General features: G+C 52.7%; 1 protein-coding gene across 1 annotated transcript; it reads left to right on the forward strand.

Annotated features, from left to right (window-relative positions):
* Positions 1–24,630: 24,630 nt before the first annotated feature.
* Apcdd1 (APC down-regulated 1) lies at positions 24,631–58,063 on the forward strand. The gene is made up of 5 exons (XM_046421450.2): positions 24,631–24,781; positions 37,249–37,432; positions 41,989–42,520; positions 55,193–55,514; positions 57,016–58,063. The coding sequence occupies exons 1-5, from the start codon at positions 24,724–24,726 to the stop codon at positions 57,462–57,464; spliced, it is 1,545 nt and encodes a 514-aa protein (XP_046277406.1). The 5' UTR covers positions 24,631–24,723; the 3' UTR covers positions 57,465–58,063.
* Positions 58,064–60,948: the final 2,885 nt, after the last annotated feature.

The following is a 60,948-nucleotide window of genomic DNA, read 5'->3' on the forward strand; positions in this document are numbered from 1 at the left end:
GGGAAAATGATTAAGGTCGGAAGTCAATTGCTAACATAAAAGCCTGGCTTAAAAGAATCAAAGTAAGTGCAGAGGGAAAAGACAAGAGGATATAATAAAACCAATGTCCCTAAAGAAAAAGGCCACCAAATGAAAACCTAGAAGTGCTGAAGACACATCAGGAAAGACATGATCCTGAAATGCCAGAAGAAGGGAGCTTCCAGTTAGGGAGGGAACTTTTCCAGAAAATCGATACAAAAAATGACAAATATTGAGATTTATTCGGGGTGTCATTAACCTTCAAGGCAAAAAATCACAAATTCCTCATCACCCACAGAGAGGACCTTGGGCCTCGCTGGCTGGCCTCCGAGGCACCCTCACAGCGCTCTGGCCATCGCGCTGGTGGGAGCCACAGTATGCGGCCAAAGCAGGACGCAAGAAGGCCATGCCCGATCAAGCAGTCACTCAGCCACAAGGACAATGGGTCAGATGACGCAAGCACCAGTGAGCTCAGGATTGCTGAGTGTGGCTCCTCGAAGGCTGATGGAGGGAGTCAGCTTGCCCAGGGCAAGTGGAGGAACCAGGACTGACCTCCTCATCCAAAGACTGCCGGGCAGCATGACCCAGGAATCTGACACCCAGCAGGAGTTTTCCTTCCAAGCGTTTAAGAATGAAATCCAGCCAAACAAGTGACCATCAAAATAAAGAAAGGAGAAGTAGAAGAGCCACAGTCAAAAGACCTCCTAGGAATGAGGAGTCACTTCTAACCAGCAGCAGCCTCAATGACCTGGGTTACCAAATGAGAGACGAAGTGTTGCAAAAAACCCAGTGGAAATAATAACACAGAGGGGAAGCCAGCAGGTGAGCAAAAGTATTGAAATGACCCAGTTTCCCAGCGGCAGTGAAAATCCAGCCCAGAGGCCTGTCAGTAGAGGAATAGATAAAGAAAAGGAGGAATCCATACACAATGGAGTTCTATCAGCCACAGAGAAGAGGGAAATCACGGCATCTGCTGGCAAATGGGCAGAGCTGGAGAATCTCAGGCTAAGTGAAGTAAGCCAGACTCAGAAAGTCAAGGGTCAAATGTTTCCTCTTGTAGGCAGAAACTAGAGCAAAATAAGCGGGAAAATGGGGAAGGGAGGGTCCCTATGAAAACAGAAGGGAGATCAGAGGGCAGAGGAAGTTGATGGGGGTGCCAGGAAAAGAGAGGAACAGTGCAATGAAACTGATCAAACCACTCTATGCACAGGTCTGAATACACCCCGTGAATTCACCTTCATGAAAACCTGTGAAGCGCTAAATTAAAATATATGTACATAGACAGAGGAACAGGGTCAGGGGGAGGAGGCGAGGGAGGGGGAGGGGGAAGGGAATTCTGGGGACTGAGTTTGAGCAAATTTTACTCCATGCTCCTATGATTATGTCCAAATGAACCCGAATATTATGCATAGTTACAATGCAGTAATGAAAATCAGAAAAACACAGGTACTTTGAAACTACTGAGGATCTCTACTACTTATTGTTTTCCTGATGTTTTCATTCATCATAGAAGGCTCACTTAAGGAAAGAATCTTTTGTGGTAGAAGAAAAATCCATCCAAAGTCCTTTTTTCCACGGTCTCTTTATTGTTACATAAGTTTCTATTTAGTTTAAGGAAAATTGCATTTTGTTATTTTTGCTTAGAGACAGCATGCCAAGCGTGTTTTTCTACTCCAAGTCTGTCGATGATTTCACAGGTCATCACAGGAGATGGCTCACGTAGGTTAGAAATACTGTGGTGTCACAAGGAATCAGACACGTGCTTGGAAGTAGCCGGGCAAGGCAAAATTGACCTCTGCAGATGGGTGTGCTACCTAAGGAAGTAAACTTGGCCGGTATCTGTCTTCATCCCTATCACAGCGCTGCTTCTTGCTCTCATGGGAGGACCTGAGGGTTACACTGCAGGGATTGGCTGATTTTAAAATTGGGGTGGTAAAAAGGAAGGTCTGTGGTTCAAATGGCCACCAGTGCACACAGGTTGGGAGCCCAGGACGGCGACCTTTGGATGCATTTGGGACGTCCTCTGGAGCCTAGATCCAGGAGTTTAGACAGTCTACAGGATGCCTTTTTTACATCCCAATTTACATTTAAGGCTAAATACTATATTCTGAAAAATAGGTCACCAGATTTTGTGTTTCTCACAAAAAATATTAAGGACACATAATTCTTCATAGGTTTTGAGGTGATTTTTTCTTTCTTTATATTTTTTCTGCATCACTGGAGTTTTAAAAAACAATTATGGTGGGGCTGGGATTGTGGCTCAGCGGTAGAGCGCTCGCCTGGCACGGGCAGGACCCGGGTTCGATTCTCAGCACCACATAAAAATAAGGCATTGTGTTGTGTCCATCTACCAAAAAAAAAAAAAAAAGATTCTTTCTCTCTCCTTTAAAAAAAAAACAATTATGGCTTGTTTTTGCAAAAAGAATAAAGTAGGTATTTTTAAAGGCATAAAACTTGGCCTTGGAGAACAAAATATTTCTGTGTGGGGAGGGGAGGGTCATACATAGCCATGGTTAGTTGGAAAGGGTCTCACAGACACAGCCCATCTGAGGTGGCCAGGAAGCCCCTTCCCAACTATGTGTGGTTAGGGCACAAGAAGATACCAGTCCACCTAAGACGGTCACTCCTCTCAACCACCATTACATTGATCAAGATGGGTTCATTTATTGGCTCCTCTTCCAACCTGCTGGTGGCTGAGAGGTGAAGGCAGGTGGTGGCTGGCGGCCTGACTGAGCTGGAAAAGAATCACTCAGGGCAGCAGAGGGTCAGACACCTGGAGCACAGGAAGCCAGGGGCAGAAGGGAGCAAAGATGAAGGCAGAAGCAACATGGCCCAAGGAACAGCAAACTCTAGAGACTGAACGCAGCACAGAGGGACATCACCTGGAGAAGCAATGTCAATGAAGAGCCAAGGGACAGACGAGCTGGCAGAGCCAAGGTTTCATGGACTCACTTAACCAAGATTTCCCGGGGGTGAGAGAGGCTTGGAGGATGCTTCTTTGGGAGGCTCCTTGTTCAAATGGCTGATTTTGAAGTCTAAAATAGTAGATGTGTTCTGAGATGGGCTATCATGAATGGGGTCCAACAGGTAGCCCCAGACCCCCAGGAGGGGCAAGATGTGGGCTGCAAAGGGCTGTGCAGAGAGGGGTGATGGGGACACCACCTTCGCATCTTCCCCTTCCCCCTCAGCCAGCTCGTCCTGCCCTAGATGAACTCTAGGCCACTCCCCTTGTGACATGGCAGAGGTGCCAGAGAGCTAAGGAAACAGCACATTCCAGCCACAGGGTGCTCAGGGTGGGCGATGCATCCATGCCAGCCGTTGGGCAGTCAGCCCTTCCCAAGCCCCTCACCTGTTCCCAGGTGCCACGCAGGCTGACCCTTGCAAGGCAGGGGCCTGCTGGGCCTGTGTGCAAGGCAGAGATTGCACGGAGCTCCTCCTAAGCAGGCGGAAGCGCACTGAAACGGGTGTCCCTCCAGTCGGTGACAATGTTTAGTGGAAGGTGCTCCTCTTATGGCCTTGACACGCTCCCCTGTGTCAACAGGGCTCAGGGAGACTGTGTTTGGAGCACCCTCACACAGTAGGTCAAGACAGAGATGGGATTAAGTTTGAGCAATGGAAACTGATTTCAAAAGCAACGTGATCACTTTCGTGTACGCCCAGACCCACAGAGGCCAAGAACACGTCCATCTGCACTGATGTGGTCTTGGACAAAGGCCAGGAAGACCGGGCGAGCAGAAGCCCAACTGGAACACAGAGCCACACGTGGGAATCCTGTGGCCGAGCCAAGCGGTGCCTTCCCGTAAAGGAAGTCCAGGACCAGGGTGTCCTGAGCACAGAGCATGGCCACTGGTCAGTGCCGCGCCTGCCTGACTCTGAGCATGGAGGACACTAAAGGACATTGTCGGTGAAGGAAGGGGCTGAGCTTGTGGCACATCTGTCTCTGTTTCTCACCTGTGAGATGGCACCCTGATGGTCAGAACCGTGGCCTTGACTGTGAGTCTCAGGCACCCCACACCCTCCAAGGCTAAGACTCCTCAGGGGGTCACCTGCCCAGGGAACCTCTCCCCATGCCCCAACAAGGACACCGTCTCAGTCCGCCAGCCCCACCGTGGTCTCCCACGGAGCTTCATTCCTGCCTGAGTCCCAGGCCACTGCTCATCTGTCCTCCTGGGCTGTCGGAGTGGTTTTCCTGAGGTCTTTTTATGGCTCTTGCGGCTTTCCAACTGGTCAAAGCCTTGACTTGGCCCCCGGGGGCAATCAGGGTGTGACTTGTACCCACCTGTCTGGGTTCCTCCCCTGCTGTTCCCAGGAGACCCAGTGCTCCAGGTGACCCAGGGCAGTCCTGGCTGAGCTCTTTGTGCTGGACTAACCCTCTCCGTCCCTGGCAGACCAGAGCCGTGGATCTGCCTCCCTGGGCCCCTCTGTGTACTCCAGGGGCTCTTTATAGTCCCCAAAGGCTCCCTGGCTGGCCCGCCCCCTTGGCCTTTTGTGGCCTAGATAGCCATCCCTTACTGTTCCTGCTACCAAACCCAGCCAAGGTTCTCCTTCTTCAGGTCAGTGGGCCTCCAGGGGACAACTCATCAGCTTCACCGGGGAATGTTCTAGAAGTACCCATCTGTGGGCCTCACTCACACTGACAGAATCAGGCTGGGAGGTGCTCAACCATCTGTTTTAAGAGCCTTCTGGCAGGTTCCAAAGCAGTGAACCTGCTAGAAGCTACAAGTGTGAAAGCTGCTGCTACAAGGATACCCGCCCCCCCAGCATGGGCCCCTCCCCCAGCAGGCTGGCTGTTCCCGGCCATCCCCACCCTGAGGCCTGGCTCCTGTTCTGGCTCCTGTCCTCACGCTGTGATTACATATCTATGTGTACCACCCAACTGCGAATTCTTTGAAGGCAGCATTGCCACTCTCTACTGCTTTCCAGGTCAGATCAGTCCCTGTTTATAGGTCTGTGGCAGTTTTATTAGCTCTTTTATTAAGGGAACAGACTTATTAAGTTATATTTAGTTTCCTAAGTCAAATCATGTTGGAGAGAAATGTGTGATCCCAGGAGAAAGAATGTCAGAGAATGAAAAGGAGCAGGTGCCCGGAGGCTGCCTTGAAGCATCTCTCAGGGTGAATTTCCCTCTGATTCTCATTAAAAGACACAGGTTGTGGCGGCCTTCATTTAACAGCAGAATGATAGACACCCTTTTCCTGCTCTAAGAATAGTCCCACTTTCCAAACCAGCTTATCCCTTGCACACCAAGACCAGACACTGAGTTTTTAGTCCTTGAAGAAGAAAAAGAAGGAGGAATAACCTCCGAGGGATTGAAAATTAGTTCTGAGCATGGACTTCCTCTTAGTTTGTACCATTCTTAGACCAGGAAGGCCCCACACTTTTGGTCTCAATTAAAAACACTGCCACATGTCTGCTATTAATAATGACAGCAATTTACTTCTGTTGAAATTGAAAGCCCTCGATTCACTTTGAAAAACCTAAATGCATTTCACATGGCTTACAGACGTGTTTCAAAGCTTTCTTCTCCTTTATAGTTTTTTTTTCTTTTTGTTTTTTAAAATCGTCTTAATCTTCAAAGCTTTACAATTGCCATTTGGTGTCTGAAGATATAGATCTGGACACATGCACATGTATAAATGTACACATGTGTGTGCATTTCTATTGATATTTATGTGTTGTGGTCAAACAAATAGTTCTGCTTTCTGAGGCAACTTGTTATTGTTCAAGTGAATATAATTTAACTGTTTTTTTTTTCCCCTAGCATTTTTACTTGACATTTTAAAAGTCAGTGAAACTAAAGGAAAAAAAAAAAGAAACAAAAAGCCCTTGCGGTGGAGGAGCGTGATTGTTTGCAGCAAACCACACGTGAGGCTCCAGGCGCATGCTTCAGATGGCACTGCTTCGAGGAGCATGCAGAGGAAAGAGTCTTTAAAGTCAGTCGTTAGGAGAAACCTGAAAACAACAAATTAGCATTCATCAAATGTGTAAGAAGAAGAGAAGTAACGCCGACCACATCAAATGTCCGACTTTGAACAGTCCGATTTCATGCACTGAATATTTAAAAAACAGACTGTGATTCAGTGGGATTATGCCCTCCCCCAAACAAAGGCATCTGTTCTGGAAGAGCTGGAAAAGGCCCGGAAAAGACACCTGGAAACAATTAGGGGCAGATGTCCCTCATATTCAATGGGAAGCAAATCCTGTGCCAGGGCCTTGGATTTCTGAAGGACTCAGAAAATTTAAGGTCAAAATTAAGCAAGTGGCTTTTAATGCATTAACTTGGAAAATACACTTAAAAAATTATCTGACTGTCATTAATGGCAAAGTTTGTCTTTTTGTTTGGGATTTATTCATCAATCCCATTTGTTGAAGTTGCTCAGTGGTCCCATTTTGCTGAGTAAGCACAAAATAAACTCGAATGCAATTACATAATTAACCACAATATGGTGATTCCAGAAAACGGTCTATATTTATGATGGATCTACGGAGCGTTTTTCACTTATTCATTTATTTACTTATTAGTTTCTAAAACAATGGTGGGTCCATCATTGATGCTCAATAGATTGAAGGTTTCAGTTGTGTTCAGTGACTGGTGAACTCCTAGCAGATCTTGTATTATGTTGCCTTTTTTGCTCAAATTTGTACCTGAGAGTTGAACAGATCAAATATTTCAGGGTTATCTAGTTTAGCTATTTCACAGAAATATAAAGCAAAAGGAGCATTATTAACATTAGGGTGGTGCTGATGAGAGACCAGTGGAAGCAACAATATCTCCGTGGATCAAAAAGAAGGTAGTACATGGGTCAAAAGCCCAAGTGCATCTGTATCACTGTCTGCATGGAATTCTAAAATTAAAAAATTTTTAAAAATCAATCATAAAAAGTTAAATTAAAATAACTAGATTTCACTGAACATCTATAATATGATGTTATAGATGTGATAAAGTTAATGTGGCATAAGACATTCCCCAAGTTTCTACCAAAGGGTGTATAATTTATAAGAACGCTTTTAAAAAGTAAAAAAAAAAAATTCTGATATTATTTCATAAACCAATTGTTTAAAATGTGCCAAATTAGAGAATGAAGGTAAGTCTTTTGAAGACCAGCAGATTAAATCATATGGGCCAGAGTTCTTTTTACTACATTCAATTGGTCAGTAATGTCTGTTTAATACTCTTTCTTCTATTGCTACCAGCTGTTTCTGACCTCTGCTTATTAAGACTCTGTCCAGGCTGGGTGTGGCCCAGTGGTGGAGTCCTTGCCTAGCATGCACAAGGCCTGTAAAAACAGAAAACAAACAAGACATTGCCTAAAAATCTAATTGTCAATATATTTATAAGTGATTCAACATGTAAAATTACACACTATTTCTCAAGTTAATTTTCTTTTTCCTTGAATTGCAAAGTGAGAAAAATCTCAGGAATCCCCTTGGGGTTTTTAATTTAGCCAAATATGGCTCCCCAAGTGCACCACTAACCAAATGGAAAGATCACCTTCCATTTGCCTCTCCTGCAGGAAGGGATTCAATTTCTCCAAATTCTACAGAAGTTCTCTTTCTTTCTTTCTTCTTCTTCCTTTTTTTCGGTACTGGGGATTGAACCCAGGGGTGCTTAACCACTGAGCCACATCCCCAGCCCTTTTAATTTAGAGACAGGGTCTTGCTCAGTGCTGAGTCTTATCCTCCTGCCTCAGCCTTCTGAGCTGCTAGGACTACAGGTATGCCTGTCGTGATCCACAGAACCCAGCAAATTTTACAAAAGTTCTAGAACAGAAGTTTCTTAATGTTTCTGTTCACTTAACTATATTGGTTAAGCAAAAACCAAAATGAAGAGCATCACTCTATGCCTTTAATAAAATAAATAAAGGCATGATTTTTTTAAAAGTTGATATACACTAAATATAATAAACATTTTTAATGCTATAAAAACATTTTCTGCTTTATAATTTCCTACACGTCTTTCAAAAAGCTTTGCACTTTGTGACAGAGAGATTTAACCATCTGGTTCAGAGTTCAACTTATCTTGATCCTTGGTAGCTGAAGAAGGCACCACAATGAAATTCTGTCAGGAACTCTATTGGCTGGGCATGATAAATCGAGACTCTTATTTTTAGTCCATCCACCAATTTTATCAAATTTTCCATAGAAATTTGCTTAGATGTTTTTCCATTTTTTCATTTCCTTACGTCAATCAGCAGTTTGCACTGTGCTGTTTCTGTGCTAATCAGAAGGTTTCACGCTTTAATGTTTGGATGCTAAATTGAATACTTTAGAAAATCTTTCCCCAGGTATTTTAAGAATAGAGATATAAAGGTTTTCATATTATTTTAGTAACAAAATCACATAATGATTGAAATAATTCCAAATGTCTATTTTCAGTTTTTTTCCAGAGTAAGAGTTTCTTCATAAGTTTCCTCTCTGCATATTATTTTTCTTTTAAAATTACCTTTGTGTTAGAAGTAATATAATAAAATAACTGCTGTTACTTATTTTTGCAAAACTCCTACCCAAAAGAAAACACTGCTAAGTAACTTTCCACAGACCCAAAATCATTGTCACAGACAAGACTTCAATTTCTGAAACGTCTCCTTTATCGTAAGAATAGCTTTTTATTAAATATATTTTAACTGATACATAAAAACATTAAGATTAGACTTATCTATGGAGTATTGTATTTTCTAAAATGTATACGTTGAATAATGCTCAAATCATGACAAATGTACCCACCTTCTCAAACGTTTATCCTTTATGTGAAACCCTTCAAACTCCTTTCAAGTCACTCCTCAGGACTGTCTCTGTAGCTGCCCTACTGTGCAGTAGCACCTCAGAGCTCCTTGCTCTCCTTGGATCGGGCTGGACAGGGCAGGCATAGGGAGGAGATTGATGGAATTGTAACGGGGCCCTGGGCCTGTGGCATGGGCAATCCCGCAGCCATGTCTAATTATAATGCACCAATTCAGAAGAGCTAGGGACTTTTCTCCTAGCTGTGATTTAGTGCTCGCTCACCAACCTTCCCCGTCCCACTCCTGCTCATGACATGTCTTGCCTCATGAAGGAGGTTTTATTTGCGTATGTGTTTGTGTGTTAGGCCACTGCAAAGGACTTTGCCCTGGACAGCATGAGCCCGGTGTGGTCCAGCCCATCTTCCATAGGTACCCAAGTCCCTGCCTCGGAAGCTCTCAGTTGTGACAGAGCAATGGACCCTGCTGGGCCAGAAGCCCGAAGCTGGGGGGCAGAGGCCTTCCTCAACACCTCCTGACCCACAGGCCAGAGCCTAGGCCACACGGCGCTGGCCTTGCCCCCAGCACCCTCTCCAGGGCTCCTCTCTGAGCTCCCAACACCCACAATAGCTCTGGGCCTGTCCATAGCCACAGACTTGCTCTTCCTGGGCTCTCTCCCTCAGGCCCCTCCGGGCGCCCACAGGGCCTCCTCCTGCACTTCAGGGAAGATGGGGCAGTTTCAGGTGGACCCAAGGAAACCCAGGGTGTGTGGAGCCGAGCCAGCCAGGCCTCCCGCGTTACAGCTTCTGGATGCACAGCTTGCGGGCCAGCTGACCTGAGGGCTGAGGGGGGTCGAGGCAGCCCTGCAGGCCCCCAGGCAGCAGCAGGGAATGTGAAGGGCTTCCCATATGTACCAGCAGGCAGAGTAGAAGGGACCTTTGGCCTGGGTGTCCTATCAGGTGGTTGGGAAGACTGGCAGGTGGTGTCTGAGCCCACGAACTTACATGTTTCCTCTGTCCCAGACTCTCCCTGGCTCAGGTCTTCTCATGACCAAAGAATATCTGGACTCTGGTTTGAGACAGAAACCGTGACTCAGGCTACCGACCCCCATAAAGGATTGATCCCCCAGGGGTGCTCAAGTATAGGACAAGGCCATGGGGAAAGGCCCTGGAGGGCCACAGCCACACAGGCCTGGCTATCACCAGGGCCTCTGGGGGAGATGGAAGGGCCCAGACCACCAGAGGCGCCACCGAGTGCCCACTACAGGAGGACTGTGGTGGACACGGCATGCTTTCCCCCTTGCAGTTCCACTAGGTACTGACCCTGAATAGGACACTCATTTTTCAGTCAAGAAACTGGCGTCAGGGACACTGGGGACATGCCACCACTAATCCTGAGGCTGTACCAGGTCGCTGGCTCTGGCGTCCTCTCTCCACTGCCCAGGGTGGTGTCTGAACTGTCAGTCTAGAAGACCACTGACAATGAGAGCCCAGCACCCGGTTTTGAGGCCGTGAGAAAATAATTCCTACTGGACATGAAACCAGTTAACATAATCCAGGGTATGAGAGAAAATCCCCTGTCTTTTTTATACTCCCAAAGTGTATTTGCAATCTGTCACTGGCTGCTGTAGGAAATCAGCTCATTATTGTAGATCAAGTATCCCTTGTCAAAGTCAAGTATCCCTTGACTTTGGATTCTGAATAAAAAATATATATTTGCACATATATAATGATATATCTTGGGAATATCCAAAATCAAAACTGATTTATATTGCACATACACCATATATACAGCCTGAAGTTCTTCCCTAAATTTTTAAAATAATTCTGAGCATGAAACGAAGTTTCACAGGGTGGCATCTTCTACTTGTGGTGTCATGCCAGCACTCAAAAAACTTCAGATTTAGAGTTTGGGATTAGGGTTGACAAGCTGTGTGACTTGAGTGCAGGAGCCCAACGATGTGGGCTAGGCCCTTATGGACATTGTTGTCTTGTTCTAAGCCTGTGAGCCCCACCCCTATGTCTAGGGGCAGAACTGGTCCCCCCATGTGGGGGCTGAAAATCCTGCCCTCTGGCAGGTAAAGGATTAGGCTGTGACCTGGATATATATGACCAGACCACTCACCTAGCTGAGTGTTGGCTGGGTGTGAGGTGACAGATTGGGGACAGCAGGGCAGCCAGTCTCTGTCTCTGGGCAGCTGTTGCAGTGGCTCATCCCAGGGTCTGGGGTCGACGTGTTCACTCAACCCTAAAAGGTCTGGTCCGGGGCCACCTCAGCTGCACGTTTCCCAAGAGCAGCTCTGCGCTTTGTGTTTAAATGTGTGGGTCTCGGCAGCCTCGCCACCAAGAACCCTCCCAGCCGTGTGGTGGTGGGGGGGGGGGTCCAGGTCAGCGTGGAGAGCTGCGGTCTGCTCTCTGGACTGGCTGCAGCCCAGCATGGCCAGAGTCCTCAGGAGCCCATCCGGCCGGCTTTGTGGAGGCTGCTCAGCCAATACCAGGCAGCAGTCCTTGGCCGGAGTACCACATGCCACAGCTTCTGTGGCCCTTGTCTGATCTCAAAGACACTCAGGTCCGCAGCACGTTTCCCCCATTTCACCAACGAGAAAACAAGATTTTCAAGAGATTGAGTGATGCAGTGAAGTCACCAGGATCTAGCACGGTTTTGAAACAAGGCCAATTGGTCACCAAAGTCCGTGTGTGCTCTCACCCACTGACACAGGGTCCCACCATCTGTTCCCCAGCACTGGGCCTGGCAGGCAGTTAATACCAGGCTCATCAGTGGCTCATCTCTGCTTCTGACTGCGTCTCCCCGCTGGGTCCAGCATAGCCCGTGTGTAAGTGGGGAACATTTGTCAGCCTAGACCTTCAGCTCCTTGCTGCCAACAGTACAGGGCTGAGAAACGACTATCAAAATGACAAATGACAGTCAGTCAGATGTGGCTGTGACCGTTAGTATAACTGAAAAAAAATTTTTATAAAAGACCTAAAACAGGTGGAGACCCTGGCCTCTGGAGAGAGCAGCAAAGCCATTCTGCCATGCGGTGGCCTGGGGCACTCTCCTCCCGCAGCCCCTTGCAGCACAGTGCCTAAAGCCAATGGCCCATCACACCTGAAGCAGGCCAGCGGCCATGTCACCTGACACTCACCACAAAAATGCCCAGAACCTTCTCCAAGCATCTGGATCACGGCCTCTGTGGTGCTGCCGGTGGGCTTTACCACGTCAGTCTGCGGGATCCAACTCCGACATCTGTGTGGGGACTGGGCCAAGTCATCATGGTGCTGGGACAAAGGAAAAGGAGGGCACCGAGGGCCCAGTCCATGCAGACAGGAGCCCAACAACGGCTGCACGCTCGGCCTTCAGAGCAGATGGTTAGCCTTAGTTTTGCAAAGCCACATTGTCTGATCTAGCAACACCGTCTCCATACATAAAGGGACTTGGCTCGGGACTCTAAGGTTTTAACATTTCGTCTCATATGAATGCTGGTGTTCAAGCGCCCAAGGAGGGTGGTCAAGTGCTGGGGAATCAGCTCCAACAGCTCTGCTGTGCTGTTCCAGTTTGTTCCGTAGCCACGTGGACTTGATAAACATACGAAGCAGACATCATACCTGCAGAGACAGCTGGACTGAGGCAAGAGGCCATTCTGGGGCACTCACACTCATGAGTGTGAGCTCAGGCTGTGTCAGCCATTCTGCATAGTTTGTGAGCTGAGTTAGAGGTCACTCTAAACAGTGAGGAGCCAAAGCCAAAGCCAGACCAGCCCACTTCTGCCTCTACTCGAAATGAGATTAACTTATTCAGCGGAAGATGCCCCATCTTCATATTTCTAGAAGAAATTGTTCTAGTTGGGAAGAGGAAAATAAACAAAAAAGTGTTTTAAAATAAACATGGAGTTGGTAGGACCACAAGAAACCTTTATTCGAATTTCCTCTCTCTGAGTTGCCTTTTTGTTGTCTGTCTTTTTGTTTCTATTTATTTTAACTTCAAAGAGTTGTATCCAAATGGAATACAAAGTAGGGAGAATGGCTGGAAAGCCCGGTAAGATCACAACTCTGTTTTCATCTGCAGTGGGACCTCTCTGGAGTAGAAGGGACACCCCTCAGGTGTGCATTGGAGTTGTTCCTTTATTTAGATATTATTTAATTAAGCCAGGCACACTCGTTTCCATAAGCAGCTCTAAGTAAGTGTGTTCATGCTGACATTTATGGGACGACTGCTTATCTTTTTCCTGGTTAATGCTGAGACACTGGTCATTCTCTTGGGTCGGTCATACCTCACCTTACCCAGTCCACACCACCTTGCTACATGTGGGAAGTTTGAGCCATCTCGAGATTCATCCAGAGCCTGCAGTGTCCATCATGACCCCGGGGCCACTTCTTCCAGGATGGTGATCTTGTGGAACATGCAGGACCGCTGGAGTGTTCCGTGATGGAGCACTGCCAGATCTTGGATGTATCACTGCCCTTTTAGAGAAGACCCCAGGGCTGAGGCCACAAGGGCCGGAAGGACTAGGAATCTCAGATCCTCAGCTTGCCACCAGAAATCACCACCAGGGAATGAAAGAGGAGAGATTGCATCATAGGCAGGGAAATGTGCAGAATGAAAGAAGGTAGTCCCTGATACCTTCTCCAGCAAGGTCCCACAGAAGACGGAATTACCAGCCCTAGGAGAGTGAACGGGAGTCCACAGGCGAGAAGCCAACAGCCCTGAAGCCCACCTAAAGAGGTATGCTGACTATCCTCAGACCAGCTCCCCCCTTCCTTGCTTTCACATGAGAAAGGGAAGGGTTTTGCAACCTGGTTAAAGGCTCAGATCCCTGAGATATGGGACCCATATTGCACAAGGTGGAAACAGAATAGAACCAGATAACGTTCACAAGTCAGAACAGAACCAAGACAACACCTGGTGCCATTGCCACATTCTCCAGCCCCCGCTAAAACAATAAACAAAGGACCAGAGCTCTAATGTAAAGGAAGGGAAAATCTGGCTTCCCCGAGCTCAGAATACACCAGCAGAGCCAGGTCTCCACCACTCTCTCCCCACTCGCTGCCCACGGGACAGGGCTTGGCTCTGAGGTTCGGGCAGCATCTCCCAGAGCAGATGCCTGGGGTGCAGGCAGTGGGCGCTACGGGATTCCACTGTCCAGCTCACTCCAGCTCACGGCCCCCTCAACTTCAGAGGAAGAACTCAGATACAGGCCAACCTTTCAGGACGTCCAGATTATTTACATTTTATCATGAATGAGTTTCTGAACTCAAATCCTGTTTGTTAAAGAAGAAAGGCAAAGACCATGAGAACTCTGGTATCTTTTGAGAGGATCAGGCAAAGAAAGGAAGCATCAGAGAGACGAGTTTTCAGCATGGGAGAGGAACCAACCCAGGTCAGCAGGGTCCAGAGAGAAGGAAGGGCAGTGTCGCAGAGGCTCTGCCCGGAGCCCTGATGCCCTCTGGGTTTTCCTGGTGAGAGTAATGGTGCGCCTGCATAGACCACTCCTGAAACACGGTGGACACTCAGTGTTTACTGATGACCCACAGAAGGTTCTCGTTATGTTCTAAGCAATGGTCATGACATGGGGATAGAACCTGGGGAATCAGAAAACGAAAGGAGGACTCGGGCCCGGGCCACCTGCAGGCTGGTGCCTAGTCCTCACCCATCTTGGGCCCCTCACTGTGTCAGTGCTGGACAAAATCCAAGTCCCTAATCTACCGCCAATGCCAAGGAGTGGCTCTCCTCTCACGGGGACCTTGGGTTGCACACGGGCTCTCCCAGGGTACATGGAAGGGTCTGGAATATTAGTCCCATTCAGACCCCCAGATTGCACTCCCAATCCCAGGCAGGCGACGTCCCTGCTGGAAAGTGAAAGCACGTTCTCATGTGCACCATTATGACTCTTTCTACTCTATCACCATTATTTAGAAAGGTTGTAGATACAAGTGACTAGATTCTCCCAGAAAATTCTAGAAAGCCAACAGCCTTCAAATGAGGATGGCATCTGTCCGCAGTGACTCCCACACATACTTGACTAGCTTGTCACCACCTTAGAGTCTAATTTTCAAGAATGTATGAGAGCAGAAGTAAGACTTGGTCTTCCATAAATGATGGTGATTGAAGCAGGAGGTCGGAACCACGTCCCCTTCTTTGCTGCTGGGCTCTCTATCTGCCGGCGTTGGTCTGAGAGCACTCCACGACGGTTCTTCTCCACATCCTTTTCTGTCCTTTGACTGCCCTGTTCTCTTCTGGTTGGACAGAGCTAATGTCTGTGTTTGATTGTTTGGCTGTGCTGTGATTTTAATTACTGCTTCTGCAGATTCTTGGGTGGCCAGCCGGCTGCAGCACTAACCCATCTCCCCGAGTTACGCCAGCCTCTGGGGAACAGAGCGGAGCCTGTGCCTGCCATCATTTCACGTCCAAGGGTAGGACTTTGAAAGCGTCGGGATGGGACAAATATGTGTGTGGACGTGTGGATGTGCACTCTGCTTGCCATGTAACTAGCTCCAGCCTGGATAGTGCTGTCCGGCTCTTCCGCTCCAGTATTTTCTACACCTCCCACCCACCTGCACCAATGCTGTTGTCCACGCTGGGGCTCTTCCCCGTGGCAGAGTGGTGCATGAGTGTCCGGGACTTGAGGGGAAGGGTCTTCTATGCAAAGTTTTTGCAGGTGGTTGGATCAAGAGCTTCACTGTGAGCTGCTGGGTTCGGCATAACACACTGGGCCAGCCCTCTCCAAACATGTCAGAGGTCATGCGCCGCAGCGGCTCCTGTGGAATTGGTGACAGTGTGTACCCGGTGACGTTCAGCCTGGGCTGGAAATGCTCAGCCTCACTTCCACCATACACAAAGCAACGGCTGACCCCTCCCACCTACCTGTCCTGCCCATTGCCCATCCATGTCCTTGGAGAGCCACCAAATCTTGGACACTCAGCACATCTGACTCTGCAGTGGCAAGGGAATCCCTCTGTACTGCCTTCTGCAAGGAGGGTCTGAGGCCGCCGGGGCATGGGAGGATGTGCGTGGCGGGGCTGTCTTTCCCCAGTCATCGGGTACTGCTCTGCAGCCTGAATGGATCTTGCAGAGCTGCTTTCTCCAGGGCTTGTCCTCACAGAAGCACAATGACCTCCCACATCCAGGAAACAACTATAGTGGGACCCCAAATCACCAGTGCCATAGATAAGGTTGGATCCCTAGTTACACTCCTAAAACTTTACACCAAGATCACAAACCAGGAGCTCAAGGGGAAGCAGAAAATACTGGACAGCAGGACAGGAGCCTCACACAGGCCCAGAAGCACCAAAGGCAGAATGGATGCAGTCAGGGAAAGAAGCAGGGACACGAGGTCCCATTGCCCCTCAGTAACCAGGGACCCCATGGACAGCACAGTCCTCACGTGCTCCTATCCCACACATAAAACGGCATAGTACCTGCACAGAACCTTGCAATCCTCCTGCGGCCCCAGTCACCTCTAGCCGGCTGATAATACCAAACGCAGTGAGAACACTGTGCAGACAGGTGCTGTAGCGTAACATCATGGGATGATGACAAGAAAAACGTCTGCCCGTGGTCAGCACAAAGGCAGTTTCCCCAGTATGTTCAACTGGTCGTTGGTTGAGGCTGAGGACCCGGAGCCCATGGCCACAGAAGGCCAACCAGGCATATTTAAGAGGAAACCAAGAAAGTGATTAATTTAATCAACAGGGCTTTGTAGCGGGCCTGACCTCCAAGTTTTTAATCAGCACAAAAGAGAGAGCATGGAAGCTCAGGTGGAGAGGAAGGTGCCCTGGGATGAGACGGGAGACCTGGAGTCCTGGCCACCCCACTGGGTGGTGACAGAGCTCTGATGGACGGGCCTCTAGACCCTCTGGCTGGAACCGGGCTCTTGCCATCCACCACGAGGAGACACCACCTTCCTGAGTTCCGAGTGTCTCTTTAATGTCCCCTGCGCCCACCTCTGTAGACCGTTTCGAGTTGCTCACCCCCTTCTGGAATTCCAAGAGGGAAGCGCTGGGCAGTGCTGCTGTGTAGTCTGAGCCCAGCTATGTCTCAGGCACCTGTCCCATCCTCAGGCAGCCATCCCCACCGGAGGGACACTGTCCTCACAGCCGAGGGCCATTGCCACTAAAGTGAGATCAGCCAGCTGGCCCCCACTAGCCCCGTGGGCCCAGAGCATGCCATCCGTGCATGGCTGGAGCTCCTGACCCTGTTCCTCTCTCCCTACTCTCCAACAGTTTGCTCATTTGAGTCAATGGGTCTGTCACAGTAAAACATTTGGTCCCCTCTCCTCCACTGAGAGTCTCTCACCAGCTATGGATGTAGGCGCCCGTTACTCCACCTGAGAAAAACACTGGGGCAAATCGTGAAGAAATAACCTGCTGGTGCAGGTAGGCTTGCCTGGGCCTGTAGGGCCAGCTCACGTCCATCCTCAGTGGCCAGAACCCTGGCGCCTTTCACTATGTATCTGTTTACAGAGTTCCCCTCTTGCTGTCTCTGCAAGCACAGGGCAAAGTCACCAAGTCCTGTGGAGAAACAGCAGAGTCTGACTCGGAGCCTGATCCGCACCTCAGAGGGCAGCGCACCTTCTCGCGCCTTGGAGGCCTTCCTCGCCTCTCTTGGGGTTTTCCACTCTACCTTGGAACAGCCCCACTGTCTTCTGGCCTTCTCAAAACTGCAGGAAGCCAAGACAGACGTCACATATTTGGAAGTCTCTAGGGAATTATAAATGTTACATTAATGTGGAGATGAACTGTCACTGTGGCGTGGAATTGGGTGCCCATGTGTGCATCAGAGACCTAGGCTTCAGAGAGATGAAATGTGACTACACACAGCCATTCCTGAGTGGTCACCCCTCTCCATGCACACCCCTGGAAACACAGTCACGGGATATGCGGCCTAGCCGAGCCCTAACACGGAAACATTCAGACGCCAAGCTGCGGCAGCATTTTCGTGGCTGGTTCACCTGCCTTTACAGATTGCAGTTATCTGCTCTAAAACTACAATGTTTGCATATTTTACCCATAAAACCTTATCTGTAAAATATCTAAGCTTTAAGATCCCAGCTACAGTCAATGTCCAAATAGCCTACATAAATCCTCCCATTGGCTCAGATATCTCAATATAAGATGGAGAAGTCCAAGACTGTCGCAGAAGTGAAGCAGGACATCACTGAATGTCTGAAAACCACTGCTATGAAATAGAAGTCCCACTTCTATGCAGTTGTGAATTTGGGGCAATCCACTCCATCTCTGTGGTCTTAGTTTCCCACTTAAAAAGAGAGACCAGCAAGAGAGACCAGCAAAAGTGAACTATCTAAATCCAAGAGAAACAACACAGACAGGACGGGGCATGCAATGGATGGGAAATATGGAGAGGATTGCTTCGGACACTGAGGATGCCTCCCTTCAGGATCCTGGCCTTGCAACTTTGATCAGAGCCCTCTGGCCTGAACTTTGGCCTTTGAATGGTTAAAACAATGGAAGTCTGCTTATTATCTCCTTTGGAAGATCTGGTATTGTGTGGCCACCTGGAGAATCAGTCCATGCCAGGAATAGGTCACGACATTGCCCTTATACAGACCACATGAAAATCACCATCCAAATACACGTAAGCCTTTGAATTTATTTTGAAATCAATATTTCCTCATGTGTTTGGTATGTTGAAAGTGATATGAAACTCCAGTTGCATGTGGCAAGTCTGTGGTGCCATGCTGAGGAAGCATACAGTGCTCTTAACTGTACATGATGTGAACAGCTTGGAGAGCACTAGCTTGCTCAGATCCACACCAACATGAAGTCAAGATCCAGAAAGACAAGGTTGTATGCTTTGTCTGACGGGGGAAGCCAGTCCAAAATATGTGGGGTGGGGGAGGAATAAAAGAAAGAAAAGAATAAGGGGCGGGAAATTCCATCAAAATGGAAGAGTCATTGGTGGAGTAGGGGAAGGGGCTAGGATGGAGGGAGGAGGACGGGACAGGGGAAGACAGTGAACTGACCCTGATCCAACTCCCCTGTGCACACGTGCAAATGGACCACAGTGAGTCCCAGCATCACGCCCGCCCACCAGACACTAGTTTTTAAAATTATATAAGCAAATAGCAGAAATATCAGAAATATCAATAGAGGGAGGGAAACTGGGGAGAAGGTTGGGGAGGGAAATACGGGGGACTGAATTAGAAGAAATTATATTCCATGTTCTATGACTATGTCAAAGTGAGTCCTAATGTTCTACAAAACTAAAAAGAGGGGCTGGGGTTATGGCTCAGAGGTAGAGTATATGCCTGGCATGCATGAAGCACTGGGTTTGACCCTCAGTACCACATAAAAAAAAATGAGATATGGTGTCTACCTATAACTAAAAAATAAATATTTAAAAAGAACCAATAAATAAAAAATAAAAAAACAAACACAAGAGAATACCTTACCTTCATCACCACGGGAGTACAGTGCATCCTTCTCAGGGTAAGCACCTGTTGATAAAATCTAAATAAGGTGAAGGCAACTCATGGATATTAGGTTATGTCATAATTCATACTGAATTGTTTAGTGAACCCATGATAGCCAATAAAATAATCTTCAAAGACGATGAAAATCAAGCAAATAACAAGATCAATATTGAGGGTGACCTTACGATGTCGTATTCAGACGGCAGGTTGTCACTTAGATGGTCAGCTGAAGTGAGATCTTTAGTTCCATGTTGTCCCACTATTCGGAGAGTTAAAGGGATGAAGTCAATGTGCATGTCTGACATGTGACCAGTTATAACAGGACTAACCTATCACTCACTCATCTTACACAGGGCTCCTCAAAACTTTTTCATTATTGCCCCCAAAGAGACTTTTAAAACACTTTTTTTCTCATTATCTTCCTCCCACTAGACTGTAGGTACCGTGGATTCATTTTTCATCAGCACTGTGTTCCTTTGGAGGGCCACAAATCATGGTCACACCTAAGCTTTTTCACACACACTCAGCCATAGAAAAAGTTCTTGTCCCCTGGGGAGCAGCTTCTCCATTGTTGAGGATACATGGTCTGATCTAACTCGTTCTTGTCAGTGAGTTACTTTTTTAGGGTGAACTTGTGTAGTGCTGAACTGTACGTATGCATCTGACTGGGCCCAGCCAGGGTGAGTGCCCTGCCCAAGGTCACACAGCCAAGTTGCTCCTGCCTAGCACTCTGGCTCCTCAGCAGCCGGGCTTGGCTGACTCTATGTCAGACACGTTGTTGTTTCTCGTGGTGCTATGGCTGGGGTCACATCCAGGGCCTCGCTGGGCAAGCTCTCCACCATGAAGCACATCCCAGCCCCAGCCGGGTCTGAGCATTGCAGCACCTCTGCTCTCCAACACCAGAGTTCTGTCTTCCTGCGGGAGCCTGTGAATAGTGGCTTAGGGTGGAGCTGGCTTGGAAGGACTCCCTCCTGATGATCTGGTCTTAGAAGCACCCTTTTGGACGGACTTGAGAAGGGTCTGGGGAGGGGACAGAACTTCCAGCTTCCTTTCTGTTCTCAAAGAGTTACAAACTCCAGTTGAACCTTCAAGCCACTAGACAGGGCCACCAGCCTCCCAGAAAGCACCCCCGGCGGGGGAGTGGGTCTCAGATCAAATGCTGGGGCCACATCTCCTCTCCTGTGCTGGGTCCTTAGCCTGAGTCTGCTTCCCAAGAAGAGGTGTCTGATGGCAGCTGTCACCCTCCTGCACACCATCTGTGCCCTGCATGGTCACAGGGTGTGTCTGGTGTCAAGCAGCCACTCTATCCCTGCGGACGGACGGTCAGTGGTGGAGGAAGAACGGCAGGCCCATGAGCACCTCGTTGCTGCTCTCGCGCAGGGAGACTGGAAGGAACTGAAGAGGAGCGTGATGTGTGGTGTTTCGTTTCTTAGGCCCTGAAGATTGTGCTGTTCAGATGCATCTGTTTAATTTTCGGTATGGAGTCTGTTGCACTTAGTGTGTTTAAAAAGTAGGATTCTTAGTGTGACCCATTCCAAGGCTTCCGCAGAGGGATGTCCTTATCTCTGCCTCTGAGGAAGATGTGTAGGATTTTTTAAAATGTGTATGTCTTCACCGTGGACCAAAGTCCTGCTGCAGGCAAAGCTGAAGGCCCATCTGGCTCCGGTATGCGGTGGGGTGGAGCAAGGAGTGGGGCAAAGAGGCAACAGGTCCCACCTCCAGGTGTCCCAGCCTGTGGGGATTTAACCTATGTCACAGGCTGGCACCGACGTCCAGCATGTCCTGAGCACAGTCCTGTGCCTGCTGACATTCCCAGCCTGAGGCCACAGCGCCACTCCCACAGGTTCATCATGCGCACGTCTTGGTATTCACATTTATTACTCTGGCCCTTCTGAAACATACCATTTTCTTCAAGAAAAGAAAAGCCTCGCACCTCTGAAATTCCAAACGGTTTGCATGATGTTAACTTTTGCAAAGCCTGTGTTAGAAAAGCAAGTGGTGGCACAGGTTTTATGGGCCTTGGTCCCCAAACCTCCCAGGGTAACAATGATAGTGAGCTTGCTACGGCTCCACTGATCCATGCCCCCTAAAGATTGTGACATCCTGCTGTGAAAATCAAGCCCAACTGATGGATCCAACCATTCCCTGCAAAGCACATCCTAAAACATTGGCTCCTGGTCACAGTTCCTACAGGAAAAGCGGTCAGTTCTGACAGAGAAGAGGTCATGGCTCAGGAGCCAATCAGCAATGCCCCGAGGAAAAGACCATTAGGTGATCATGATGCTGCCGGAGCAAATCATGAGAGTTCCCTCCTTCACGCTTTTTTCTTCTCCTGACACGACCATTGCATACAGTCCTCTGGGTATCTCACTTGCTTGGGGATGCTGCCAAAGGGTCCTTCCCAGTGGCCCATCAGGGCTTCTCTCATTATCACCAGGACAGGGCACCCAGGCTCCTGCTCTAGGCTGGTGCCCTCTCCGCTAGTCTGGGGACTTTCTATGCTCAGAGCTCTACATTCTGAGCTGATTTAACAATAGCTTTATCACTTCCCAGCAAGGTCCTCTTCCTGATCCTATGACTCTGAGCATAGATTCACAAATAACCACTCTCAAACAAATCTGTAATATATATATATATATATATATATATATATATATATATATATATATATATATATTTTTTTTTTTTTTTCATTCTTCTTCAGAAGTGGGTACATTCTAGCAAAAGCAAAAAGTAATACAGAAGCCTGGCACAGTGGTGCAGCCTGGCACAGTGGTGCAGTCCAGCTCCTGGGAGGCTAAGGCAGGAGGGTCACCTGAGCCCAGGAGTTCAAGGTCAGCATGGGCAATGTAGGTCCCATCTGAAAAGAAAACAAACAGAAGCCACACAGAAGATGAGCCTATGGGGAAGACCTCCTCAGCAGGCAGCAGTTGTCCACAGGACACCTCTGGACGGGCCATGTGCAGGGTCCAGTATCTAAACCTAAGACATCGGGAGGAGAGAGTTCACCGCAAATGGATTCCAAACTGCTGGTCTCATTCCGGCTGTTTACACCACACTGGTGGAACCAGTTGGGAAAACAGAACATTGAAACAACTTGAATGTCAAGAAGGGGCCAAATTACAGCTGGCCCTTGGTTTTATTCTTTCTTATTTATATAACAAAATCAAATAACTACTGAAGTGAATGTATTAACTACTTGTTGTACTAATGTGTAATGAATGACCTTGACATTTTTCAGTCACTATCAACAAAGCTGCTTATAGGAAAACACCTGCTCCTCATAGCCTCTTCCGTTGTTTGCTTGATCCAAATATTCCCTGGGACTGAAAGGCATTAAGTGGGAGAGAGAACTGCAAAACCTCAACGTGACCGAGGATCCTAGTGTGTGTTCCTTTTTTGGTACGGGCTGGTGTGTGTTCTTGGTGCCAAGGCCCATGTTTTGCCTAAGCAGGCAATGAGTGCTATATCATTTCCAACTGCCCAACATTTGTGAAGAAGTCAAGTTCTTCATTTAAAATGAAAATCTGACCATCTCTTGAGAGACATTCAAATCCTACATATCACTGTGGCCGCCCACGCCAGGCAACCAGGATGAGCATACCCTAACCCTAACCCTAACCCTAACCAGAAAGAGGGAGCCAGGCAAGATTCACTGGAAACACATCCATGGCTCCAGGGCATCATTCCCAGGGTCTTCTTGAGCCCACACAGAGATGCTGATGTTCATGGTCAGCAAACAGTGGTGACATTGACTCTCAGGACACTCTGTAAGGGAGCAGCCGGTATGTGTGGTATGTGTTATAATTCCCCATGTTAATGATGGAAAGAGGAATGATGGTAATATTTACCATCACACCAAAACACTGGTGACGAGGTAGGGTGGGGGCGCTGGGAAAGTGGAAACTGTCAAGTGCATCCTCTTGTATTTTACTATCATAATGAAGTCAAGATCCAACTAGTTTTGAAAGTCTAATGCCTAAGGAATTGAATTATTGCTTTGTTCAAAGGGGCAGAAAACTCTCTTGGAAAGTCAGGCATTCATGTAACGTGTTTTATTTAGGGAAAACCCTAGCAGGGCTGAGTCAAACAATGCTCTCTACACCCATCTCATGCCTGCTCTTTGTCCCAGGAGAAGAGGTGGACTGACATTAGCTTAGGAGCCCATTAAGCTGGCTGGGAGAAGTGAAGGGCTCCTCTGCAGAGGGATCTCCCAGGTGAAGTAGGGGCTTTGTACCAGCTCTCCAGGGAATTCAGGACTAGGGAGGAAGCTGTTTCTGCCTTGAAGTCTCAAAGGCCAAAGGAAAATCACCCTAAAGGAAAAACACCCCTTCCTCAGACCACAGGACACAAATAAGATCATCCTGTTTGTGGTTATTAGATTTGTGGTGGGGGAGGATCAGAGAAGGAGAATAAGGGAGAGGTTCTCTCAGATTTCTCCTGTGTTTCAACAAGTCTTCTGCTTCCTGCGAGGGGGTGGAAAAGATAAAGGGCTCCTGCTGCCTACATCTTGTTCCTCACAGGTCAGGGCCTGCGACAGGGCTTCTATGCTCCCCAGAGTAGCCCAAGTGCTCACTAGCGATGGGGGCTTGCAGTGAAGGCTGCACAGGCTGCAGAGCAGTTCTGCTGATCCCAACTCCTCTCTAATCTCTCTCTCTCTCTGGCACGTGTATGTGCAAGAGCACACTCACGGCCCAATCTTAGCAGGCCCACTTTGCCCAGCTCCCACTGCAAACCCGCAGCCTGGTGGGCCCTGGACAAAAGTATGGAGACGCTTTCCAAGTGTGAATCCATACCCATGCGGTGGGCCAGAGGGTGAAGGGCCTATTTCCTCACTCGCAGAAGGGATATAGTCCCAAACCTGTAAGCCCCTCAAGGGAGTGGTAGGGAGGAAGCGCAAATGGAGCGGGCAGCTGGGCAGGAGGGAAAGGACTGGGGCAGGAGGGGAGGTGGAGGGAGAGGGCAGGTAAAGACGGGGCGGGGGAGGAAGGGGCTCTGGAGGGAAAGGATGGGGCAGAAGGAGGAAAGGGAGGAGGAGAAAAAGGAGAAGGAAAGCTAGGGGCGCGTTCAGCCAAGAGGTCCCAAGGGGCCCTGGGAGGAGGGGAGGAGGAGGGGAAGAAATGGGGAGAGAGTGGGAGGAAGAAGGGCGGCGGGAGGAGCCGGTCCGGGGGGCGTGGCCAGCGCCCGCCCTCGCCCCGCCCCGGCCCCGCCCCTAGTCCCCGCCCCGCCGCAGCCGCCCTGCCGGTGGCGCTGGGGAAATATGAAGAGGCGCGGCGGCGGCGGCCACTGCAGCTCGGGGCGGCGCGCGCGGCGGCCGGGGCGGGACGCGGGCCCGGGCGCGCGGAGGCCGGGGCGGGACGCGGGGAGGCGGCGGCGCTGACGCGGGCCGGGCGCCCACCGGGGCCCGCGGGGCATGGGGCGCCGAGCCCTCGCCTGAGGCCGAGGCCGGCCTGGCCGCCGAGCTAGCCCTGCACGCCCCGCGCCAGCCGGCCCAGCGGAGGGGAGCGCAGAGCGCCCGGGCGCGGACGCGCCGCGGGCTGAGGCCACGGAGCGCTGGAGATGTCCTGTCCGCGCCGCCTGCTGCTCAGCTACCTGTTCCCGGCCCTCCTGCTGCACGGTGAGTACAGCGTGGAACCAGCTGCGCCGCGCGGTCTGCACTGCCCCTCGCGGGCCGGGGACAGCCCTGCTCCGCTGCGGCCCCACGGTCCCTGCCCCGTGCTGGGGCTCCGGAGCTGTGTTGCTGCCGAAGTGTTCTTTCTGCAAAGGCGCAAACGTCGCCCACACCGACGCTTTTATCTCCAGAATCTGTTGCTTCGCGTCCGAAGGAATACTTTTATCCACTCTGTTGGCTTTTCGGACTGGAGACTGTCACGAAATCGCAGGCTTCGCGATCCTGTTTCCAAAGTGTCAGCGCGCAGGGGCTCTTAGTGCGGTCCGAGCCCTTACTGAAAAGAGAAACCTTGATCGCTTAAGGGCAGTACACCTCGCGGTGTCCCTGTGCGGTCCAGGACCTGTGTTTGTGGTCTGCTTGCACTCTGGGCTCTCTCTGGGAAGGTGGGGTGCGGTGGCCTCCGCTGGCCCTCTGGGTGCAGTTCAAGGGCTTCTGGTAGCTAGGATTTAACCTGAAACCCAGTTTACTAAGGTTCCCGGGACCTGATGCCCTGCTTCTCTCACTGGATGTGTTCTGTTTGTGCTTCCCATGCCACATTTTCTCGGGAGTGTCAGCCTTTGAATAGAGTTACAGAAATCGCACTGAGCAATATAACAAATGCATTGGTGTGAAGAAGGTAGGTTTTGTGCAGGTCATTGTTGATATTCATAGTGGCCATTGCAGAACACAGTGTGCCAGAAAATATCCTAAGCAACTGTCCCTAACAGCCAGACACCTGACATCTCAAGAATGACTTCAGGACTGTCCTTACCCTGAACCCACCACAGTCACCCCAGAACTTGCAGCTGCCTCTGGCTTTACAATGCCTTGGAGTCAGCACTGAAAAACTGGGCTGTCGACCCCGGAGGATCAAGGAAAGGGAAGAGAGTTTAACCCACAAGCTGCTGTGTCTTTCTTTCTTTGTAGTCTTGCCACCAGTGGGAGGCTCCTGTAGCTCCCAGGCCCAGCGAACATGTCTGGTTGGGCCAGACCTGCTGATTGCCAAGGTGTGCTCTGAGCCCCAGCCATCCCCACGCTCTCAGAGTTAGGGTGGAAGCTGGCAGTTCAGAGCAGAAGAGAGAAGGTGTAATTACAGGGTTGGGCTCCTAGGCCCATCTGCTTAGAATTACAGAGCAGTTTTAATCTTTGGCTGAAACATGAAACAAATCAGAGCCAATGAGCAGATCAAACAGCAGCTGCCACACACACAAGAAAAAAGAGAGACGAAACAGGCAAAATTGGCCCCTTTGAAAGACTTGTAGTATCTGTGGAGAAGAAGGTCATGCAAATGAAAATTCAATTCAAATAAGAGAAATTACTTAAAAACTTGGCATGTGCAGAATTCTTTGCAGACAAGCACTGCCTTTTGAACTGCAGAAGAGATCTCAGAGGTGTAGCTCGGTTTCCTCTAAAGAGTTCCTCCCTCCTTGGAAAGGTGGGGGTTGTCTATACACTCCTCCCCCCAGGCCAACCTGGGATGCAGTAGCTGGCAGACATCAAGAGCCCAAGCATGTCCATATGTCCTCTGGTCTAGGATAGCCCCAATTCTCTTGACTTTGAGATGTGGTGGTTCCTTGGAGTCTGGGTCAGCCTGCCTTGGTGGGAGGGGTCTTAGTGGAGCCGGGCAACTGGAAGACGCAGTCTGTGGAGTCTGTGTGTATGCGGAGGGGAAGAATTTAAGATAAAAAAGGAGGTTTGCAAGTTTAATTGGATGATATGGCTTAACCTACCAAAAGCATCTACAATTCCAAAATAAATTTGCAGTGACAAAATTCTCCAGAAGCTTTTGGAGATCAATGCAAGAAGTAAACAGAGGGGATAGTAGTTCAATTTATAAATCCTCAGAAAGGTTTATCTTAATTGGTTAGGATGATGTCAAGCACCAGGAAAAAAAAATGGATATAGCCTCCTCCCAATTTTTGCTTGATGGAAGTAGTTTTAACAGAAAAAGGGTATTGATCCACTTGACCCCAGGAATGTTTTCATGGAGCATGTCCTAATGCTCAACAGAGGGTTTCACAGGCATTTGAGACTTCTGTAGAAGCAAGATCAATCATTTGTGTCAGTAGACATGTGTCTGTGTGAGGGAAGTCCTGAAATCTTCTTAGAGTGACTTAATGACTTTTTCCTGATAAGTAGGCATTTGATTTCTGGAACTATGTGATACCATTTTTCTCTTTATGATAATAACTTTGTAGATGGAAGCAAGTGTTCAATGTTTCTAAATGTACTTATGACAAACTTTAATACATTTATCTTCACACACACATACTCAGAGGGTTGCACTGACAAGTCAGGTCAATGAGATGGAAAAGCACACAGAGCCAGGTGAGGACACAGGTGATACCGTCATGTGTGGCATCCAGCCTTTGTTCAGGTTCTTGGCCACATCATTTCAATTCATTGCAAGTCATAAATCACCCCTAAGTTCTGTTGGTGAGTAAATTAGTCTCTGGCAGGACTTGAGCCTAGTGTTTATTTTTGTTCTTTTTTAAAACTGTAAATGTCGGGCAAGACCCAGGTTCAAAATGTGTTGGCATCAAAGTACACATGTCACCTTTGCTCTCCTCTTCTTCGGACTCTGAAAACAATTGCATTTCTTAATCCAAATAAAACCCGTTGAGTGTCATGAAAGCATGCGGCTGGGAAATATCCATTATCACTGTTTTCTTTGCTTAGAGGAAAGCTGCGGATGTTCAGATGTCCAGTTCTAAAAGTCAGTCAGCCCCAGAAAGGCAGATTAGCAGGAGGCATCCAGATCGAGTGAGTAAGTGGTGTTTGAACGCCCAGTGAGGCGCTTCCTCTTGGTTTGTGGGGACCTGACACTGGGCCAGATGTGGAGCATGTCCGGCAGTGTATGACTTTGAAAGGGGACACTGACTTTTGGGGAGGTGGAGACTTCTCCAACAATTCCCCTTCACTCAGGCTTATGCTGTCCAGACTTAAAGACTGAGTGGGTGACCATCAGAATGAGAGGAAACTTTTAAATGGCACAAAATAGAAATCTTGGAAACTCCAGTTTATTGAAGATAGTTTTTGTACCAAGAAAGCCTTCCCCATACCCTTTGCCATCTTTTTCATTAAAAGAAAAGGAAATCTCGGAAAGGAACCTGACTCATTTGTGCACAAAGGGCCGAAGGCCTCGGGCCCTTGCTGGATATTTCCCTTGTTAAAACAATGGACTTGCTTCAGACATGGCTCAGGTGGCTGGGGAGCTTACAGTCACCTGCCCTCTTGTCCCCCTCAGAAGAGAAGAGGTCTAGAGAGGTGGGAGCAGTGGCCATAGTTACCTGCTGTTGAGGGGTGTCTCATGACAACTTGATGCAGTGGGTCAAAGTGAAGCATAGAGCAGTCTGCTGGCGATGGCCTGGGTGCAGGGTGTCCAGTACTCGCCACAGGGCGGGACTGCAGCAGGCTCCATGCCTGCAGCTGAGGCCCTTACCAGGGACCCTGGGGAGGCCATGTCGCCAAGGCTCCTGTGCGTCCCTCCCAGTCCAAACGTCTGTGGACTGCTCATGGGACACTTCATTCACTTCGAGTAGATCCTTCTGGAAAGGGAGTGAGAGACAGGTTCTAGGTCAAGGGGCATGTGGTGTCCCACTAGTGTCATGAAGGGCGCTTTGATCATTCCACTGGCCCCTCATTCCACACTCACTTGTGAAGACCTGCTAGGTGACACGTGCCAGTGTCACCACTGTCAGGGTGGAAACTGGGAGGGGTGTCCTCTCCCCAAGGACTCCTGCAAACACCCAGGGTTAGGAAGAAATGCCCACTGCAGAGCCCCAGAGCCAGAGGACAGCCCCCCTGGGCCACTCTACAGGCTAAGGATCCCACACATGCCTCACCACACACACACACATCTCATACACACACCATACACCACACACACATCCTAAGCCACATACACACACATACCCTATACACACACCCATACACCACACATACACACCCCCTACGCCACACACACACACATACACACACACCCTATGCCACACACACACCCTACGCCCCCTCCTCACACCCTATGCCACACACATACACACCCAATACACCACACGTACACCCTACGCCACATACACACACACAACCTATGCCACACAAACACACCCTATGCCACACACACATACCCCCTGTAAACACACACCCATACACCACACACACACACACACCCTACACCACACACACATCCAATGCCACATACACACGCAAACACACCCTATGCCACACACACATACACATCCATATACCACACACCCACACACTACATACCCTCACACTACCCACACACTTACAACACACACACACCCCATACCCCATACACCACCCACACACATATACCACACTTACACATACACCATTCACACATGCCATGCACCACACACACACACACCACACACACACACCCCATACACACACCCCATACACCACCCCCCCACACACTCCCTGTACACACACTCAGCTTTACAGTCTCTGGTTTGACCCCAGTATCTAGCCCAGGGACCTTGGCATTGAAAATGATGTCACTGGAAAATAACTCATCCACTAAAGTTAAATGGAGCCAGGCTTGAAGCTTTGACTTTATTATTTCTCCTAAAAGGAGACCACATTTAGTATGAAGGTGTACAGTTGGTAAAAGCAGTTCTCTTAGCTTTTTATTGCAGAAAAAAAATGGAAATGAATATAAGACCTTGGTAAGCACCCATCACGTTTGAATTGCAGCAGAACCAGCGTGTCTGCACCCACGTCCATTGTGTCCCAGGGGACAGCCCTGGAGCTCACCCGACAGGACCCACTTCAAAGCACACCTTCATGAGGAGGGTGCCTGTTAAATAGCCGGCAAGTTCACGGCCACATAACTAACTGCGCTTCATCTCATCAGCTGCCCTCTACACGTCGGCCAGTTCTGACTTGAGGTGCGCCCGTCACTGCATGGCCCAGGTTTGCAGGCAGACCAGTGAAGGAGGGAACCTGCAGAGTGAATGGGAAGAGAGCCGTTCAACCTCTGCCCATGCAGACACCCGGCACCCATCTGTCATCCCAGCTACCTGCCATCCCAGGCAGGAAGCAGCAGGCTCGAGGCCAGCCTCCACAATGTAGCCAGACCCTGTCTCAAAGTAAAAACTACAACGGGCTAGGGTGTAACCCAGTGGTAGAACACCCCTGGGGGCCATCCCCAGTGTCCCCCAGCAAATACTTTTACCCACAGACAGCCATCAGTATTTTAACTAATGTGATTTTTTTGTTTTGTTAAGATGGGTTTTTCTAAAGTATTAGAGTACATACGGAGAGCCCATCCTGACCTAGATCCAGTTCAGTCCACGTGTGCTTAATAATTGTTGCTCCCTCCCAACAAGGTTTACGTTCTGTACATGTGAAGTTTCCCCATCAGTCCTGACAGCAGGGGAGTGTCGGGGCCACCTGAACAGGAGCTGTGCACCTACCTCTAAGTCCTGAGTACAGAGGTCTTGGACTGTATGTACTACACCTGCAACACAAGTGGACTTCACCTCTGCTCAGATAGGAAAGGTACAGCTCTGGGAGTGGGTGTCACCCGATGGGGTGAGTGACACCCACCTGTTTGTTGTAATCCTACCCTTCTGCCCTTTTTGACTAGAATGTTCCATGGATTAGCTCCACCCAGGGGAGAATCTGTGGAATTTTCATTTCCTGTCAAGGGTGGTCCTTGCCTAACAGAGACCCCAGCACACAGTAGGCACCTGCAGTGTTGAAGGAAGGCAGGTTGAGCTTCTGAAGGCACTGCCCCTCCCGCCCCCACTTTCTTGGAAGGTCCTGCCTGATCTCCCCGTGCCTGGTCTGCTTTCTGAGTGCACCTGGCACCACGTGGTGACCGTAGCAGAACTACCTTCCTCCCCTGAACACTCTGTGTGCGGGATTCGGTGAATTCAAGGGGCCTAAACTGCTCGGTCACTTTTACTTTGGGGCAGTGCTGGGGATTGGACCCCAGGCCTCACCTAGGCCTGCATTCTACTCTGAGCTACACCCAGCCCCACGTGGACTTCCACTTAGGCAGGCAGCCCTACATGGACGGCCAACCTTCTGCTGCCTTTCATTTAGGAAAATCTGTTTCCTATTTGATGTCCTGGGAATTTTCGTTCTCTGAACAGGAGACAACCGAGACTGTGATGGTCAACAAGGTCTTTGCGTTGTCCTTGGGGAGTACCATTGTGGAGTGGCACTACTGGGGGAGTAAATCCCCAGTGCACACACATGGATAGCCTGCGGAGCTCCTGGGTTTCGTGGAATGTTCTGGAAGTGGTAATCTATAAAACTGTGCCCTGGAGCCTGAAGGACTTAATTCGTTTTCAACAGGTGAAGTTTCCTTCCAGAATCCACTTACTTCTCCCATATTCTCCCGGCCATAATTCCATCTGGGTCCGTCCAGGCCTTGCAGTGACAGAATGGCCCCGCTGGGCGCAGAGCCTGGGGCTGCCTGAGCGCTGGTGCCGTGGACTGCCGGGGTCCCTCAGTGTCCTCTGGCACTGCAGAAGCAAATCGTCAGAAGAGCCAACGGCAGCTGCACATTTCAACAGCAGCGTCCACATTTCAACAACCAGATATGTGATTGACAACAGTACACAAATAATCCAATTAAGGGGAGGGTTTTTAAATTACTGTAGGTAATAAGCACATTTACTACGAGGAATGACAGGTGTCCCAGGCAAGAATGGTCATCATTGTCAGCTGCGGTTGTTTTGTTCTGCCTTGCAAATCATCAGGATGATTGATGTGTGCCACTTAAGATCTGTTAAAGTAGGACGCAGAAGGACTTTCAAAAGTCCCTTTTCAAGAGTAGTGCTGAACCTGCCCGCCTACTCCCTCCCCTCCTCGGGCCCTCCCTCTTCTTTCACCCCCAGTTTGCAGAAAATGGTCAGCGCCCTTCAAGACCACATAAAGGGTGGAATGCCATTTGCTGAAAGTCGTCACATTTCTCATTTACTTGTGCAGAAACGATACCAGACTGAGCCGGTGCAGTAGGCTCCTCGTGGTCTTCCTGCTTCTGATCTGCTTGTCCCTAATCCCTCCAAAAAAAAAAAAAAGTGGTCTTTCCAAAACGTCAGTGGCATTCTCCTCCTGCCCTTACAGTGATGAAAGCTGTGGGGTGCCGCTTCAGCTTCCCAGAGGGGCCTCCCTCCACACGTACATCCTGCTTGACCATGGCTGCCTGCCCTCTGCCCACGGGCATCTCCATCCCTGAGCCTGGTTCTCCCCACGGGCACAGCAGCGCCCTCCTGTTGGAGGTGGTGTCTTCTGCCTGGACAGCCCTTCCTTCATCGGGCAGAGATGTCCTCCATAACCCACAGGGAGATGCAGGGCCTGCTTCCTTCACAAGCCCCTCTGGGGCCTAGACCCTCACCCAGCCCAGCCTCCAGGCTATAATGTCCGCAGCTGCCGTGCAGGGAGCAGTACCCTGACCCGCAGGCCTCCTGACTGTGGGAGTGAACGGCTGGGCTTACACCTCCAGGGGATGCGGGAACACAGGCCCCTGGTGGACCAGAATTCTCAGGCGGTATCCCTGGAGGGGGCACCAGGGCTGCTCTCAGAGGAAGCCTCGGATGTCAGGACGCTGCTATGACGCTTGCTCCTCTGCTCATGCACTCGTCCTGCCCCATGGTCTCCTACACTTCCAGTCTCATGACCTCTCCTCACCTAGCCTTCCTGCCTTGTACTCTCTTCTCGCACACTCTGCCTGTCTCCACATGATCTCCTCTGGCACTCTTTCGCCGAGACACTGTGACGCTGTGACGCAGGATGCAGTGCAGCCTAGAGGACTCGCCAGAGCTGAGCAGAGGCTGTGGCCACCCGCTGTTCCTCCAAAGCTGAGATCAATCAACCTCATTTTGAAAAACAAGTTACCAAGCCTCAGGTGTTTTGTCAGAGCAGTAGAAAACAGACCCGTGTGAACACCAGCCCGTCCTTCTGCCCCACACTGAATACTGCCCTAGAGCGTGAGCCTGTCACAGCGTCCTTGGTGAGCTGTGACAGCTGTGGGTGTCTCCCTACCTGGCTGCTCACTGAGGCTCCCACTGTACTGACTGCCTCAGGGGCCCCTCAGCCTGGCCCACTCGCAGTTGCTTGGGTATTGGTTGGCAGAAACCCAAACCAGTTGGACACTTCTTCCCTGCTTTCCAGTGATGGGCAGATTGGGCTTTGTTTCCTCAACCACTGGTTGAAAGGAGGCTGCCTTCCCTGTGTGACTCCAGCCTCAGGAACAACCTGCATATGTGCTCACTGCCACTCTTCTGCCTCTAGGGTCCCACTTTTCCTCCCAGGACCCCTCCTTCGTCATCTCTACCCTTTTCAACATCTATGTCAGAATGTCAGAGAGACTTTGAGAACCTCAAGGTCCAAGAGCTTGCCTTTGTTCCCCTCTGTGCCTCTGGTCCCTAAAATAGACACAGTAAGAGTTGATGGGCATTCGTTGAGCCAGCAGAACAGACAGGCTCCAGGTCTGGCGCTCGGGGTCCCGCCCCTTCCACTCCAGGGCCACGGGCGCTTGGTGAACGCTCCTGAGAGCTAGCTGCTTGTCTGTCTTCCCGGCTCAGAGTAAGGCTGACCCTGGGCAACTTTCACCATTATTTTAACTGTCTTCTAGTTAGGAGGGACCTTTTGAGGTTGGCCTAAGAGCCTTGTCACTAACATTGATGGTAATGACACCGCTGTGCTCAGGAGAAGCCGGCTCTGGCAGGTGGGTGACACCTCTGCTCAAGAGAGACGCGGATACCAGCACCTGGAAGGTTCAGGTGTTGGCGGCTGCCGTGCTGACAGGGGATGGCCGGGGGCAGGACGCCCTTGTTTCCTGCTTGGAGTTCTTTATGGTGGGATTGCAGTGGCCAGGAGGGCGGCCCGCCTTTGCCCCTGGCAACTGGACTCAGACACGCCTTTGAGCACTGGCACTTCCTTCCCATGTGCCTTTGGGCTCCATACCTCTAGTCTGATGGCAGATAGGCTGGTTCTGAGAATCAGGAGCACACCACTGAGTCTGCGTGTGTAGTGCCCCCCCTCACCCATGGCTCCTGCCCTCCGCCCCGACCACCAGGCCTGTAGTAGAGCATGGTGCCTGTCAGACATCAGTGAAGCCACATTCTGTCATGGCCAGAGCGGCTGCCGGGCATGTGCTCTCCTACATCTCCTTCAGTGACTTAGAATTGAGGGTGCCCAGGAGAGCCAGGCCGTGCTTACACTCCACTGCCCAAACGCCAAGGGCAAGCAGTGGCCATGGAGCTGCGTGAGAAATCCCCACGTCTCCCTGAATAGATCAAAGGAATGTCAGAGCCACCCCCGGCTGCTGCAGTGACTCACTGCTTCCCAGAACTACTGTTAAAGCCTCGTGTCATCGTTTAAATGCAATCGTTTTTGTCTCTGGTAACAAAATACTGATGCATCTTAACCATCATTGAAATCGCGGGTTCAGTGAAACCCTCCCCGTGGCAGGTCCAATTTCCCCCCCAGCGAGCGGCCCCTCCACTGCACCCATCTTGTTATCTCCATGGAAAACACATGCAGGTGGGGGAGTTTACCACCACGTTTTAGAACACAGCCTGGCTGTGGTCACTGATGGCACCTTTACTGAATGCTTGGGTCCTGTTTCAAGTAGACCCTTCTCCGACTCCCAGTGCCTTGTGAGTTTGGCTAAAACCTATCTGAAACTCCTCACAGCGTGATCGATCACACGTGGACCCTCCAACAGCAGGCCGTGTTGCCTTTTGTTCCTTGATTGCTGAACAGGGACATTCAGAAAAGCTTTACTGTCATCAAGAGAATCGCAGCCCCGGGACTCGGGGAGGTCCTATGAGCATCGTATCTCCTGCGTCAGATTGAAACCAAATAAGAGGACAATGTGGTGTGGACAGATGGGGGTTGAAGACCAGACAGTGAAGAGCACTCAGAGGACGCTGTCAATGGTGTCCATGATAGGAGGGCCAGTCGTTCACCAGATTCATCCCTTGCTGACTGCCCCAGTGCCAGAGCTGACCACTGAAGGGCAGCGTCATCAGACCTGGGGGAGCTGATCAAAATGCACATACTTTGTAAACAGCCTGGCTCTCAAAACAGAAGGAGAAAAATGGCTGGGAAAGACAACTTGTCTCCTCCCATGGCCTGGGGAGGGATGGTGAGGGCTGCGGGGACACACCAGGAGTGCCCCTCCAGTAGGAGGACCCTCCCACATAGTAACAAGGTCACCAGACAGAGATCTCCCGTTTCTGCAGTTTCCCTCATTCCAGCTCAAGCCAGAGGCAGTGGACTGGGCCAGACAGAGCCAGCGGGGAGACTGCATTAACCTGAGCTACTTAACCCTAACCCTAACAGCATAAACCTAACCCTAACATTCCTAACCCTAAAACAAATACCCTAACCCTAACTGCATAATCCTAATACCCTGACCCTGAAACCCTAACCCTAACCCTAACTCTAATACTAACAACCTAACCCGATCCCCCTAACCCTAATTCTAACACTCCAACCCTAATACAAATACCCTAACCCTAAAACAAATACCCTAACTCTAACTACATATTCCTAACACCCTAACCATAACCCTAACACCTTAACTCTAATCCTGACTCTAAATACCCTAACCCTAACCCCCTAACCCTAACCCCCTAGCCCTAACCCCAACCCAGTCATCTTTGTCCGGGATCGCTGGTCACGGTTTACCTGGTGGAGATGCCAGGAGGTGCCATGCCTCCTTGCCATGGGCTCAGGTGAGGTGCCAAAGCAGCTGAAATCCTGCTCCTTCTCAAACCAGCACTCACCTGCAGGAAAACCCAGGTCACAGTGGGGACGCTGCCGTTTCGCAGCCGGGACTCTCCACCAAACAGTAGCTCCATCTTTGAGCTTTTCGACCACATGATAGCAGATACCTGGATATGACAGAAATCTAGAAATTTCAGATATCTGGATGTCACCTGCCTGCAGGCCTGAGTGTGTCCTGGTAGATTTTCTTCATGTGGCTGTAAGTCACTGTACTCTGGGTCTCACTTGTGATTTCAGATGGCCCTCGTGAGCCATGGTCTCCATGAGGTCATTCAGGGGTTGGATGAAATCGAAGGATCGCCTCCTCAGGAGCAGTGATCTGATGGGTCGTTTGACTTTATGTAGATTCTGTTGTATTTTCACACATTTGTCTAACTCTTGTCTCTTTCTGTTGACATGGTGTCAAGTACATGGCGGGCCCTCCCTAAGACCCATCGATTTGTTGGTCCCTTCAGGAGAGACTCTCAAGGGGGACTGGGCTCTCAGCGATGCCCCATTTGTCCCCATTGCTTTCCTCTGGACGTCAGCTGGTGGTGACTTTGCATGGGTAGATGGTGGCCAACCTAAAATACCATTGTGAAGATAAACTTATTCCTAGTCATGCTTTACTCTCCAGAAACAAAATTGTGATCTTCTCGTAATTATCTTGATTAAAAAGACTGTGTGGACTGTTCAGTTTTTCTGAGACTGGGTTCTTGTGGAGCTCCGTCTTGGAGGCTGATAGCCCAGTTAGCACAGTACTGGCTCTCCTCTGGGCCCGTGGCTGTGTCACAGGACGGTCGGCATGTTGGCAGGAGCGCTGGTGAGAGGCGGAGGTCACATGGCAAGTCAGGAAGTATAAGAGGCTGGGGAGTGGCCAGGCACGTTCTTTTATGACAGCCCCCTTGCAACCACCATCCAGGGTCCCACTGACTGCACTCATCTCCTGAGGGCAGCACCCGGTGGCCTAAATGTCTGTCCTGGGCCCCATCTCCTGAAGCTCCCTCTACCTCTCAGCAACACCACACTGGAAGCCAAGCTTTTGATTCGCAAGCCCTTGGGGACACACTGCACTCAGATCAGAGCAAGGACCTCCACCCAGAGGCGGAGACAGCTAGAAAATGCACGTGCTGGTGTGAGCAGATGGGGCCACCAAGGGAAGAGATTCCCTGCTGGAAGCTCCAGAGCTGTTCCCCGGCCCCTGGTCCTTCCACCTCCAGGCTACGTTTCTACCGAGACTGGTGCCCTAGCTCTGTCCTTCCCCATCCACAGGTGGCCTGGCACGTGTCCACCCTTCCGAGTGACCCCTTTCTCACGTCTCCCTTCAACCCTGTCTCCTCCCCTGGTGGCTCTGGGACATGTCCATGGCTGTCCTCCATAGCTGTGGTCACTCCCTTGCCTGCACCACACAGGTGCTCCCACAGGTGCCTGCCTTAGTCACCGTTCATAGATGCACGGATTCGAACTCCTGTTTTGCTGGTACCTAGCCAGGTGACCTCAAGCAAAGCAAGCCCTTGTCCCCATGGACCTCAGTTTTGCCACCTGGGAAGTGGCTCCCAGGGACACTTCCCCTTGGAGAGTGGGTCCTGTGGGAGCCAGCAGAGTGGCACACAACAGAGGAAGCCTTCAGTCTTCAAATGCTCCAGGCCCTTCCCTAACTGCCCACCTTTCTTTTCCAGGGCTGGGAGAGGGTTCTGCCCTCCTTCATCCTGATGGCAGATCCCATCCTCGGTCCTTAGAGAAAAGTGCCTGGAGGGCTTTCAAGGAATCCCAGTGCCATCACATGCTCAGACACCTCCACAATGGCGCGCGGATCACTGTGCAGATGCCACCGACCATCGAGGGCCACTGGGTCTCCACAGGGTGAGAGCTCAAGGGTTGCGGAGGTGGGAGGGGCTGGGGAGGGACCAGAAGACTCTCTGTGTGGTTTCTCTGGTTCTTGTGTGAGTCCTAATGAAGGACCAGGTTAGAAATGATGGTTGGTTAAGAAACAGAGCTAAGTGCTGTAGAAATCCTACGCTGGAGCAGAGATTATATTGTGCTACTTGAACCACAGCCACGAGTGAATAGATCCTTGTTTACTGAACTCCGCGGGACCACTGTACATAAAAAGAATCCATTAGCAAGTGAAATTAAGCGTCTGTGTGTCACCAACCCTGAACATGCCTGGCAAGCTCCTGTGGCCTCTAGGTTCTAGCCATAGCCTGGTAACTCAATATGTGGCTTCAGGGCTCCCAGAGCAAGGTGAGAGCTGCCTGGGCCAGCCAGCGCGTGATTCTGAGATTCGTTTCCATGCCATGAGGCTGAGATTTACCCCAGTTTGAGCTCCAGCTTATCTTCGATTAGAGCTTTTAAAAACAGTCTAGAGGCAGATCTGTGATGTTTTTTTCTGCCTACTAAATTGTCGAGCATTAACTAGACAAACCCTGAGATAGGATCGCTTCTCCCCGTGCACTGTTCCTGGGGTCGGATAAGTAGCCTCCAGGTTCCATGGGGAGGGATCAAGTGCATGTCAGAAAAGAGGGAAAAGAAATGTTATAAGATGATGAAGATTCAGAATTTTTTTTCTAAAAATGGGAGTCTCTTAAAGTAAAGGCATTATAAATTATTTGCATAAGATTCTTAATGCAAGATCATAACTTTAAAATGGTCATTTATTAGGTGCCTACCACGTGCCAAGCACTATGTTATATTTCCTGTATAAAGCAGTGCACCAAACAGACTTGGTCCCTATCTTCAGGGATTTTACAAATACATGTGAATCTATACGAAGAAGTCCCGTGGCCGAGGGGCACGGAGTATGACAGGTGGCAGGAAAACACCAGGGCCCCCACTTCAGGATAAGGGTGGGGGCCAGAAAGTCCAGCAGAAGTGAGCTGCCTACAGAGGCTATGGGAAGGGCTTCAGTCTGGAGGAACTAGCAAAATCTAGGCTGGAGGCAGAGTGGTCAAGAGGACCCTGCAGCCAGCTGCGTGGAGTGAGCAGGAATGCACCTGGAGGAGGGTGGAGCCAGCTCCAAAGGCACCTTGCACAGCAGGTCCCCTTTTGGGGCATTGGTCTGTTTGAGAAGGGGACTTACTCTGTTGCCCAGGCTGACTGCTGCTACTGGGCTCAAGCCATCCCTCTGCCTGGAATGACAGGAGCGCCCCACGTGCCCCCGTGCAAGTTTCTCACCAGAGAGAACTAGGAAGTTTTCAGCTTCGGCTTTCCTAAAGAGCACTGCAGCTGCTGAGTGGTAACCACACAGGAGCAACAGGGATCGGGGATGATACTAAAAGACTGTCACTCACTTCTGAGTGGAGAGAGCAGAGGCTCAGTGGAGAATGGGCGGGCCTGGGATGCAGTATGTAGGAGGGCCTGGGATGCAGTGGGGAGGAGGGCCTGGGATGTAGGGTGCAGGAGGGCCTGGGATGCAGTGGGGAGGAGGGCCCGGGATGCAGTGGGGAGGAGGGCCTGGGATGCAGTGGGGAGGAGGGCCCGGGATGCAGTGGGCAGGAGAGCCCGGGATGCAGTGGGGAAGAGGGCCTGGAGTACAGTGGGGAGGAGGGCCTGGGATGCAGTGGAAAGGAGGGCCTGGGATGCAGTGGGGAGGAGGGCCTGGGATGCAGTGGAAAGGAGGGCCTGGGATTCAGGGTGCAGGAGGTCCTGGATTGCAGTGGACAGGAAAGCCCGGGATGCAGTGGCAGGAGAGCCCGGGATAAAGTAGGGAGGAGGGCCCGGGATATAGTAGGGAGGAGGGTCTGGGATGCAGTGGGCAGGAGGGCCTGAGATGCAGTGGGCAGGAGGGCCTAGGATACAGTGGGGAGGAGGGCCTGGGATGCAGTGGGCAGGAGGGCCTGGGATGCAGTGGGGAGGAGGGCCTGGGATGTAGTGGGGAGGAGGGCCTGGGATGCAGTAGGGAGGAAGGCCCGGGATGCAGTGGGCAGGGGGACCTGGGATGCAGTGGGGAGGAGGGCCTGAGATCCAGTGGGGAGGAGGGCCTGGAATACAGAGTATAGGAGGGCCTGGGATGCAGTGGGCAGAAGAACCTGGGATGCAGTAGGCAGGAGGTCCTGGATGCAGTGGGGAGGAGGGTCTGGTATGCAGTGGGCAGGAGGGTCTGGAATGCATTGGGCAGGAGGGCCTGGGATGCAGTAGGGAGGAAGGCCTGAGATGCAGTGGGCAGGAGGGCCTGGGATGCAGTAGGGAGGAGGGCCTGGGTTGCAGAGGGGAGGAGGGCCTGGGATGCAGTGGGGAGAAGGGCCTGGGATGCAGTGGGGAGGAGGGCCTGGGATGCAGTGGGGAGGAGGGCCTGGGATGCAGTGGGGAGGAGGGCCTGGGATGCAGTGGGCAGGAGGGCCTGGGATGCAGGGTGCAGGAGGGCCTGGAATGCAGCGGGCAGGAGGGCCTGAGTTGCAGAGGACTGGAGGGACTGGGATGCAGTAGGGAGGAGGGCCTGGGATGCAGTGGACAGTAGGTCCTGGGATGCCATTGGGAGGAGGGCCTGGGTTGCAGAGGGCTGGAGGGACCAGGATGCAGTAGGGAGGAGGGCCCAGGATGCAGTGGGCAGGAGGGCCTGGCATGCAGTGGATCGAAAGCAGTGCTGACAAGACAAATCATCAAGAGGCTCTTCTCAGCCTCCGTGACCTGGGTGCTGCTCACTCTCTCCTCTCTCCTTGGAGGAGAGAGCTGGAGTGTCTCCTCACCCCTGTGGCTCCAGTGACTGGTGCCTGCAGGACCGCTGTGTCTTACATCCATAGGATGTCATTTGACACTAGGTGACAACTTTCTATTGCCATGGGTACCCCCTGATGTAGCTTTCTCTCTCTCAGGTCTCAGCTGAAGAACTAGCATGTTAGGGGTTCTGAGAAGGCCTGAGTGGCTTGATGTACCCGTGTTGTGTCAGCTCAGCCCAGAATCTCTGTTCAAGTTGTAGACAGGAGCAGGGACTGAAGGCCAGCTCTGGTGAGCTGAGAATCAGGACCAGAAGCCGAGATCTCACAGAAGCTCATGGACAGGCTCTTTGGCCAGTGATTTAAGGAGTCCCTCCTGTCATTTGGCTTTTCATCACTGTGACAAATGCCTGAGAAGACAGCTCTAAGGAGGAAAAATTTATTTTGGCTCATGGTTTCAGAGTTTCAATCCATAGTCTGCTGGCTCCCTTGCTCTGGGCCTGAGGTAGGCAGAGCATCGTGGCGGAAGGGCAAGGCCAAAGGGCACTGCTCTGCTCATGGCAGCTGGGAAGAGAAGACAGAAAGGGCTCAGGGGCAAGAAATCCCCTCCCAGGGCCTACCCAGTATCTACTCCCTTCAAGCAGGCCCCACCTCCTCCTGTTTCCACCACCTCCTGAGAGAATCCACTCAAATTATTAACCCATCCAGTGGATCAACCCACCGTTGGGGTCAGAGCCCTCGTGATCCAATCACCAGAAGCCGCTGTGCACCTCTGCATTGGGGCCCAAGCAGCTTCAACACACCAGTCTCTGGGGGAAGCATTGCATACCCTGGCTCTACACCTCTGCTGCCCTGGGCTGTGCAGCCATGGCACTTGGTGGCAGCTGGAGCAGTGCAGAGGCCCAGAGCTGAAACCCCAGACACCTTTGCTGTGATTGCCAGTCTGAGTGTCCTGGTCAGGACCCCAGCCTTTATCTAACGCCCCAGCAAAGGGCACTTCCTCCCTGTCAGCCCACACAAGCCAAAGGGACCCTTGTTCCTGGTATTAGCTTCCCTTTCACTTAGTGGCCTCTTCCCCCACCCCCACCCCCACCACTCAGCTAGAGGGAAAATCCCTTTTGAATGGGTGGGAGGGAGGGTGAATTTGTCTGCAACCAGGGACTAGGTTCCCTTTCAAGACAGTGTACATCTTGCCTCTGCCTGCACTAGACACAGTCCCTTAAATGACATTTCATGAAGTCATCCACTTTTGATCCAGAGAAGGGAATTCCTTTGCTAGGCCTGCTCCGCACTCTTCTTCCTTATCCAGGAGGAAATGTCTCTGTGAATAGGCCCACAGCCAGGACTGAGGAGCCTGGGCTCCCCCGGCCTGTTCCCCAGTGAACACAGACTAGTGCAGTGCTCAGAGCAGTCCCTGGGGCCCTGCTGCCTGGATTCATGCAGTAGCTGGCCACGTGTCTTGGCCTGTACCTCCATTTCTCCAGCTGTAAAATGAAGTGATAATCATATGTAACCCCTGGCTGGTGTAAGGGTTCAAAGAATTGGACCTGCAGGCTGGCCGTGTAGACAGCATGTTGTGTGTTCTACTGCTGGCATGCATCTCTCCCCCAGTCCTGGGATCCCCACCTCTCCTCCCCTGTCCCTCCCCCTGCCCTGGGCTCCCCACCTCTCCTCCCTTGTCCCTCCCCCTGCCCTGGGCTCCCCACCTCTCCTCCCTTGTCCCTCCCCCTGCCCTGGGCTCACCACCTCTCCTCTTCTCTCCTCCAGCTGCGAGGTACGGTCGGGGCCAGAGTTCCTCACGAGGTCCTACAGGTTCTATCACAACAACACCTTTCAGGCCTACCAGTTTTACTATGGCAGCAACCGGTGCACAAATCCCACCTATACCCTCATCATCCGCGGCAAGATCCGCCTGCGCCAGGCCTCTTGGATCATCCGCGGAGGCACGGAGGCTGACTACCAGCTGCACAACGTCCAGGTCATCTGCCACACGGAGGCAGTGGCTGAGCAGCTCAGCCAGCTGGTGAACCGCACGTGTCCAGGCTTCCTGGCCACCGGGGGCCCCTGGGTGCAGGATGTGGCCTACGACCTGTGGCGGGAGGAGAACGGCTGCGAGTGCACCAGGGCCGTGAACTTCGCCATGCACGAGCTGCAGCTCATCCGCGTGGAGAAGCAGTACCTGCACCAGAACCTGGACCACCTGGTGCAGGAGCTCTTCCTCGGGGACATCCACACAGACGCCACCCAGCGGGTGTTCTACCGGCCCTCCAGTTATCAGCCGCCCCTGCAGAATGCCAAGGTAACCCGGCTGGCCGCAGCCCTGCACCTCCTCCTACTAAGCCAAGCAGGTGGCCCTTGGTAAGGGCATGTCACAGGTGCAAAGGGACCCGTGACAGGGAACGTTCATCTCAGGGGAGGGACAGACCAAGATGGGACTGCAGGAGAAGAGAGGAGGGCTGGTGGGTGGGAGAGGACAGCCAGGCAGGAGACCCGGGGCTGCCACCAGCTGGCTTTCAGTGACCTGGGGCTAGGTATGCCTGTTTGAAGTGTTTGGTGGTGTGGGTGACAGTCCTAGAAATTTTCTGGCACTAATGTCCGACAGCGCTCTTCTGTGACTCCCAGAGCAAAGCACAAAGGAAAGGACATCACAGCCACGCTTGGCACAGAGACCAGATGACAGCCGCCAGCCCAGCTCTGGCAGAGGGGGAGGGGCCACAGGAGGAGACGGTGAAAATGGCATTTTAGGCGTCACAGAGACCTTCCTGTTACTGCTTTGGGTGTGCACAGTGGCCTTGGGGGTGGATGCTATTATGATCCTCCTGGGCACAGCAGGCAGCCGAAGACGGGGGGTCAGGTCCCCATGATCTCCCACTTGTGAGTTTTGGGGCCAAGACTTGAGCCCTGACCTCTTTCCTGCAGACGCCCACTTCTTTCCACCTCACCATGTGACGTGGGAAGTCACTGTGATCGGAAGGGAGGACCGAGTGGGGAGGGCTGGAAACAAGGACCACTGGTGGCTCTCTCTTCCCCAGTGACACCGCAGTAATTCTGTGGAATTCACAGGCTCAGAACGGTGGTCAGCGTGCAGCTGCCCGTCCACAGCCCTAGGAGTGCGTGTGCGCCGCAGCGGGAGCAGGTTGAGCAGGCTTGCTGCAGTTCCTGATGTGTCCCCCGGCGGTCCCCCAGGGCTTTGATGGAGCACTCTAGAGCAGTAGCTGCCATCACAGGCTGGCTGACATCTGGGATGGCTTATTCACCTGTGACAGTCGTCTTCCTTAGAGGTCTTGTGAGCTCACGTGCGGCTGGCCTGGGCATCACAGAGGACTTCCTCTACCACACGATGCCCTCTGGTGCCCTTGTCTCTTAACCTGTTATCGTGAGTTCGTGTAATGAAAGCAGCCTTATGGTCGTTGCCCCATGGCGGAGGTGCTTCCTCTGGTTGCTTCTCAGGGTGTGGCCTGTGTGCAAGTCCCTGCCCTCCCGGGGCTTGTGGTGCACCTGCAGGACTCACGGTGCCACCGGGCTTGTCCTGACACAGAAGCCAGTTCTGCTCGCTCTGACCTTAGGATTCCGGGGCACTGCAGAGGTGCCGTGAGAGGGGCCCCCCATGCCCCGCTCCCTCATGGCAGGTGTGGGAGTTCCCGGGAGTGCTCAGGGAGGTCTCATAGGGAGGAGCCCAGAGCTCTGCCCCTGTGGCCTGCCAGCTCCAGCAAGGACCTGGCGAGGAGGACCAGGGTGGTGCCTGGGCACGGTGGCCCTGGGCCAGGCGTTGCTGGGCCACCTGGGAAACCATGCAGTTCGTGGGCTTCAGGCACATTCTGGGACTTTGCGGTTGAAGGTGTGATCTGGAGTCACCGTGGAGCCCCCAGCCACACAGTGCCTCTCCTGGCATCTCAGCAGGTGGCTGTAGCAGGGCAAGAGGACTCTCATGCCCTCAGCTGGGCTTCTCTGAGTACAGTGCAGCCAGCCCTCTGAGAGTCGGGCGGTAATAGGGACACTGTCAGGGATGAAAGTGGCCCCCAGGTCACCCAGGAGCCCCACCTTGGCCAGCAGCACGCCCCTCCCACTGGCTCCCCCAAGCCCTGTTGAAGACCTGCGAATGGGCAGAGCCCTCTTTGCGCCTGCTTCCTCTCCAGCAAGTCCCTAGAGCAGCCAGACAGCCGGGACTCGGGAGAGGTGAGGCTGGGGCTGAGTAAGAGGCTGACTTGCCCTGGGGGAGGCAGGTGGTGCCCCATGCCTGACGTCAGGTGCTGCTTGCCCCCATCCAGGTTCAGGTGGCTCTCCTCTCCAGCATGTGCCCCTGTGGGTGCTTTGATCCCTTAGCTCTTTGTAGAACTGAAAGTGTGCAGGAGTGACCCACCAGCCCCTCTTGCCAGACCTCGGCCCTTCACTTTCTGGAGGTACGGGTGACTCCTTTGGGAGGTCCTGCAGGTCTAGTCCACATCCCTGATCCCAGAAGCTCCAGGGGAATCCTCCTGGCTACTCCCCTGGTCCAGCTGGGGAGGACCCTTCTCTGTGGCTAGTGTCCCTCACGAAGGGGAGCTAGTGTGCCACCACACACTGGAGGGCCTCGGAACTGGCATGGCAGTTGTGATGCTGATCTTTATAGAATCTTTATAAACAAAAATGTTGAGGCGTGTTCTGTTTTATTTTGTTCGTGATGCTGGGGCCTTGAGCATGTTGGGAAAGCGTCTACCACTGAGCTACGCCCCACTGCCCTAGAGCTGGTAGTTTTGGGTTTTTAAGCCATGGTCTGGATAAATGGGCAAGAAAGTGGACTTTGGCAATGAGAGTCTCCCTGCCCCAGTCCTCGGCCTCAGTTGACTGGCACTGGTACTGTCTGACCTCTTACAACCCTGCTTTGTCTTTGCTACAAGATGGTAGGAATATCAGATCCAGTGGGGTTACCCTGTGGGGTACTGTCTGGCCTCTGTCCCCCTGTGTCCATCTGTGGCTGGTGCCGGGGCATGGATGGTGGTTGACAGGGACATCAAAGTGTGTGCCTGGCCCAACATGAAAGCACTTCCTTCTGTCTTCTCCTTTCCCTTCTGCGGGGGCTGTTGTGGGGACATTTACCTGTATTCTTAAGAAATGGACTCCGAAGCCTCAGGCCTGATTCCCTGACTCCAGAAATATGAAGGGTGGAAAGAACTTGGGGAACTAGATGTTATCTAGGATATACTAAGTGACACAGTAGATAAAGAAAGGTGCAGACTAGCCCCATGGATGCCATTTGATCAGACCAGTGATAGGAGAGGACAGGAGTCAGGCACAGGAACCGTGACCACCGAGAAGGGGCCAGGAGATGGGGACGGCTGGGCCCACATTATTTTCTCACCTTTGCAGTTTGTGCCGTGATCTCCTGTTACCCAAACACCATCACCACGCAAAAGTAAAATTACAGAAAACAAAAAGCACAGCTGGGACTCCGAGGAAGGCAGAGGTCACGCAAGCGCTGGCGGCCTGGCGGGGAAGAGGGCCTGGGCTTCCAGAGCCAGCCAAGGCCAGGGCCCTGGACTAGCACGGCTGCCTGGCCAGCCTGGCCAGCATGGCCAAGGCTGGTCGGCGTGGCTCTGGGACCTGAAAGGGCCTTTCTTCTCCTGTTGACCCTCGCTGTGTACCTCTTGGCCCACGGCGTGCTGCGGAGTCCTCAGGAAGTTCTCAGATCCTTCCCAGGAAAGCCACGAGGAAGAGCAGATGGACCTGGCCGTCGGGGTCTGTTTGAGCGCTGGGCCTGGCGAAGGCCCTGTGGGCACTGCTGCAGCAGGTTGTGGGGTTCTGTGGCGCCTGGCCCAGGATAGGAGGAGCCAGGGAGCGTCTCCAAAGACCCACACCCTGCCAGGAGGGGTCGGAGCTTCCTCCTTGGAACTCTGTGCCTCCCCTAATGGCTGGTCCACAGAGACCTGGCTGAAAATTAGTTTAAATACTAAATTGAGTTCGAAACCACTAGTCTCAGCCCCTGTGGAAACACCAGGTAAAAATAGAAATGTCGAGCCGGCTTGTTTTTCTAAGCCTGATGCAGCTTCGCTGTGAGACTCTGAGTCTTTTGGCAAATAAATTATGTTTGCAGAGATTCAAGTGCAGAGGGCGCTCTCAGGAGGCAACTGGCCACTCTTCATTAAGAAAAACCACGGGGGCCTAAAATAACCCCACGGAAGACGCTGTGCTTGAATGGAGTCAGCGCCCGGCAGCCCCTGCCCCTGCAGAGCCTTCAAGCCCTGCAGTGGATGGGCGGGTGCAGGTCCATTCCTGCAGCAGCGATAGAATCCAACGGTAATTAACAGCAAATGATTGCCGGGATCTGCAGAAACGCCAGAGCCTCAGGATCAGACTTGTAAGCAAATGAAATTGGTCTTTCTCCAAAACCCTGCACTGGCCCAACGACGGGGTTGTAAATCAAGGGGGCTGTCTGAAAACCAGACAGCTTCCCCTATCCGTGTATCTTAAACATTCTCCCCCAGCAGACTTGCAGCCGCGGGGCTGGGCAGTGGGAGGAGAGCACAGGGAGGAGCGCTCTCGGAGGCTGGGCCCCGCCCGAGAAGCTGCAGCACTGTGCTCCCTGAACCGTCCGCCTGGCTGTCCATCAGCATGGGTTTGCAAGGCCCCTCTCCTGTGGCAGAGCACAGTTGGCCCTGTGACCACCAGTCACCCCTGTGGGCATCAGTTCCAGGACACCACCCACACACACCAAACCCACGGGTGCTCAAGTCCCTTATGTAAAGTGGAATAGTGTTTGCATAGACCCTACACAGTCCTCCATATGCCCTTGATCGTCTCCAGATGACAGGTCCTGTGGTGTGACTGCTAGGTAAAAGTCCTTGTACTGTATGGTTTAGGGAATCATGACAAGAAAAAGGTCTCCATGTTCAGAAGAGGTAGATTTTTGGCAGTATTTTGATCCACAGTTGATTGAATCCTCAGATGTAAAACCCACAGATCCAGAGGGATGATTGTATATGATAAATACTAGTGAACCATGCGACTTCCTGATGTTGGGGACATCAGAGGGACTTTGGGCAGGGGCTCTCTTTGGGTACGTGCCTGCTGTGCTCCTGGTGGGGGGTGTCCGTGGGGAAGGGGAGGGTCCCGGGGCTTGTAGAAGCTCCCTGGTGCCTTCTCTTCCTGCCTGTGGGGAAGGAAAGGGGTTGCCAAGGGGACGGGAGACAGAAGAGGGACTGGGGGACCCGAAGGCCATGGGGTCGCACCTGAAGTAACCTTGGGGGCCAGTCCTCGTGCAGGTGAATCATGGAGGATGTGCTCCTGGAAGCAGTGCTCAGCTAGCAGCCTGCTGTGTGGGAGGAGTGGGCAGCCAGGTCGCAACCCTGACCACAGGGTTGCTCGGGGTTGCAGTTCCCGTGGCGGCTGCAGGGGCTTCCAGCTGCGCGGTCATTGCAGATACAGATGTCGTATCCCTTGACTCCTCCGGAGTCTTTGGCAGGCAGACAGGCAGGCAGGGTGGCTCTATGTGAGGAGTTGGAGGACCAGGAAAGATTTGTTGTCAGGGACAATGCCAGGGGTAAACATTTCATCCCTTAAAAGGCAAGAACATTGAGAGGACAGGGCGAAACCCCAAGCAGCAGGAAATCGGCCGTTTATAAAGCGCGTTAACTCCTGACTCCTCGGGTGTGAGCTGAGCCAGTGGGACCGAGGGGGAGGAAGGGGCTAAGCCGGGGGTCCTTGGGATTCGAAGCCCCCTTAACTCTTAAAATTAATTGACTTTGATTATTTAAGTGAATTAAAATACCTAAGAGAAGAAGAAAGAATCAAGTGAAAATGAATACAGATTTTCTTGAGTGACCCATCTGAAAGTCAGGCTCCCGGTGACCAGCTTCTTCCTGTCCTTGTCTCCTCGCTGCTGTCGAGTCCCGCGGGTCTGAGCAGCAAGGGGAGGCCAGATGGGCTTTCGTGGGATTGTCCACGTTTCCTAAAACAGGAAAGGCCTTGTGAGCTCACTTTCTAGATGGCAAGCTTCTCAGAAGACCCATTTCTAGAAGTATCATGTTGCTCCTGGGGACCCCTGAAGTGTCCCTTCTGAATTCCAGGATGCAGAGAGTGTTCAGGTGACTTTGGTTCCTCTCCGCGTTCAGCAGGCAAATAGATACATGGTGTCTAAAGTGCTTCTCTGCTGCTATAACAAAATACCTGAGACGGGTGATTTGTAAGCACAGTGGTTTAGCTCGCACCTGGTTCTGGAGATCGGGAAGTCCAAAAGCGAGGTGCTGGCACCTGGTGTGGCTCTGTTGCTCAGTCCTAATGTGGCAGGAGCATCACTCGGCCAAACAAAACGGGTGTGCCCGCTGAGTCTCTTCATCCTAAGGCTCTGCCCCATGACTCGCCTGACCCTACTGACCGCCCAAAGGCCCACCTTGACATAGCATGAACATGAAGTTGGGGTCACGTTTCAAGTGTGTGGACTTTGAGGGGACGCATCCAGACTCGGGCGCAAAGGCGACAATCTGACTTCACCCTCCTCTCCTTGTCCGCCTGGCCCAGGCCCCTTCCTAGATGCCTGTAAGAGGCTGTGGGTTGCTTTGCAGGGTCCCCATGACTCTCTCTGAGTCCCCTAGAGCATAGGCCCACCTCCTAGGGGGTGATCGGCTCCCTGCGTCAATGCCACCCCCTGCAGGAGGTGCCGAGCAGTGCCCAGGCTGGAGGGTTGGCAACCACACGGAGTCCCATCTCCCGGCTCTGGAGGCTGATGTCTGAGCAGGGTGGCAGCGTGGCTGGGTGCTGGCGGGCCTCTGCAGGGTGCAGGTGCCTTCTGCAGCCCCTCTTTCTGAAGGCACCAGCTCTACAGGTGTGGCTCCACCTTGTGCCCTAGTCACCTCCCAAGGCGGCCCCATTCCACCCATCCTCGCTCTGGAGGCCTTTCCTCCCCCTGGGGACCAGGGTTTTGATTTCAAGGGCACTAATGTTTATGGCACGTGGACAGCCAGCCCAGCAGCCTGCACTTAAAGCCACAGTCACAGGGACACGACCCTCTTGGCCCAGCTCTTACCTCCCTCTCCTTCTGAAAGCAGAGCCACCTTGATCCATTCTGGTGCTTGAAGTAGCCCAGGTCCAGGGCTCCTAGAACCCCACATCTGGAAAATGCCCTCCGTGGGGGTCAGCTCCTACGGGAATGAGTGCCACCCTTCAGCTCTCTCTCCACCAGTCATGCAGGGAGCCCTCCCTGTGTCCAGGTCTGTGTGGCCATCATTCTGCCCATGTCCCAGGAGATATGAGAGAGAGCTCCAGTACAATGGAGAAGACCCTAGAGGACGCACACAAAGGGTCATCAACAGCAGAAAGGCCACCCGACGTGACAAACTGCAGCTGCAGACAGAGCCGTAGACACAGGCCCTCGGCCTCCGCAGCTTCTTTCTGAGAAACAGGAAGGTATTTTTGTCTATGGAACAAAACCCTGGGAGAGGAAGTTCCCATCCCCTGTCCCCACTTCCCCTGGAACACAGCTTTTAGTCCAGAGATGCTGCTTCTGGAGACTCAGGTTGTGTCCAGCTTGCTTCTGTGGTCCATCTGCTCACAACAGGATCCTCTCGAGCCAGTTCCTCCATTCTGGGTTGATGACAGAGACGAGTGGACCCAGGAGCAGAGGTTGTTGATGGAGAATAGGTGTTGGCAGGAAACCAGAGAGAGCCGGGAGAGTCCCCACCCGTCATCGCCCTGGAGGCCTTTCCAGGGCTAGAGCCTTGGGAGCGACATCTGTTCTTTCAGGACCCTAGCCTGAGAGGCAACACAGGGCAGGAGGTGGGACTCAGCCAGTCCCAAGACACAATGGGCATCCCAAGGCTTTTGGCTCATCTGAGCCCTTCTTTTCCCTGTGCCTTGTTTCCTTGGCTGGAAGATGTCCCCCGATCTCTGTGGGAGCCTGGGACTCTTAAAGACAGCATGCACTGGAGCCCCCCGGATCCAGGGTTCCCACTGCAAGGTGCAGTCATGTGACCAGGGAGTACGCAGGGTCAGGCCAGCAGAAGAGGCAGACTCCACCCTGCCTGACAACAGCACTCACCTAGAGGGTGGAAGGTGTGGGTTTTGATTTTAGAATAAGCTTGCTTTCTCCTTTTAGAGATTTCTTACATAGGGATCTTTTTCCTTCTCCCTCCCCGCTTCAAATGAAACTCCCCCTCCTTTTCTGCAGTGCTGGGCATCAAACTCAGGCCCTGAGCATGCTAGGCCAGTGCCCTACCACTGAGCTTCACCCACAGCCCCTGCATCAAAGCTTTTTATAGCAGGCGGAAGAATAGCAACTAGGAAGCATGTTCTGACTCTCTGCTTTTAACCTTCGAATACTCCGCATATAGAAACTCTGCCTTTAAATGGCCCTGTCTAGCATCCAGGGGAATGGGATCCTGCAGATGCCAGCTCAGTGAACCTGGGAAAGGACACCTCCCACTGAGAATCGTGTCATAGCACGGATAAAAACCAGAGAGTCATTTCATGAAGCAGATGACATTTCACAGGCAGAGATGTTCGCTCGACACTCCACAGGCCGTTCTGTTTCCACCTGCCAGTCTTGAGAGGCTGCTATTTAAGGAAGGCACAGTATGAAGACACAGGTGTCCGCCTCACGTCTGCTTCCCGGGGATTGTCCTGCAGGTCTCTTTAGTTTTTATTCAAGCCAGTGATCAGCCACACCTGGGCCCTGGCTGACAGCACCCACAAACAGGCCCAGGGACCCCATCATCTCTGACATCTTAGGCTCCTCATGGTACACGAAGGGTCATTCAGAAAACTGTCAGCAACCCCTCCCCAAAACCAAGAAGCTTAAAAACAAGCGGTGGACTTGACCTTCTTCAAAGAGGATGTACGAGTGGCCAAGAGGCCCACAAAAAGCTGCTCCACTTCTCGGGTCATCGGGGAAACAGAAGTAGAACCAGTTGGGGGCACAAGTTGCCCCTCAGGGTGGCTCTTAGCAGACAACCAGGGTTTTCTCAAAAACACAGCCCTGTGACCTGTGGCCCAGCTGTGCTGCTTCTGGGGGCAAACACAGAAGGTCGAAGGCCAGCACTCGGGTGCTCAGTGCCCAGCTTCCTGGCTGCACATCTGCAGCCAACAGCTGGAGCTGAGTGGCTGTCGGTCAGCAGACAAAGGGACAACAAGGCTTATCCCCCCATTCCCTCCCCTTTCTCCTTCTCCCCACCTCTCCCCTCCTTCTCTCTCTCTCCCCTCCCTCCCTCTTCTCTCCCTCCCAAGTTCCCTCTCTCCCCCTCTCCTCTCCCCCCTCTCCTCTCCCCCCTCTCTCCCCCTCTCCTCTCCCCCCCTCCCCCTCTCCTCTCCCCCCCTCTCTCCTCCCCCTGTCTCCCTCTCTCTTTCTCTCTCCCTAACCTTCTCTCCCTCTCCCCACCTCTCCGTCCCTCTCTCTCCCCTTCCCTATCCTTTCTCCCTAACCCTCCCTCCCCCTCCCCCTTCTCCCTCTCTCTCCCCTCTCCCTTTCTCCTCCTCTCTCCCTAACCCTCCCTCCCTCTCCCCACCTTTCCCTCCCTCTCTCTCTTCTCTCTCCCTAACCCTCCCTCCCTCTCCCCACCTCTGCCTCTCTCCCTCTCCCCCCAACCCTCCCTCCCTCTCCCCACCTCTGCCTCTCTCCCTCTCCCCCCTCTCTTCCCACCTCTCCCTCCCCCTTGTCCTCTTCTCCCTCCATCACCCCCACTCCACACCTCAGTGGAACATTATTCAGCCTTAAAAAGGAAGGATATTGTGACACAGGCAATAAACCTGGATGAACTTGGGGGATATTGTGCTAATGAAATAAGCCAGTCCCCATCCCACCCCCCAAAAAAATCTGTGTGTCTGTGTGATCGCATTCATAAGTGATACCCAGAGTAGTCAGATTCATAGAGACGAGTGGGTGGGGCAGTGGGCTGGGCTCGGGCAGTGTTCAGTGGCACAGAGCTTCGGCTGGGGAAGGTGCAGAGCTTTGGAGAGGGAGGGCAGCCAGGGCTGCCCATCAGCGTGAGCGCACTCAGTGCCACTGATTAGGCATTTTTTACCACAATGAAACCAAAGGAGCAAAAGGAATTTAGGGAGACCAGCACGTACCAGCCAGGTCCTCCTTGTCCCTGTGTACTACCTGAACTCCCAGACCCAACTGGTGGAAGCCAGGGCTGGCTGCTTTTCTCTTCCACCAACAGAAGCACCATCCATGACCAGCATCCTCCTAAAATGACCACTGGCCAGCCAGGTTCTCATCTGGAGCTCAGGACCCCTGCCTGTCACTTTTAAAGCAGAGATCCTCTGAAGCACCAAGTACAGCACTCAGGCATGGTGCTGTTCTGGACAGCCTGGGTCACAGCCGGGTCTACCACCCCTCTCCTGACAGAACCAGAGGCCTTAGCCTCACCACCAGCAGCATTGCTTGCAGAGCTAAGATCCCTTCTTCCCCATCCAGGCGGCCTTCTGAGCCTTCCCTCAGTTGACACTGGTATTTGACGGGAAAACCAAATCTTTCCATGGATTGAGACGCTCATCTTCCAGAATGGCCAGAAACGAAGTAGGCACAGTTGATATTTTAAACTTCTGAATCACAGACAGAAGACCAAGTTGTGGGGAGTGGCTGGGGTGGTGCGGGTGAAGGACAAAGCCCAGGCAGCCCCTGAGGACTGCAGGGACAGAGGCCAGCACGCGTACCTGGCTGTGAGCCAGAAGGGAGGGCCCGTGGCCCTTGTGGAGGACTTAAACCCAGGGGCCCTGCCCTTCTTGCTCCCACTGAATGTGGCTCCTCTTTCCAGAATGTGGCAGCCCGCACGGGTGGTACCTGGCCAGGTGCTGCTCCCTGTACACCCTAAATGTCTCTGTGAACAGAACCAGGAGAGGATCCCCCCTGTCCTGTGAGATCTTAGTGAGCTGAGTGCAAGTTCTGGGCTGGGTTTCTCTGGCCAGTGAGGGACTGGGAGCCAAGACAACAGGCAGTTGGTGAGGACTTTGCAGGCCACCGAGATGTCCCAGCCCTGATGGAAGTGCAGGACCCCCACTGGGCATGACAGGCATTTCGTTAACCTTCCATTCTGGACTTTAAATGTCAGAACCTGTCTTTGAAGGTGAACATTTCAGAACTTGCAGCCAATAGTAACTGACTAGGGGAATGCGTAAGGGCAGAGCTCCTCCCTCGCGCTGCTCTCTTAACTCAGTGTATTTATTCACCTTACAGGCATCTGAAAGTGGCCCAGAATGGGGAGCAGGCCGCTTACCTGGGCTTCACCCCAAGCAGGTATCCTGTGTGAGAACCTTGGCCTGAAAGTCCTTCTTTCTGGCAGTTATGCAAGTGACCGTAATGCACGAAGGAGGAGGTTTAATAAGTGAGAGGCTCTCCCGAGGCCACAGCCATGAAGCCATGGCTGGCCCCTGGCCTGAACTGCCCTGGTGGGCCATACCTGGGGTCTCCCTGTGTCTCACCGTGGCCTGCTGAGGGCAGCTCCCTGCTGGGCTCGGGCTGCACAGCAGTGTGAGTTCTCCCTTGTGTCCTCAGAACCCTCGAGGAGGCCACGGCAACAAAGCACCCAGGCCCAGGGTGCAGCAAGGACTTTGCCTGTGAATATGGTCATCATGGGCCACAGCACATTAGCAAGGAACACTCCCAACCTGCAGCTCAGCTCACCTGAGGAATGCGGAGTCCCCACTCCTGAGCCCAGAGAGCTGCTGGCTGGGAACGTGGAGGGGACAGCTGGGAACCTCTACCCTTGCCCACCCTCTCCAAAACAGCAGCGTCCCCAGTCGTGAGCCGCCTTGCTGACTGGGTCTCTGACTAGGGGAGTCAAATGCTGGGCTCAAGCAGACACCTGATGGGGCTGGGGAGCCAAGGTGCCCGGGAACAGGAGTGGCCTGCTCCCCTACCCGCGGCAGCCCTGGTCAGAGGGCAGCATGACTCCAGAGGTCGGTGTTCTGTGAGCCCCATGGGCCTGGGACTACCCTGTGGGTGCCGCTCCATGTCCAGGGCAAGTCAGGCCCTGGCTCGGAGGTGCCCTGGGGCTTGGGCCATACCCGCTCTCCTGATGTCCACACCCTCTTGACGGTTTGAAGAATGCAGGTTAGTGGGATTCCTTACACCCATGATGTGCAGCCCTGTCCACTCCCAACCCGGGCTCCCTTCATCTTGCTGACTGGAAACCGCCCAGCAGACCCCACACCTACCCGTCCTCCCCAGGCCTGATGGCCACCATCCACTCCTGCCTCTGAGTTTCACGGCTCCAGGCTCATCCTTTCCCTTGGCTCGTGTCCTCAAGTCCATCCATGTGCTAGCAGGTGTCAGCGATATTCAGTGTGAATAGAGGCCCGACTTGGTTTCTGTCCATTTGTGGATGGGGCATTGATGCACACCTTTTGTTCCTGTGAACGATGCTGTGACCGCAGGTATACCAGCTTGCATCCAGGGTGCCTCAGGCATCTGAGTCCTTGTCCAGGGCCCCTCAGCATCCAAGTCTGCATTCAAGGCCCCGCAGGCATCTGAATCCTCATCCAGGGCCTCTCAGCGTCCGATTCTGTGTCCGGGGCTCCTCAGGCCTTTGAGTCTGCATCCCGGGAGCCTCGAGGGTACCAGTCAGCATCCAGGGCCCTTCAGCATCTGAGTCTGCGTCCAGGGTCCCTTGGGTATACCAGTCCGCATCCAGGGCGCTGCTCTCGCCTGGTAGCTGTCGGCCAATCTGAGTGGCCACCTCACTGTTCTGAAGGACTCCGCGCCGTTTCCACTGGCAGGATGCAAGGGTTCCGGTTGCCGCGCACCCGCCAGCACTTGTGGGTTGTGGGTTTGTGATTGTGGCCATCCTTTGTGGTCTGGAAACCTGCTAGGAGCCTAAAGAGCCCCTGTCACAGCTGGGCCATTAGGCAGGTCTGCCCGCCGGACGTTTGTACACACCCTCGTCCAGCACACCCGCACCTCTCCTCGGGCTCCAGGTGCCCCTGGGGAGTTTGCCTGATAAGTGATGGGGACCCAGCGTGGGAGCTCAGCGGTCTCTGAGACCCGTTGGTTTCCTGCCCGCAGAACCATGACCACGCCTGCATCGCCTGTCGGATCATCTACCGGTCGGACGAGCACCACCCTCCCATCCTGCCCCCCAAGGCCGAGCTGACCATCGGACTGCACGGGGAGTGGGTGAGCCAGCGCTGCGAGGTGCGCCCGGAGGTCCTCTTCCTCACCCGCCACTTCATCTTCCACGACAACAATCACACCTGGGAGGGACACTACTACCACTACTCGGACCCCGTGTGCAAGCACCCCACCTTCACCATCTACGCCCGGGGCCGTTACAGCCGCGGTGTGCTCTCCTCCAGGGTCCTGGGCGGCACCGAGTTCGTGTTCAAAGGTAGGAGGCTGCCTGTGCTGTCACCGGGCTTCAGTGGGGCCTCTCCTGCTGGGGATGCTGGGGACAAATCAGAAGGCCACCTTCAAACACCCCGAGCCCCTCCTGCTCACAGCAGGGCCGGGTGCTGGGTCTGGTCCTGTGGGCTCCAGGGTGGCAGAGGTGACACCAGGTTGGCAGTTGTAGGTGTGGCCCAAGAGGCTGTCACTGCCAGTAAGACTCAATCTGCGTTTTCTTTTTGCCACACACCTTGTGGCCATCCTGAGCTGTCCCCCTGAGAGCCTTGTGCTTGCTTATATGCTGAGTGGGCAACAAGGAGTGACTGTTAGTGACCCTCAACTGCTCAAAGTTGTCACCTCCAAGCTAAGCTGGCCCTGAATGTGAAAGGTCATCCTGGGGAAGGCGGTGGGATCAGCACTGGGGAGTTCAGGCCAGGTACTGTCACCTAACAAGGAGGCCTCAGGACTTAAGTTTGAACCTCTTTGAATATCCAGTGTCAGCTCTGTCATGCCAGTTAAGAGGCACGGCCACCTGGGAGGGCCTCCCTGTGGGTTCTAGAGCTGTTGGCTAACATGTTCTGCCCACCCAGGCCCTGCTAGAGAGAAAGGTTCGCTCCCCCAGCACAGGAGGCGGTGGGCCAGCTGAGAGAAAGAACCCCTCCCCACAGTCCCCTCAACCTCTGTGTCCCCAACAGGAGCTGCTCCCCTGGGGCAGCCGGCAGAGCCTCGCCACTGGCCGGGGTTTCTGTGCCTTCTCTTCCTGCTCACTCACTTTAGATGCCCGACTTATGGGCCTGCTGTTAGTTCATGAGATGCTGAGGCTAATACAGACATCTGACGCTTTTAGACATCGCAACACTTTTTCATCAAAACAAAATTCCAGCTTTTATTAAATATTCTTGCCTCCCAAACAGACAGCTCAGAAGTCTCCCACACAGGCTGATGCTAAACCCAGAAGCCTGCTCAGCCACAGACTGGGCTTTGCATTTGCGCCTGAGGGTGGTCTGTTTCCTGGCCACCCCTGCGGGGTGCAGTCACCCTTCAGGATCCACAGGGAGTTTGCTCCAGGACCCCCAAGATTCCCAGTTCCGAAGTTGCTCAAGCCCCCCATGTATAGCTGTGTAGCAGTTGTATGACCTGCAGTCCCCGCATCCTTAATAAGGAGCCTCCCTAGGAGGCTGGTCTTGCCTAAGACGATGTCAGTGCTGGTCCTTTGGGGAATAGGGAGGAGTCTGCTTTCAGTCAGACTGGGCTCCCCCGCCCCGTCTTGGGACCTAGAAGCCTGGGTGGCCTGGGTGGCTGTCTTCCCTGTGACTCCCACTCAGATGACATGGGGACTCTTCCCCCCTGAGAGTGCTTCAGGACTGCCAGGCCAGCTGGCCGGGGAGGGAGCTGAGGCTTGGTTGGGATGGAGCGTCCCCAGCATTTGCTGGGTGAGCGCCTACTCCCCACCCCCCGCCATGTATTGTCCCTTGGAGTTACAAGCTCTCCTCTCTCCTCCACAGTGAATCACATGAAGGTCACCCCCATGGATGCGGCCACAGCCTCACTCCTCAACGTCTTCAACGGGAACGAGTGTGGGGCCGAGGGGTCCTGGCAGGTGGGCATCCAGCAGGACGTGACGCACACCAACGGCTGCGTGGCCCTGGGCATCAAGCTACCTCACACGGAGTACGAGATCTTCAAGATGGAGCAGGATGCCCGGGGGCGCTACCTGCTCTTCAACGGCCAGAGGCCCAGCGACGGGTCCAGCCCAGACAGGCCGGAGAAGAGGGCCACCTCCTACCAGATGCCCCTGGTGCAGTGTGCCTCCTCCTCGCCCCGAGCAGAGGACTCGCCTGAGGACAGTCGCGGCCACCCTTACAGCCGGGCACCGGCAGCTGCAGCCTGGCCGCTGCTGCTTACCACTCTCGCCACCCTTTTGACTCTTCTGCAGTGGAACGTCCTCAGATAGAAGTTTTTAGAAGGTTATATTTTTCTAAGCCAGGATTTCTTATCATTTACAGATTTTCTTTACAAAAAAGGAAAGACATTGATTCTTCTGATGCACTTGAAAGCCTGAGGCTGTCCCCTCTGCCCTCCCTCCCTCCAGCCCTGAGTGGTGACCAGCTGGTTTGAAGTCTCTGCTTTGAACTCCAGCCAGCCAGATCCTGATTGCCCTTGGGGTCTGCAGACGGCCTGGCTTCAGGCTGGCGCGTTGGGAGAGCAGTGGGCAGAGAGCGAGGTCCTCTGGCCCTTGCCCTCGTCGGTGTTGTGTTTTCTGAGTTGAGCTTAGAAGAAGCAGCTGTCCAGTTCCCACTCCTGCCCTTTACCACGGCTGCCCCCAGCCTCCTTGAGACAGTTTTCCTCTCTGCGTTTCCTGGGCTGGAGAGCTGGTCTGGGACCGCCCTGGAGACCCCGGGGGTTAATGAAGAGGGTGTGGATGTGTATACAGGAGAACTGCGAGGTTTAGCGAGACGGCTTGTACAGCGTTTGTGCAAAAAAGGAGAGTCCACGTGTGTGGGAATGTTGAGTGGGAAAATGTCTGTGATTAAAATTTCAAAGTAATTTAAACCATTTGTACATCAGCATTTTCACTCTGAGAGAGGAGACTTGTCCCATGCTGGTGCCGGTGGCAAGCCGCTTCTTCATCACCCTCGCCGTGGATGGGGCGGTCGGGATGTGGCAGAAGCAGACCTATCGCTGGACAGACAGAAGCAGCGGGTGCAGGGTGCGGGTGGCATGTAAATTGCCACACGAGCCACAGAGACAGTACCTATTTGTTGCACAGTTTCCTCCTCGTGGGGGACCCCAGTCCCATGCCCACTGCTGGGTGGAGTAGAGGGAGCCCCACTCTGGCGTCTCTGCCATCTTTAAAGACAAACCCAGAGAGGCCAAGCTCGGCGCTGCAGCGGCTGGCTCTTCAGAGGGTGCAGCAGGAATTGCCCATGCTGGGTGCCAGGTACTCACTGGGTGCCCCTGGGTGTGCAGCCAGGGCCGTGTGCATCCTTCAATCACCGGCCAGCCAGCGTGGCTCGGGTTCCTTCCTGCTCTTGCCTGGGATCCGTCCTGACTGTGAGTTTCAGGGCCACTCATTCTGAGTCAGCTTCTCTCTCACAGTCGTCAGGAGAGTGGGTGTTCAAGGCTGCCCAGCCCTTCGAGTTATTGCAAATGGTGCTACCTAAACACCAAGTGCTCTTGCTCTTAGAGACCAGCACGGGAAGGTGTAGTGACGGGAAGCTCCATGGAACTAGGAGCAGATGCCGAGACCCCGGTCCTGGCTTTGGGAGTCACCCTCATATTTAGAGTGGACTTTGTAAGACGCCGCGGGTGTCTGGTGTGTTGTGAGGTACAGAGATGGCATACAGCACCAGAGTACTTTATATTTAGATTATATTTTAGTTCGTGGTGCATACCCGAGGGGATATATCAAAATGAAAATACTAACTTAATGTCTGCCAAGTTTAATAAATAATGAAGCCAAAACTACTCCCCAAAATGCATTTTATCTGTGGACCTTTTTAATTAATACCGATGCTGTCATTCAGGAATAATAAAACTTCATGGGATACTGTGCACCCAGCACTTACCCAGTGACAGACGCGTAGCCACTCGGCCTACCACCGTCACCTACCTTAGCTGTCTGTCCTTAAAAGCCTGCCCCCATACCTACATACCCCCAGGTGCATGAGTGTGTGACAGTCCTGGGTGACATGGAGTCCTGGCAGTCAATCACATGCTGAGTCACATCACATGCTGAGGCAGTGTAGGTCAGTGGAGAAGGACCAACATGACTTACCACAAATGCTGACCCCCAGGCTGACACTGCCACCACACCCCCTTGTAAGTTGGGTCTCGCCTGGGTCATGTCACGCCAGCACCCATGGGTATCTCTCACACTAAGCTCCTCTGCACACCCCACAGTGAGCTTCCCAGAACCTTGAAGACACGGGTCCTCAAGACGAGGGTCAGCAACACTGCCTGGAAACCAAGACGGGACCTGAGGAAAGGGATGCCGGCTCCTGGAACATTCTATCTACTCCACACTCTCAGGAGTGGGCGAGTCTCTTCTACTCAGTGGCTGGGAGTTCTCTAGGAGGTCTGAAGAGAGGATAAGAAAGGGAGGCTCTAGCAGACCTGCTGCAACTGGGTGTCTTGACTCATTGCTGCAGTAGAACACCTGAGCCCGGGTATCTTATAAAGAACAGAGGTTTGCTTTGACTCATAGTTCTGGAGACCTGGAATTCCAAGGTCAGGTGGGTTCTCTGGCAAGGGCCCCTACACATGGTGGAAAGCGGAAGAGCCAGCTGCTGTGTGTGGGAGAGGCAAGACACGAGGTGTAGCTGACCCTGTGACAGCCACTCCCGTGATGTCTAGCTCAGGCCCTCCTCCCAAGAGGACAGCATCAATGCATTCCTGAGGGCTCGCCACAGCCCAGGCCCCTCCCAAACCAGCCGATGAGGACTGGGGTCATGTGGCTATTGCAGCAGTCCCCTCAACGCTCTTGTCCTGTGGCCACGGGGGTGACATGGCATCACCCTACACTAAGGACCCCACTAGACCAGGGACAGTCCAGCATGTCCAGGATAGGGCCTCACGCCCCTGATGGAGGGACTTGAGAGGAAGACCGTGGTTTCCAGTGAGGAGAAGCCCAGCTGGTAATCAGAGGGCCACACTCTGCTCCACGCCTCTGAAGTACACCCCGAAAACCAGCGGAGCTTTCACACCCTGCAATGTCTGGTTCTGAGACGGCCACCCAACACCATAAGAGGCCAGGGGCGTGGCCATGGGGTACAGAACCCCACAGTGCACCTAGTTAGTAAGCAGGACCCCATCCCCATAGGGACACGCACCAGAGCCTGGGTGGGTGATGAGTAGGGGCAGTGGGGACAGAGGGGGGACAGAGGGAGCCCAGAGGCCTGCCACCCACACAGGTGTTGCCGGCCTCTTGAGACAGCTGAGAGCCGCAGGGGCCCCCAGGCCTCCAGGCTGTGCCGACCCCCCAGGAGCTCAGCCTTCATCTCCCTGTGCTGGAGGGCAGTGAGCGCTCTGTCCATTGCTAATGAATAAGGAATTATGTGATCCTTGTTATGTCCCAGTGAGTCACTTCCTCTCAAGTGACATTAATAGCAGGGGAGTCCCTCGGGGTGGAAAGCATGCTCTCTGAGGATTCTGGGCCTCTGAGCCCAAGTCTTGCTTCTGTAGCTCAGACAGATGCCAGGACACCAAGTTTGGACCCTTCAGGGGACCAAGGTGATCACAACCAAGTGTCTCCAAAGACACCTCCCGTCACACCGTCCTCCTGTCTCCTGAGCACCACGCTCAGGCTCCCGCAGAGGAGCAGGTGGGTCACGCTGGTACCCTGGCATCCACGGGCAGACACTGAGAAATGAGACAGAGCCGTGTTAAGTCTCAGGCCCAGCATCACAGATATGAAAGGAAACCGTTAAATACTCCCA

Source organism: Marmota monax, unplaced genomic scaffold (assembly GCF_021218885.2).
Source record: "Marmota monax isolate L192 unplaced genomic scaffold, Marmota_monax_Labrador192_F-V1.1 WCK01_AAM20220418_F8-fsc00254, whole genome shotgun sequence".
In the NCBI taxonomy this organism is placed as follows: Eukaryota; Metazoa; Chordata; class Mammalia; order Rodentia; family Sciuridae; genus Marmota; species Marmota monax.

Coding starts and splice junctions, on each gene's coding strand:
- Apcdd1 (XM_046421450.2), top strand. CDS start 24,724: ATGTCCTGTCCGCGCCGCCTGCTGCTCAGCTACCTGTTCCCGGCCCTC. Junction 24,782..37,248: donor CCCGGCCCTCCTGCTGCACG/GTGAGTACAGCG, acceptor TTTCTTTTCCAG/GGCTGGGAGAGGGTTCTGCC. Junction 37,433..41,988: donor GGCCACTGGGTCTCCACAGG/GTGAGAGCTCAA, acceptor TCTCTCCTCCAG/CTGCGAGGTACGGTCGGGGC.